Raw genomic sequence first — 72,089 nt, 5'->3', positions numbered from 1 at the left:
TGAATATCAGATATCTGGTTTTGTGATATTCATCATATCAGTCCAAGGGTAAAGGGAATTCCTGCAGCAGGAATCCACAAATTACCAAAAATGAATTGGCCAACTGTGAATCTAGCCGCTTCAGTGGCACTTTTGATCACATGAAATCCATGCCAACGGACACGTCTTGATGTTACTGCACCGACCCCTCTGTTCATATACTCGCCATAGTACAATGTTTGAAGCGCAAAGGTTCCTTGCCATTCGGACCAACCGGCGGGATCGATCAAATCGTCCAGAATGGATTGCATGAACACTGTGCGAGAGTATTGCTTCCACGGTCTTCCGAGGTAAGTTTGGATGGACTTTTTAACAGCTTGCAGATCGGGAGCTGGGCTTACCCTGCAATTATGAATGGAAATTCCGGTGTTTTGATTGGGATCAGTTCTTCCTTGAGCTGTAATTGTGTTCTTTTGTTGTCTCATAGGCCTTCTAACCAAGATATTGCTATTTTGGATTACCACGGCTGCGTTGCCAAAGATAAAATCAACCGTTCCATAGATATCGACTTCTCTGTAAAATTGGCGAAGGGAGTAAACATATAAAGTGTCCTGGTATCCTTTGATGCTGCAACGATATACCACCGAGAAGTCTGCGCCTACTCGAAGTGCTACGGCCTGGTGCTTTTGAGGTCCAGCGGTGTTCTCGAACGTCATGTCTCTCGCAATGAACCCTCTTCCAGAAACAGCTATCGCAGAAAAGACAATTTGTCGTTTAAAATGGGAAAAACAAGAACCGTTAATACATTTGACAAGTTATACATTAGATCCTGATTCAGAAACAACTATCGCATAAAGGCAAAATACATTTGATAAGTTATACATTAGAACCTCATTCAGAAACAACTATTGCACACAGGCAGTTTGTCATTTCACACATAACAAACAAAACAAACGGGCAAAATCATATATTAATTATATTATAATTTTATTATTATTATATATATATATATATATATTAAATTGTAATTTCTCTATTATATATATATATATATATATAATTTTAATAGATATATAACAATATTCAATTTTAATATATATATAACAATATTCAACTGTAGATATTTATTCTCAGCACATAAATTTTAGTGCAATATAATGAGTTATATTTTCACTTATTTTGTAAATAAGTTTTATTTCAATATCATGATTTTTCTCACTTTATGCCAAAAACATTTAATTTGTACAATAAAATAAATTAAAAATCTTTTGTAATGATATATTTAAAAAACAAAACAATTATACAATTTAATATTAATCCAATAGAACAATATCCAGAGCAATGTATAAGTATAAGAGAAAAGCCAATTTTAAATTCTTACCCAAAGTGGCAGACTTGAACGTAGTTGAACCATCTAAAACATTCTTGCTTCCCGTGAGGATGGTTCGGTCCTTGCCATCGCCAATTAACATCAAATTGGTTTTGGTCTTCAATATGTCCACGTTCTCCTTGTAAACTCCGGCTTTGACGTAGATGATATGTCTCCTCTTGGACTCGGAAGGCGCGGCGTTTACAGCTTCGGTGATCGTCAGGTAATTGCCAGAACCATCTTTGGCAACAACGACGTGCGCTTGTCTGGAGGATTGTAAGTGCCTTCGGTCGTCGGCTGATAACCATCCTGGAAAACCATCTCTCTCGATCAGACTGTAGTGAGAGTCCAACTCCTCTCTTTCTGAACTCAACAGACGGCGATTTTTGAAGCTGGAAAGCTTGTACATGCAAAGCAAATTGCTCGTTAATTCTGACACATTAACAGCTCTGGACATCAGAGCTTTTATATTACTGCTGTCTGTTAAATTGAAGTCACGAAAACCATTCAAGCAGGTTTCCTGGTTCGTCAAAGCCGCGCTCAGCAAATTTGGGATGTCTTTCTTGACTGAATTGTTGCTTAAACAAACGTTGAGACTGTCCAACGTATCTCGGAAAAGCTCAACACAATCTTGCCATGCCGCCCGTTCTCTTTCATTCATCATATCACTGTCTAGACTCATGGACAATTCGTAAGCATGTTGTGCCTGTTCCATGCTCTCCGTCAAGGCTAAACTTATCAAAATATCGGGTGATGCTGTCTCGAAGCCACGATATGATGCCAAAGACGACACACATCGGTGGGGAAATCTTGTCTCGCTACAGACCGACTTTACTAAATTAGACCATACTTTCCTACCTTGGGGGTCGTCGGGGACTTCACTGGAAGTAACAGGAGTTCCCATTGACACACCAACGATGTCAAGGAGCAGCATAATTAAAGTCAGGGCAGCAAGGATGGACCATTTTTTCGAGTTTGGAGCCTTCCGTTCTTCGTCGCAGTAGACTCGAACGTTGCTCCTTACAAAACTCGTCATGTGGACGCTAGGTCAAGAACTTTCAGACCGATGGACCCTAGGAAGTACTAAAATAAATTCCAGCCAAATAACTCGAATATAAATTTGCACACTTCAGAACGGCTCGCCTTCGCTCGGTGGGAATGAACTCTTCAAGGAGTGCTCTTATAGCATTGCTGTGTGGCTCACACATCAAATCGGCAGATTATTCTCGCACTAAGGCTGTGATTGTTTCTTATAGTATTGTTCAATTCGAGGATCAATTCAGCTTTGATCGTTGACACTGCAACCAAACTCGCAATGGATTTCAACATTGATTTTCATTACGTGTTGTTCTCTATAATCTAAAAGGTCACTTCTCAGATTCGATATCGTAGTCCGTTTTTATTAAGGTAATGTACGTAATCCGTAAGGTACAAGATACGTGCATCACTGTAATAAAAAGGATTAGTTCGCACTAAACAGTTAGATAGAAATCTAGACGGTAGAAGTCACAGATTAGCGAGATTCCACGCCGTAGCTCATCCTTATGATTTGCCTCGTTTCATTAAGTAAGTTGGCCAGTTTTCTACTTTGTTTGTACAGCGAAATATTGGGAAGTCTTTTAGAAAAAATTGAAGATGGTGTAGATTTTGGAATTAGCTTTTCTTTTTTAACCTTTTTCAACGGTTAAAAAAAAACCAGTTTTGTAGATTTGGGAAATAGGTTGTACAAGAACTAGGAACTAGGACTAAATTCTACTATTATTCATCAAATGTAAAATATTTCAAAAAACTATAATTAATGTAAATATCCACTTTAAACAAATTAATAATAAAGCTGAATCTTTTACTTGCAAATACGTTTGTAAGGATTATCCTTTGATGAAGTTTTTATCCCTTTTCATATCTGCCTAGGTATATGATTCCCAAGAAGTAATCCTTACGATACATCATTGTATCTTCAAAACAAAGAAGTGATTCCAAAAAATAAAACCTTACTGCGTGGCTATGAGAAATGGCTAATACCATAGTAGACTACTCAACGGATGCGCTAGAGTACATAAAAGGAGGCTATGAGAAATGGCTAATACCATAGTAGACTACTCAACGGATGCGCTAGAGTACATAAAAGGATGTTTAGATCGATTTTTTTTTGTAGGGAACTCAATTTCTAGGAACAAGATGAATCTAGATATAGCCATCGAAGGTTGGGGATAGGCATTGATCAAGTCTCTTCGATATTGGTAGTTGCACATGAGTGCAGTTGGAAGTTTGACCTGGGTCGTACCTCCGTTGGAAAGAGATTGGATGATAACCCAAGAATAGGGTTTGGTGTCCTTTCATTTAAATTTTTAGATTGGATGATAACCCAAGAATAGGTTTGGTGTCTTTTCATTCAAATTTTTATATCCACTTTGTGTATGTAATTTTTATGTAAGTGGAACATAAATTAATGTAGGTCTAATGGTTTTTGCAAGGTGAATTTAGGTAGGTAGCAAGGATTCTGGAAGTAAAATTACATTAATTTAGGTTTTTTAATTATTTTATTTATAGTGTTTTGATAAAAGGTATTTATTTTAGGAGGAAATGTTTGAAAAAGTGTGCAAAGAAGGTAGATGAGGGCGTTTATGCATGTAAAATTTTATCTAAGTGGATTCACTTTAGTACCAAGGTTATTGGAGGTAAAGTAAACTTGATTTAGGGTTTTAGTATTAGAGTTTTGACCAGAAGTACTTAATTTAGGAGGAAGCATTTGAGAAAGGGTGCAAAGAAGGTAGATAATGGTGCTAGTTCCTCCACCACAACAAAAGGATCGGATGTTCGTCCAAGTATATGGTTTGGTATTATATCATATAAGTGCCTGGATCCATTCTATACATGCAAAAGTTTTCATCCCCTTTAAATAGCCATAATAGGTAGCTTTTTAGCCTAAAGAAATTAACATCGGGCTAAAAACCTAAGGGTTACTGAAATGGAAATTTAAAGGGGAAGGAAACTTTTAGATATAAATTCCCTTTGGAAAATAATAGGATAATATGGTGTGGAGGTGAAAAACATTGAGGATTTATTAAGAGTTGGTATACATCACTTTGGGAATGTTTACAAAGAAGAAGAGATAGTTAATGACTTTTTCTTTTTCAAGTTTTATATATGAACCTCATATTTTAATTCTAATTAAAAATATTGTAATGTATAAGTTCAAATAGTTTTTCATTGTCTTAAACGAGAAAGAGAGTAGGATCTAATGGTTAGTAAATATAATTATGCTTGTTCTTCTTGAAACTCATTGAAGGGGGTCTTATGAAAACTATGAGAAAACAACTTTCCATGGGATAGTGTTAGCCAACTTTAATGTTACATTTATTTCTCTCATAGTAGAGAGTAATAAGCCTTATACATTTGAAGAATTCAAGCATATTTCTCTCTATAAGAATGTTTATAATATTATTACAAAGATTATCTCCATGAGGTAAAGAAGTTTCTCTAAAAATAAGTCTCTAGATCCAAATGTATATATATATATATATATATATATATATATATATATATATAAGAAGATATACACAAATTTTGAATTATATTAAAATTAATGGTCGTGGGAGTCTCTTAAATGGGAGGTAGTTTATTGTAGAAGATGGGGAATTGGGTGAATGTTCAATTGGTGGACGAAGTGCAAAATATTTTAGGGTTTTAGGAAATATGATTTAACCTTTGTAAAATAGAAAGTTTCCATGATAAAACATTATTTTTTATCTTAATTGACCACTATATTATTGGGGAAATAATAACTTTGAGTGGTAAGATTTGAATTTAGAGGGGAGGATCAAACAAAAATTTCCGGGTGGATTTGTGGAAAAACTCAAATATCATGTGAGATATATGGAGCTAGTTGATAAGATTACTTTGTCAAAGAATCCCTTGGATGACTCTACTATAATGTTTAAATAGCTTGTTATGAAGAATCTCAAAAGAATTCTATGTGATGCTACATAAAAATATTTAAATTTATTCGTCTATCAAATAAGTTTTTATGTTGTTTCTACTGAATAGTAAAAACTTTACATGTGATCATATATAGAAAAGAAATAAAGTTAAACCTAATAAATTTCTTTTATTTAAGAGTTATGATGATACTAACAATCATCTTCTAAACAAAGGTTCTTTCGGGGAAGAGAGTGCATTTTCGGTTTGTCTTAATGTGTTCGATAGAAATATAGTGTGATAATTGTTTGGTGAAAGCATACAAAGCTTTCTTTGTTATTCTAGCATGGGTATATGCTTGTGAGAATGCTAGTGCTACTGAAGACATGCAAACCCTTTTTTTGTAATGTGCATCCAAGGTTCTTAGCATATTAAAATGTTTCTTCATCTGATGTAGGTAAAACAACCTATATGGACTATGTCATTGTGAATTGCGATAGAGCATGGGATATTGTGAATAAGAATAAAATATGGTTTTTTTAATGTAGTTGCATGAAATGATTACTTTTATATAGGTAATAGGGTGTTGTTTTCTTAACGATCTTCATTTTCTAAATTTCCGGCCTAATACAAAAAAAATGATTTTGATTTTCTAAAATTCTAAGCTACTTAAAAACAAATAATTTTAGAAATTTTATGATATAATTTTAGAAATTATATGATATCAAATGAAATTTTATGATATAATTTTAAACATTTTCCTAAATATAATTTTAGAAATTATATAATATTAATTTTTTTTGGTTGAAAACAATGAAGTGTTTCAATTACGAACATTTAGTGTTTTTCTTTTAAAGTTTATGATAAATAGATGTTATACAAAACTCTATCAACATTTTTCCTTGGAGTACTTTCGGGAGATTCAAAACACATCCATTGTTCTTAACTCCATATCTTTCCATCATTTACACAAAGGAATACATATATTAATACTATATATGTGTAAATGAATACATATATTAATACTATATATTTAAAGGAACATTCAAATAACGCAGAGGATAGCAGTATATCTAGCGAAAAAGAGGTGGTCTGGTTTTAAAAGTAAACACTACCATTCTCCATTCGAAGGCATTTGAAAACTCTCTCGTTCAGTCTAGAAAAATCTTTTATGATTTATAACATTTTGTTTTTGTTGAAAACGTTTCCTTTAGCTCGCCTTGTATTCGCTGTTTTTGGGGTTTCTAAAAGTAATATGCTGTAGATGAAGTTTGTTTTTAAAAGTAATATCATGTAAATGAAGTTGAGGGCTTTATGTAATTGCATTGGGATTTAAAAGTGAGGGCTGAATCTTTCAACCTTAAGTTTTGCATATGAAATGCCAGAGAATTTTCAAACATGTAAAGTTACAATCCTTTTGTACAGAAAAATGCGTCGAAGCTTCGAATTGTCCTGTGTCTTATTAGACCCTTACAATGTAAATGATTACAGTAGACTTACGCATCACCAGTAACATATGCCAACAAAACACAATTTAAGCATCACCAGTAACATACAAATTGCTTAATTAATATAATTTAAGTTTCGCTGCATGCATTAAATGATTGAAAAAGTTCCAATGGTATTTAATATTAGATAAGGAAAACACTTTTGATGGTCAAGTGTGGCATGAAATAAAACGCTGAAACGAGAAATATAATATTGGAGGATGAAAAAAGTGATGTGAGTGGATATTTTTTTTTGGTTGATTAGCAAAATCGTAAATGTCAGTGATATTTTATTTGTATTACGCGGGGTTGAATCTCCCTCGTTGCCACCCCTCGGTTAACAACGACACGATAACAGATCATCCACTGGCCACAAGACCAAACCTTTGCCGGGAATGTGAATAGATATTTCATTAAAAGATTTTTTTATATATATATATATTATTAATTATAGTTTTTCCAAATATAAATATTCAGTAAAAAGTGTTTATATTTAAAAATATTTAATTCTTAATTAAATTTAAGAATAAATTTATTTTTTATTATATTATAAATTATAGTTTTTTAAATTATAAATATGGGGAAAAAGTGTTTATATTTAAAAATATTTAATTATTAACCATATTTAAGAATAAATTTACCATAATTACATTATATAGTTTGTTTTAATCATAATCATTATATAATATTTTTCAATTATATATATATATATATATATATATATATATATATATATATATAATTATTGTATTTTTTTTCTTACAATCATGATTATTTTATTCATATACTTCACTTTATTTTAATTAATTTTATTTTGTTATTTACATTTTTAATATATATATATTTCATTTGTATTTGCGCGTTCTTTAGTCTGGTGTGAAAGAGATGTTGTAATGTTATGTTATATAAATGTTTTAACAAAGTCAAATTAGATATTTAAAAGAAAAAAAATAAGCTTACGTGTTGAAAAATTTGATCCTCTAAATATTTCATAGATTTGGAGTTAAGATGGATCTAAACTAATTTACCTTCATTTACATTTTGTTTAATCGACATAATTTTTAATTTTAGAGTATAATAATATTAGCTTATCACATAATTCAAAAAAAACACTATCACAAAAAAGTTAGAAGTCAACTAAATGACTTAAATTTATTTAATAACACAAATAATGATAAATTTTCATTTATAAAATACAATTAAATTAATAATAATTTTACATAAACAATAACGATAATTTTTTATTATTAAATAGAAAACGTATGCACAATATTTTTATTATTATTAAATATAAAAAATAAACACAATATTTTTAATAAAAAAATAAAAATTTTAAATCCTCTTTTCTTAAAATCAAAATTTTAATTATTTTATACTATACCATTAAAAATTAATAAAATTAATTATCATTTAATTAAAATTAATATTAGCAGATTAATATTTTGTGTTATATTCATTATATAATATATATAAACTAAGAAAACTAACCTAAATTTCCTCCCGTTTTCAAACATTTAGGTAAATAGAGTAAGTATATTCCCGTGTCGTTTTCCGAAAAGTCATTAATCATTTCCTGTTTTTGCCTTCCTTGCTTTTTTTGACAACAAATCTGAAATGGTTAAAAGATTTATTTGCTTATGTTCCACTCTAATGTCACTCCTCTGTTCATACGTTGTTCAAATGTACTAATGGCATCTACGTAAATTGGTAAAGGATTTATTTGCTTCTGTTCCACTCTAACGTCACTTCTCTGTTCATACGCTGTGCAAATACACGAATGGCATCTACGTTTGATGAAATTGTTCTATCGATTGAGGACAGACTTGGAGTGCTCAACTGTAACCTTCGCTTAACAGTGTTATAACATACTCCATTGTCACACTCATGTAAAAACGTAAAATCATTTTAATTTTCGACTTATTTATTTTTAATAATCTAAAAATTTAACGATTGACCGTAATGTTATCTTGATTCGCACCGCCAGGTAAGTCAGATAACGATTGATATATTCGATCGTATCCCAAAAGTGGAAGTCGATTTCTTTTGCTTCGGTGATGGTGAAGATAACTACATGGGTTCCAATAACAGAGGTATCATATTCCGTGAATATGTACGTCGCGTGATATCTAAAATTGAAATTTCACTATTTTTGTTTCGTTATGTCTCCTCCAAGCAGTGAGTATACAGAAACTAATATGTAGAAATTACATAGAAATTGTTAGAGTATTAATCATGACCCCGTCCGTCCGTGACGGTTGTGACCGCAAACCTGTTTATATGACGCAGAGTGAAGTATTAGTCGGCCAGGTAATTAATAGTGGGTAGGAGTCGCTTGAGATAACAGTTGATGCTTCGGCTCATGGATGTATAAATAATGGTGATAGGTGTTAGAACATTAATCAAGTCTGACCATATGACGGTATTAGTTGGCATAGAGCGGTTGTAGTCAGCGTGTTAATCGGCGAAGAGTGGCTATAGTGAGCAGATTTAGGTAGCAGATTTAGGTAGATAATAAATAACAGTGAGTGAATAGCTGTAGTGGATCTGTGTATAAATTTCTATGTTTGTAATGTAAGGATGAAGCTCACTCGATGAGTCTTCCAGTTTCTGATATGGTATCGGAGCTGAGGGTTTGAGCTCGGGTTTGTTGCCGCCTGCAGAGATAGGTTTGTAAGAACTGTGCTGCGTTATGGTGTGGCTGTGAACTTGAGAAGGAGTTGTGCGTGTGGTGGAGCTGTGTGCTCATCTAGTTGGGAGCTGTGTGCTCATATAGTTGGGAGCTATGTGTTCAGCCAGTGGTTGGCTCACTCAAGTGAGCTGTGATGAAGGCCTAGTAGTGTCTGCGTGAGGCCGGATCTGAGTTAGAAGAGTGTTGTGTTAAGTGCAGACTGTGCGAGGTGAGGCGGAGCGGTGTGGCTAGTCTTGATGTGCGTCTGCCAGGGTGTCAATCACCATGTCGAGTCTTGTGTGTTGAGGACGAGTTGAGTCCTGTGTTGCTGGGCTGCTTAAAAGAGGTCTCGGTGGTGTGAAGGTCTCAAGGAGCGAGATCCCATTTGTGTTTGAAGAGTGGTGGATTGTGTGCCACCTGGAGTATTTTTTAAATGCTGTTTGTTGCAGAGTGTTGTTGAAAGAGAATCATTGAAGCACCCTGTGTGGAGCCTGCAGGGCCGAGGAGAGCCGCAGAAGCGCCGCTGTTGTGAATCTTGGAGGAGACTGTGTGTTAAGCGTTGGAGCCGTGACGAGCTTCCTGGAGAAGCGACCTGCATTAATATTGCTAGACAATTATTTTTTGAGTACTGTTTGAGTAGCGTTGTGGTGCTGTGAAGATTGGAACGCTGTTGTTGCTCTGTGTTCTTCATGTTCTTTGAATGCTGTAAAAAAATCGGTTTGCAGCGGGTTTAGTCTTTGGTGAAGGTCGAATTGGTTGAAGTTGTCCGATGAATGTGATTTCTGTGTTCTAGCGACGAAATGAGGAGAGAGCACTGTGGTCGTTTGTTTATGTAGAGCTCAAAAGAGCCATCGTTGGAACAAGCATGGACCCTTAGCAAGAAGTCAAAAATGAAATTGTAAGCCTAGCTGAGACTGACCAACAGGCAAAGTTAAATTTTAGGTCATCGTGATTAAGGGAAGGTGTTAGAACATTAATCACGTCTGACCATATGACAGTATTAGTTGGCGTAGAGCGGCTGTAGTCAGCGTGTTAATCGGCGAAGAGTGGCTATAGTCAGCAGATTTAGGTAGATAATAAATAACAATGAGTGAATAACTGTAGTGGATCTGTGTATAAATTTCTATGTTTGTAATGTAAGGATGAAGCTCACTCAATGAGTCTTCTAGTTTCTGATAATAGGTTGAGCCTTGTGAGGAAGAGGCATCTCAAAGCCGATCAACCACCTATCTTGTCATTGTTCATAAGCGTTGTGTGAAAGATTGTGTAAACATGGAGTTGTGAAACACAGAGATCCATCTGCGTGCGGAGTTGTGTGAGGAAGTTCATACGCATATTCAAATCAAGGGTTTGAGCATGGTGTAGGCTCAGTGGTGTAAAGAGTTAAAGGCTTACTATTCAAAGAACTATTGAAGAATCATTCCTTAGCTTTTGAGTTTGAACATAGTTACCGATCAAATGAGAACTATTACCTCAAAACAGGTACTTGAACCCAAAAACCCCACAAAAATATGAAAAAACAACTCGACAATAAAGTGTTGATTCTACATCACCAATTTGTTTTCGAAGTAAACTTTCAATCTTTTTTATAAATAACAGTAAAAAACAATAACAACCATTTTGTTTGGTGCAAAAAACACCTTGAAATCAAAAAGTGTTGATGCAAGAATAACGTCTTTTTTTCAGAGTATATCTCAAACATTTTTTAATAATGACATTAAAAATAAAATATCACGATTCTGAAAAAATTTAAACTTCCAACGGTTTGCAGGCATGACATTAAAGATAAAATATCGTGTCTTTGAAAAGCCTTAAAATTCCACCCATTTTTTAGCATGACATTAAATTTAAAATATTGCTTATTTGAAAAACTTTAAAATTTCAACAATTTTTAGACATGTTGCTAAGAAAAAATACTTATAACCGTTTTCAACCATAGCATTAATGATAAAATATCATGAATTAGAAAAACATTAAAATCTTGACAATTCTTCAACCATGGAATTAAAACAAAAAATTATGACTACAAAACAATTTTAAGTTTTCAAAATATTTCAAGGTTATGAAAAACTTTTATGACTAAAAAGACTTTTAAAATGAACACTGAATGAAAGAGTTATTATACCAAGACTATTTTTTATGAATGTGAAATGTATAACAATTTTAAAATCTTTGCCTAAGACAACTTGATACATTGCAAAGAAAAACTAAAAATCAACTATCAAATTGACACACAGTGTAAGTGAATTCAACTCATTGTAGTGAACAATTAAAGACTAATCATGAGATTAACACATTGTGGGTGCACACTTGATTAATTATAATGAAAATTTTAAAATCAACTATCAAATTGCACATAATAGGATCGAGTTGCTAGATACTTAAGAAAACAAAAATTCAAATATTGAAAAAAAAAACACAAAAAAAAAATTAAAAAATAATAACACGTAATAAAACATAAAAAAACATGACAAAAATGTGAAATATAAGAAAGATATTAATAAAACATGACAATAAAAAACATGACAAAAATATCAAATATAATAAATATATTAATAAAACATAAAGAAACATGACAAAAATATGAAATATATAGAAATGACAAAAAAAAACTATAAAATAAAAAAATTAACCATACCATGTAAAAAAAAAGAAGGGAAAAAGAAAAAACCAAATAAAAAAATAAGAAAAAAAAAAGTTTCAAAAATAAAATATAATAATAATAAAAGAAAATTAAAAGCTTAAAAAAATAAATTCCTTGGCCAACCCGAGGCCCAACCCGCTAGGGGTGGCAAGAGGACAATTCAATTCATGACAAAAAATAAATTAAATATAAATAAAAATTTAAAAAACAGAAAAAAAAAACCAAAATTAACTTATAAAAATGAAAAATGAAAATAAAAAATAAATAAACATGAAATAAAAAGAAAAATATAGTTAAAAAAAACCATTTTTAAAATAAAAATAAAAAATAAAAACCTCATTTAAGAAAAAAAATTATATAATTAGCAAAAAAAAACATTAAAATAAAAAAGGTTAAAAAAAATTCAAAACAATTAAAATCAAAATCAAAAAATATTTGAATTATATAAAAAAATTTACAAAATTAAATTATAAAAATTATAAAATTAAAATTTTAAACTTTAATTTAAAGATTAAGTTCGAAGGATAAGAAAAAGTTGAGGAAGGAATTAGGAAGAAATACCAAGAAAATAAAAATGAATGTGAGAGATTAGACACTGAAGTGGTGTCGTTGAAAAAGCAGCAAAAGATGGAGAAGAGCATCGTGGCGTTGGATGGTTTTCCTAAGATCGAGAGATCACCATTGGATAAATCTAGTCTTTGATTTCAAAATCGTTAGTCTAGTTTGTATGGAGGAAAAAACAACAAAGAAGAATAACCCAAGAAACTTGCAACAAACAATACGAGCAGCAAGAGTACAAACCAAGGAAATAAGAAGCAAAACCAGCAATAGATCAAGCAGCAGAACCAACAACAACAAAGAATAAAATCCCAAGGAGCTCATACATTCAGAAAATATTTTTCTCCAAGAGAAGATCATGACAGATTTGTAAAATTCGAAAGGAACCAAAGTCCCTTTGTTCCTTTTGCGCATAAAGTAGAATGTTACAACTATCACAAATTTGGGCATGTTGTTGCTAATTGCGAGAGAAGAATGTATAGATCAAATTAGTCAAGCTTGCAGCAATTTCAGTAGCCAAGAAGATTGGCCAATAGGTATAATCATGGTTTTTATGGTTATTGTTACTCATGTCACCTATTTGGACATAAGGAAATAGATTGCAGGTCCAATCGGTGGAGGAGGAGAACATTTAATGCAAGGTATAGACCTGACATGAGTAGCAAGAGATTTGATCCTCTTGCTTCATATCTTAGCCATGTGGAGTGCTACACATGTCATAACTTTGGCCATATGGCAAGAGATTGTTTGCTACCCCGTTATCCCAAATAAAATCAACAAAAGAAACAAAAACGAAGAGGACCTAGTAGTAAACCAATGAAGGAAGAAAATAAGCAGTCAAAGACTATATGGAGAAAGAAGGAGCAACAACTCTTCAAGTTATGAAGAACATCCCCTCCTGTAGTCCATGATTATTTCTTTTATGCTTATAGAGGACTAGAGAGTTTATGAAAGGTTCATAACCTTGTGAGGGGGTGTATGACAATTATAAAAACAATTATGATGAGTACAGTGTCAACCTGCATATTGGAGGTATATTGAGCTTAGGGGGAGCTATCCATGTTATGGGATTTACTTGAGTTATTTGAAATTTATCTCATTGTTTGTCACTCAGTTATTTGTAGTTTCCTCACATATATTTTTTGAGTGAAAGAAGTAAATTTTTCAGCCATATATATGTTTTTGGTCTCCAATGATAGTTGGTTGAAAAGTTGTACAACCATGCATGTAATAAGATACTTGGTACAGGATGCATAGAGATATATTGAGGCATGGACCAAACATGTATGAGTTGTTATATGGTTATTACTACAACCATGTATTTCTTATTGTTTCATCATTATGTATCGGTTGAGAGTCCAGTCAATAGTATGTTGAGTCAACATGGTGCTAAGCATGTTATGGAGGAGCGTTATGGAGTCATTTTGCAGCCATATGTATGGGATAATGATGATGCAATAATCATAATGTATCATATTTTTGATTCAGTGGTCCATAGGAGATGATCATAACAACAATGAAATTGATTGAAAATCTATGTAATATGCTCATGGAGCTAAGTATATGAATCATACTATCTTTTGGTCTTGTAGTCATGGGTCATAAGGTCATGTAATATTCACGTATGAGGTTTTTATGTCATTGCTACAACCATGCATTTATCAATGTATATGTCACTTGAGTCATGGTCATGTGGAGTCTTAGTCCATATGGGGCTTCTATTTGTTAAAAGGAAGCATTGCTTACAGCGAAAGCGATTCACTACAAGATGGATTGATGTTGGAGAGGGCATGTGTTTAGGGAGAGAATTTATTTTCTCTTATTTATTTTAGACATCCATTATTGGCATTATGGTCCGCTTGGAGGAATTCATGATGTGCCTCATGCTATGGTTTTATTGTTTGGTTTTGACCTCATGGTATGAGTAGAGAGGTTGATGATGCTCCTATGCGGAGAGTGTTGGTTGGAGACTTATGTGCATATTGTCGCATATACTTGATGCTGCTCATAGTTGCTATTACATGATGTTCATTGAGGATGCCTGTGGTTATCTTATGTTTACATATTGTTACTTGCTACTAGAAGTTATTGGTTGGTATTCTCCTCTAGATGATAACTGGTTCATCATGTTGCTTGTTGTTGATATGGAGAGTATCATTATTGATTGATATACATAATTTTTCATCCATGTAGAGATGTATTTCTCTAGTGTTTGCGCTTCAATTCTTGCTACCTTATTAGATGGATTTAACCCTTTTCCATTGATGTCAAATGGGGAGTGATAGAGGATGATGGGCTAGAGAGTTTGTGTGGTTTTCGTCAATGCCAAAGGGGGGTATTTTTGGCATTATGGTGTGCATGGTTCCAACTGGCTGATGTTGGCATTGGTTCATGATGGTAGCTAGCCCATGTTGCCATTGATGTCAACCCTATGTAGTCTAGTTGATATGTTGATGGCATTCCTTGTAGCATGGTTGCATCTAGTTACGTTGGCATTGAGTTGGTTATGTTGGCATTGATGTCAACCGTTCATGTCAGTCTTTGATGATGTAGCTTGATGGTAGTATGGTGTTGCGTTGTGTTGCCTTTTCTTGGCTTGATGATGATGTTGTAGAAGTATTACCATGGTACATGTATTCTTGGTATTGGCATTACCATGGTATTGGTACATGTGTGGAGGTCGGCACATGATATTACCTTGGTGAAGATAGTCTTGGTATTGACATAACCATGGTATTGTTTCGGAGATTACTATGGTACAAGAGTCCTTGGTATTGACATAACCATGGAATTTTCCCGTTGTATTGGTTTGGAGGATACCATGGTACAGGTGTCCTTGGTATTTACATAACTGAGGCATTTTCCTATGGTATGGTTTTAGATATTACCATGGTACATGAGTCCTTGGTATTGACATAACCATGGTATTGGTTTGGAGATTACCATAGTACATGTGTCCTTGGTATTAACATAACCAAGGTATTTTCCCATGGTATTGGTTTGGAGATTACCATGGTACAAGTTTCCTTGGTATTGGCATAACCATGGTATTTTCCTTTGGTATTCACTTGGAGATATGTTGAGAATATTTTGGCTTTTACCTATGTGAAAAAAAGAATAATGTTATTGGTTGCTTTGATGGTGTGTGTATGTGACGAAGAGAAGGTAACATAGTGTGAGTATGCTTCAGAATTAGTTGTGAGAAAAATTGCTTCAGTGAGTGAGGGTAAATGGAGTGAATGAAGCAAATTGTTGAAGAAATACATCAATATTCAGATCAGATTTGAGGTTGATGTAACAGAGATTATTTTTATAGTTTTTGCATGCTGCTAGAGTATATTTTTTGGTGACTCTCACATTTGTTTTTGCAGGTGTTGTTAGTGCATTTGGAACATAGCCATTGTGTTGTATGTTCCTAATTGTAGTATGCAACAATTATATTTTGGTGTGAGCGTTTGATATTGTGGTTGAATATGAGTTTTATTTCAGTTGCTATTGACAGTATTATTTAGATTTGATACATACATTGTGGCCATTATTTTTCTTGTGTGGAAAACATATGTTTGGGGTATTTTTATTTGATTCATGAGATTGCCTTACTGCTAGAGATCGTATTACAAAGCTAAATCAAGTTGAGAAAAAGTCTTGAGATCTAGTTTGAAAATAGATGAAAATATTTATGCATAGAGTAGAGGGGCAGTGACTTCATGGATATGGTGTAGTGATTACAAAGTTTAGGGGAAATGAATAATTTCTCAATCCAATGGTAGTTAGATAGTCCAATTGGAGTTGGGGGAGGATCTATTAATTATGGTCGCTTTCAGCGAATGGTAGTCTATAGATCCACGAAGAACATAGTCTTCTGAGTTGATGAGAAGAATCGAGTCGCCAGGTTGATCGGAGTCAGCTAATTGTATATGAGGTCGAGTCTCCTCACTGATGGGAGTCAATCATCTATGTAAAAGATATATTTTGCTTAATAGAAGAATCAAAGAAGTGCAACAACAGAAAGCATGGTTTTCTTATTCGTGAAAGGTTTTCCACCAGGTATCTTGCCTCTTGTGTGGATGGTTTTTGTGGCAATGCTTGAAGGGTTTGTTGTGTATTGTTGTTATCATGGTTTTTGATTTAGCTGCTTATATTTTTATATTCATGTGATGATATACTATGTTGCTGGTTATATGCATGATTTAGTAAGTGAAGTTTAAATTAGTAAAATTGTTAAGAAGATCACACTATTGATACACACCCCCAATGCTCAAAGGTTTCCAACATTTAAAAAACAAAACAGGTAACAAGATTTATTAACTTTAAATATATCATTCCAATTTGACTTATGGAGATTCATATATTTGAATAGACTCTCATGATTGTTAAATAAGCATCAAGCTCAATGAATTCATTGACATTACATTAACTGTACCCGAGGGCATTCACAACAAGGACCTTAATAGACTATTTTATTTAGCATATCAATTATTTAAATAATAATTTATAGTTTTTTTAAATAATTAAATTATAGATATTTTATCTAATTTCATTTCTTTCTTGATGAACTTAAATATTATGATGACTAAATAACTTAAAATGCTTTAAATATGCATATACTTTAAATATAATAAAAATGGGCTAAAAAACAAAGCTCTAAAATCATAAGAGATGATTTCCCAAATTTAAAGAAATTTACTTTCACTTTCTCATACTATTATTTAATCCATAAGCTTTATGGATCTATTCAAAGAACATGGATACCTAAATAATTCTAAATTCCAATGATATGTTTAAAGTAATCCATAAGCTTTATGGATCCTATTAAGAACAGGATCTAAATAATTCTTGTTTATAGTAATCATACTTGTGAAGTGTTTGCAATATACGTGCAAGTCTCAAGAGGGAAATTAATAGTTGGTCACCCTTATATTGTTCAAAACTAAACTATAACTCCAATTTTAGTTATAAGAGAAAAACATTGAGACGTAAAGTTAACACACTCTAACTCCATGGAAAAGAAAAAGAAAAGTAACACACAAAGAATATCTGAAACAATTGTAATTGAAAAGTCAATCATTATAGTTTTGCAATAACACATAAAATTTTATTGGTAGCAATGTAAAATTGTGAAATATTAGTTTATACATGGCACTATGACAAGTTACAAAGGATATAGGAAATATAAACACCATAACCTTGTATTATTTAGAATGTGCCCTTCGTCATCGGAGAAAAACAGTAAAAAGATCTAAAAGGATCTAATACGGAAACATTAACTTTGTATTTGAACTAATCTTACTTCATTTATACATAGGAAGATAAGAAAGGAAAACAAAGGGGTCTATATTATGTGAATATCTACAATATATTGTGTAAACAAAGTATACTATATTATGAGAATATCTACAATATATTGTGCAGTGTAGTTTCTCTTTTCTCTCTATAGAGGTCAATGTATAGAGGTCAATGTGTATACTTGTAAGTGTTCCCAATGTTATTTCAATTAACTTTATTAACTATAGTGTATTTGGGAATTAAAGATCTTCCATCTACCTCTAACACTAAATGTTGGAATATTTTCAAAATTAGTTCCAAGTATCTATCTTACAGAGTAGAAAATATCTTTTAACTCATACAACATAATTGGATGTTATTCAAAAATAAGATTGCATGTTGAAATAATTCATCCTAAGTTGTATGGATTCCATAAAAATAAGACGGGTCACAATTTTGTAACGACACATCTATAACAAGTGAACTTTTCAATATTACGATATTACATAATATTTAATTCAACATAATTTTACATTGTAACATGATATTGAATTCAAAATCTTAACATTGAAATATCATAAAATGTTGATCTCAACCTCTTCACATAAGAGTGTTACATAACATTAAATTCCACCTTCAAATACCACTCTGTGACATAATATTGAAATCAATCTCTTGATGTGACAATGCTACATAATGTTGACTATAGTAATTTCGAATGGAAACTTACATGAAAACCATCTCTAGCAATGGATCATAACATTAATGCACATTCTAATAAAACTACAGGGTTCACATTCAACCTGTGCTTCATTCATTAGGTCAACTGAAAACTTGATCCTAGAATTGTTCATCAATAATTTAAAATCAAACTATCTAGAAGCATATTAATAAAAACAATTTTCAGCCACACCCTTCATATCATAGGGCACCATATCCGTCCACATCAAAGGGAAATAAATTACATTCTTTCATGAGCCTTAATAAGTGGTTAAAATCACAAATATTATTAGTCCTTAACTAACATAAACAACCAAATTTCTTTCAGAAGTTTCATCATCCTTGCAATTATAGTACCTTTCACATTTAAATATCTAACCAATGAAAGAGAGATCAAGAAGACATGCAATATTTCGCTAAGATGTAATTCAATAATTTTCTTTTTTCTTGGTAGGTTATGTGATCACTAGCACAACTAACTTTTCGCTTGAGTAATCTTGACTGAGGGCCATCTAATATGTCAAAATAACCTAGGTATTATACCCAGCCTGAGCTACACCATCCCTTAGCATGGCTGGATTTTTTACCACAATATTTCGAACCAGTGACCTTTTCACCACAAACTGTCTTAACAAAACGCCCCGCCATTGTCTACTCGACACCCCATTAGCCATTCCCTAATATTAATATGTGTAATAAAATGTGATATTTATATGAATATAATTTTCATCAACAACATGACAACTATAGTTTAACTTACTCTTCCTCATAACTCCTACTTAATTTTGTAACTACTTCTTCATATTTTGGTGGCTTAGGTTGAAATAACGCCAACAAGGAAGCCTCTTCTTAATTTTTATCTACTTCTTTATAATTAGGTAGGTTAGATTCACAAAGAATCATTAACAACTTTACTTTCCCATCCACTTGAACAAATTAAGTTAATTTAATTTTTAAATTACTTTTAATCAATATTTTTAATAATGATGAAAAACATCCCCTAAAATCTATTGATTAACTCAGTACATCTAAAATAGAATGTGGAATTTTTAATAAAATATTTAGTGATTGAATCTAGGGTTTGATCGACATCTCATTCCATAGCACTTGATCAGGCTTCAGTGGTGCCCCCATCGGGCTAGGGGGGATCTTCCAAGATGGTAGTAGTAGATTTCCAATCACAACAACAACCATATAAATTTGCTAACTCGATCGCCTCCCAATCTGCTAATGCTTCACTCATTGCAAGTTCAAGTGAGCTGTAGCCATCTAGTACACCCACATACTAGGTAGCCAAATCAGAGCAAACAACAAGCCCTTTCCTCCCATAAACCCAAGAGACCCTTCCTAAAAAATAGGGATCTACAGTAGAACGTATGAAGGACCAGAAAATCATTTGTGAACTCATAGGGCCTTGGCCTTCACAATGAATCCTTATCAACTCGCTACAAAAAATTTGGGTAATCAAGGGAGAAGCATAATTTAAAATGGGATCTAGAGGATTTTTTGATGTGATCTTCAATAAAATTGAAGATTTGGATCATATTCTTTAGGGGGTCTTTACTTCATGAACTTAGTGGGCCTTTCAATGAAACCCCGGGTTCCAAGATTTAACCTAGAAGATGAATATTTCTCATTCCTCCTCATTTGGATCAAATTATAATCCTTGCCTCAAGAATATTGGGATCCAAAAACCCTTTCTCACATTGGTAACAAAATAAGGATATTTTTATGCTATCAGATAAAAAAAAGAACAGGTAGATATACTTCATATTCGAGATTATGTGTGTATATGGATCTCACAAAACCCCAACTTGCAAACATACACTTGATTTGTGAAGAAATTGTTTGGGAGAAGCCAAAAAATTATGAATATATCCCCTTTAGGTGTCATCACAATCATTCATATGGCCACCTCTTTAGAGACTACACGGCCAAACCACTTCATCTAGCCGAGTGAGGGAATCCATCAACAAACTAGCCCTCTCTAGGAGAATGCTTCACCATAGTGTCAGGAAGAAGAAAATTGCCTTGAAGGTGAGGAGAGAACCTTGCTCTGTGGGGAAATTAAGGAACAAATAGGTACATAGTTCTCCAATATTCAGAAGAGGAAAATCAACCGAGGCAGGAAGCACCACCAATAGAACATGCTCTCGAAGAACCCGCCGAGGGAGATCCGACGAGCACACAACTAGATTTAGCCCAACCATCTCATGAATTGGTGCTTGCAAACAAGACTTCCAATCAAGATCTCCCATCCCCGATGGAATAAGAATATCTATAAGATCTTGAATTCCAAGATATCGATCTACAATAGATTGCAGAAGAACGGGAAACCAAGGATCTTGCGCCCATTCCTAAAGATCAAATTCAAATAATTGTAAGAGAATATCTTTTCCATCAAGACATTCTCCTCCATTGAGGAAATGCATCAAGTACCATACCTTCTCCATCCACTTATATTTCTTCACAAGGAATTAAAAAAAATGTCCCCCAAGACTATCCCATCTTAGACAAAGAGCCTAAGAAAAAAGGTAGAAAAAACAACAACAAACTTCTTCAATATTTAGGCGAATTCCTAGTTAATTCAGGAAGAGTTTCTGCCATTACCTCACTATTCCCTCTCTTCTCCAAATATCAATGATCAAAGTCATCTCTTGAAATGTTAGGGGTTTAAACAGAAAATTCAAATGCCAAATCCTGAAAAACCAGACATCTTGTTGCTCCAAGAGATGAAATGTTCTCACCATAACCTCAATCAAATGATTAAGACATTTTGGAAAAAAATGTGATCTAATCACCCACTATGCAACAAGTGCTTCTGGTGGTGTAGCAATACTTTGGAATCCATCCACTGTCACTCTCAAGGACTCATTTTCTCTACACAAAATTCTAACAACATGCTTTCAACCCATAGTCTCCTTACAATTTAGCTTCATTTCCAATGTTTATGGTCCCACCATCTCTCAGGATTAAAGAGTCTTCATATCAAATATCTCCATTGTTTCTCATCTTATCCACCCTAAGCAATGGATCTTGGTGGGGATTTCAATTTGATTAGATCATTGCATGAAAAAAAAGGGAGGTGTTCGAAGCTTTGACGAGGAATATTTAATCTTCAACCCCTTCATAGATAAATGTAAGATGATAGATATTCAGACCTCCACTGGAATCTATACATGGAACAATAAAAGAGGGAGATTACATCAGGTGAATTCAAGTCTAGATCTATTTATATTCTCTAAATCTATTCTCCTAACAAGTATCAGCTTCGAATCTTCAATTCTCCCAAGCTATGAATCTCATCACTAGTCGATTCAACTTCAGCTTTGATGGTATTCTTCGCCATGTAAAATACCTGTCTGCTTTGAGGAATTATGGTTGCTCCATCCAAACTTCCTTTCTAAGATGGAAACCTAGTGGAAAGAATCTGCCTTTATCCCTAGGCGCATAATGTATCAATTTTGTCAATGATTAAAATCCATTAAATAAAAATTAAAAGGGTGGAACATTGAAGAACTTGGAAACATCTTTCAAGAAAATCTCAAACTAGGGGAAGAAATGAAAATGATTAAACAAACCATAATCACAAAGGTTGGAAAAAAAGAATTAAAGGAAGTTGAAGGGGGCCTGTGACATCAATTAAAAGAAATATTGGCTCAAGAGGAGATCCTACACAAGAAAAAATACATGGTAAAATTTATTAAAGAAGGAGACCACAACACAAAGTTATTCCATAAATCCATGCTTAACTACAGGAAACAAAATCAAATCAATCTCCTTTGCAAGAATCACAATTAGTATGTGGAGGACCATGAAGATCTTTCATAAGTCCTCTCTCAACACATTAGCACTCTCCTTATAGAGCCAAGCCCTTATAGGAGGAATAATATTCAAATGATTACTCAACATATCCCAAAGCTTCTCTCAATGGTCAAGGAAATAACCTACCAAGAGGTGGAAGAAGTGTTGATGAGTATGCCAAGTGGGAGGGCGACAGGTCGTGATGGCTTTACAGAAAAAATCCTCCACTCCTATTGGGCCATTCTTGGAAGATATGATTGGCAAGTGATTGAAGCTCTCGATGCTATACCTCCCTTCTCTCTGCCTTTGACGCAACTTTTATCTCTTTATTTCCCAAATCCACTAAAGCCTTTCCTCCTTCTGACTTTCATCCTATAGCACTCTACAATGTCATCTATAAAATAATTTCAAAAACCATTACAAATAGACTTAAAATGCTTCTCCCCACTCTCATCTTCCCTGTGAAAACTAGATACGTAGAAAGAAGACAAATTCTTAACAATATAATCCTCGTTCAAGATCATATCCACTCACTTCATTCCTTCAACCAACTTGGTATGATATTAAAACTTGATATGTCAAAAGCCCTTGACAAAGTTAGTTGGTAGTTCATTTATCATATTCTTAAGGCCTACAAATTTCATGAGAAATGGTTACCTTAGGTGATGACTCTCATCTCGAAAGCATTTTTTTCAATCTTGATCAATCACTTTCCCTTGCCTACCTTCTCCCCTTCTAGGGGCATCTATCAAGGAGAACCAATCTCTCCTTATATCTTCTTGCTTGTTTCTAAAAGTCTAAGCCAATCCATTAAGCATGCGCTTCTCTGTCAATTCCTTCGAGGTCTCCCCCTTAGCTCTTCCCAACATTGCTCAGCACGCCAACAATTTGTGGATGATATCCTCCTTATTGTGTATCCTTCTATCCAGGAGGCATGAGAATTTAAAAGAAACATTAGATACCTTTTTTATATCCTCGAGCATATATATAAATAAAGGAAAGTCTCAATTTTTCTTCTTTAATACTCCACATGCCATTCAACTTCATATCACTCATTTTATGGGTTTCAAGAAAAGCTTCCTTTCCTCAAAATATTTAAGGCCCCCTCTCACTGCCAATCCTCTCTGCATATCGGTATGAGAAGAGATACTTCTTAAATTTGAGACAAAACTCTCAAGTTGTGCCTTCATGACCTTGAATTTTGTTGAACGGTTTATTCTTCTGAAATTGATCATGCAATCTATGCCCACCTACACTCTCTCAGCCTTAGTTGCTCGAAAATCCATTATTAACAAGCTTCACAGCATGAAACACTCCTTCCTATAGGGGGGCACCCATCTCGAGAAAAAATGGGCCTTAGTCACTTGGGACAAGTTGTTCCTTCCCAAAGTTGTAGGGGGTCTAGCATTATGCGGTCCAAGGGCCTTAAGCCAACCTCTAAGTGCAAAAACATGGTGGAATTGGTTAAAGAACTGCTTAGTACTATGGTGCAAAATATGGACTAAGAAATATCTTTAGGGCCTCCTCTCTTCTCGACTAGTTCGAATTTCAGAAGGCTCTCAGATATGGAATGCAACTTGGAATAACAAATCTCTAATCTAAGACCATTTTTTCTAGGAAGTGCATAATGGAATGAAAACCTTATTCTGGGATGATTCCGAGAATCAATGGCCTAAAATCTCCTCTTTTCCCAACTCTCTCCTAATATGAGATAGTCCCCATCAAGGAGACCTTTCATTGGTGACTCATTATTGGGATTCATATTCCCCCAACTCTCATTGGTGCGCTTAGAAGATCCAATTCCCAACCTATGCAAGAACTCATTGTAATGATAAAGACCTTCTTTGATAGGTACTAACCACTTAAAATATCGTAGTGAAAATGGATGATGGCATTCTATGATGTGGGTATGGTCTGTCAGGGGTTTTCAATCTGAAAGAGGCCTACCTAATCTTAACACAAGCACAACTGGAGGCACTTAATCCTACTTGGAATCCAACTTATGGTCTGGTTTCCCTTCGAGCAAAATAGTAGCACACGACAACCTCTTATGTATTGCCTCCTTTGAATAATAAGATATATATATATATATATATATATATATATATATATATAAATCAATAATTTTTAATAAATATTAAAAAGTGATTATTTTTATAATTATTGTAAAATTTTAACTTATACATTTGACAACTTTCTTTTGCAAATATAAAATATATCTATGTATAAAAATGTATGTAATATCTTTATTTCAACATTTACAAAAAGGATTGTGATATCAAAAAGTGAGAAAATTTTCCTATTTTATGTTATTATTAACCAATGATATAAATTATATTACTAGTAAATATTAATATACATGAAAAAAATACATATAAAAAAAAATTTGAATCATACTTCTCAAATTATCAAAATTTTAAAAATTATAAAAAATAACTAAATAAATTATGAGTTTATTATTATTATTAATCGTGGAAATATTTAATATCTGAGTTAAATAGATATACATTTGAAAAAACTTGTAAAGCGATTCTTAACTATGGAGATTTAAATCCACTTTATCATGGAGATTCGTGTAATAGGATTTGTTATAATACCAAAAAATCAAAACTTATTCCATACTTAGATTATTTTATATAGATTTTATTTTTATTTAATTTTATAATATTTTTTTAATTAAATAGAAAAACAAAAAATATAACTACTTTTGAAATAATTTTCAACATTTTATCTATAACTACAATTAAAAATATTCCATAAATATTTTAAATAAATTAAATCTTTACCATCTATCTATTTATTACTTATTCATAATTAAATTAAGATTATAAAAAACCTTGTTTAAAAATAAACATTTCTAGTGACATAATTCTAAATTTTGATGAGTTAGTTGTATTTATTTGAAATGGCAAGCAAATGATTTAATTCGATAAAACTAATACATAATTTCTCCATTTCATATTTTATAAAGATAATTAATATAATAAAAAAAAAATGAATCACACGACATCCTTAACCCATCATTCAATTAAATTTAAATTAATAGAAATAAAAATGAAGCGAATAGATTGTAACTGACATTTAATTATTGTTATAATGGAATCCTTGGCATCATTCTGGAGAAAGTAACACATGAAATGGCATAGAAAGTTATGTGTACTACACTATTTTCTTTACTACTTTTGCACGTCCTATAGGATACAGACTGGAACATTGGACATAGGAAGGGTCGGTTAATGATAGCATTTAAATGAATATCAGATATCTGGTTTTGTGATATTCATCATATCAGTCCAAGGGTAAAGGGAATTCCTGCAGCAGGAATCCACAAATTACCAAAAATGAATTGGCCAACTGTGAATCTAGCCGCTTCAGTGGCACTTTTGATCACATGAAATCCATGCCAACGGACACGTCTTGATGTTACTGCACCGACCCCTCTGTTCATATACTCGCCATAGTACAATGTTTGAAGCGCAAAGCTTCCTTGCCATTCGGACCAACCGGCGGGATCGATCAAATCGTCCAGAATGGATTGCATGAACACTGTGCGAGAGTATTGCTTCCACGGTCTTCCGAGGTACGTTTGGATGGACTTTTTAACAGCTTGCAGATCGGGAGCTGGGCTTACCCTGCAATTATGAATGGAAATTCCGGTGTTTTGATTGGGATCAGTTCTTCCTTGAGCTGTAATTGTGTTCTTTTGTTGTCTCATAGGCCTTCTAACCAAGATATTGCTATTTTGGATTACCACGGCTGCGTTGCCAAAGATAAAATCAACCGTTCCATAGATATCGACTTCTCTGTAAAATTGGCGAAGGGAGTAAACATATAAAGTGTCCTGGTATCCTTTGATGCTGCAACGATATACCACCGAGAAGTCTGCGCCTACTCGAAGTGCTACGGCCTGGTGCTTTTGAGGTCCAGCGGTGTTCTCGAACGTCATGTCTCTCGCAATGAACCCTCTTCCAGAAACAGCTAATATGGGAAAAACAAGAACCGTTAATACATTTGACAAGTTATACATTAGATCCTGATTCAGAAACAACTATCGCATAAAGGCTAAATACATTTGATAAGTTATACATTAGAACCTCATTCAGAAACAACTATTGCACACAGGCAGTTTGTCATTGCACACAGAACAAACAAAACAAACGGGCAAAATCATATATTAATTATATTATATTATTATTATTATATATATATATATATATATATATATATATTAAATTGTAATTTCTCTATTATATATATATATATAAATAATATATATATATATATATATATATATATATATATATATAATTTTAATATATATATAACAATATTCAATTTTAATATATATATAACAATATTCAACTGTAGATATTTATTCTCAGCACATAAATTTTAGTGCAATATAATGAGTTATATTTTCACTTATTTTGTAAATAAGTTTTATTTCAATATCATGATTTTTCTCACTTTATGCCAAAAACATTTAATTTGTACAATAAAATAAATTAAAAATCTTTTGTAATGATATATTTAAAAAACAAAACAATTATACAATTTAATATTAATCCAATAGAACAATATCCAGAGCAATGTATAAGTATAAGAGAAAAGCCAATTTTAAATTCTTACCCAAAGTGGCAGACTTGAACGTAGTTGAACCATCTAAAACATTCTTGCTTCCCGTGAGGATGGTTCGGTCCTTGCCATCGCCAATTAACATCAAATTGGTTTTGGTCTTCAATATGTCCACGTTCTCCTTGTAAACTCCGGCTTTGACGTAGATGATATGTCTCCTCTTGGACTCGGAAGGCGCGGCGTTTACAGCTTCGGTGATCGTCAGGTAATTGCCAGAACCATCTTTGGCAACAACGACGTGCGCTTGTCTGGAGGATTGTAAGTGCCTTCGGTCGTCGGCTGATAACCATCCTGGAAAACCATCTCTCTCGATCAGACTGTAGTGAGAGTCCAACTCCTCTCTTTCTGAACTCAACAGACGGCGATTTTTGAAGCTGGAAAGCTTGTACATGCAAAGCAAATTGCTCGTTAATTCTGACACATTAACAGCTCTGGACATCAGAGCTTTTATATTACTGCTGTCTGTTAAATTGAAGTCACGAAAACCATTCAAGCAGGTTTCCTGGTTCGTCAAAGCCGCGCTCAGCAAATTTGGGATGTCTTTCTTGACTGAATTGTTGCTTAAACAAACGTTGAGACTGTCCAACGTATCTCGGAAAAGCTCAACACAATCTTGCCATGCCGCTCGTTCTCTTTCATTCATCATATCACTGTCTAGACTCATGGACAATTCGTAAGCATGTTGTGCCTGTTCCATGCTCTCCGTCAAGGCTAAACTTATCAAAATATCGGGTGATGCTGTCTCGAAGCCACGATATGATGCCAAAGACGACACACATCGGTGGGGAAATCTTGTCTCGCTACAGACCGACTTTACTAAATTAGACCATACTTTCCTACCTTGGGGGTCGTCGGGGACTTCACTGGAAGTAACAGGAGTTCCCATTGACACACCAACGATGTCAAGGAGCAGCATAATTAAAGTCAGGGCAGCAAGGATGGACCATTTTTTCGAGTTTGGAGCCTTCCGTTCTTCGTCGCAGTAGACTCGAACGTTGCTCCTTACAAAACTCGTCATGTGGACGCTAGGTCAAGAACTTTCAGACCGATGGACCCTAGGAAGTACTAAAATAAATTCCAGCCAAATAACTCGAATATAAATTTGCACACTTCAGAACGGCTCGCCTTCGCTCGGTGGGAATGAACTCTTCAAGGAGTGCTCTTATAGCATTACTGTGTGGCTCACACATCAAATCGGCAGATTATTCTCGCACTAAGGCTGTGATTGTTTCTTATAGTATTGTTCAATTCGAGGATCAATTCAGCTTTGATCGTTGACACTGCAACCAAACTCGCAATGGATTTCAACATTGATTTTCATTACGTGTTGTTCTCTATAATCTAAAAGGTCACTTCTCAGATTCGATATCGTAGTCCGTTTTTATTAAGGTAATGTACGTAATCCGTAAGGTACAAGATACGTGCATCACTGTAATAAAAAGGATTAGTTCGCACTAAACAGTTAGATAGAAATCTAGACGGTAGAAGTCACAGATTAGCGAGATTCCACGCCGTAGCTCATCCTTATGATTTGCCTCGTTTCATTAAGTAAGTTGGCCAGTTTTCTACTTTGTTTGTACAGCGAAATATTGGGAAGTCTTTTAGAAAAAATTGAAGATGGTGTAGATTTTGGAATTAGCTTTTCTTTTTTAACCTTTTTCAACGGTTAAAAAAAAACCAGTTTTGTAGATTTGGGAAATAGGTTGTACAAGAACTAGGAACTAGGACTAAATTCTACTATTATTCATCAAATGTAAAATATTTCAAAAAACTATAATTAATGTAAATATCCACTTTAAACAAATTAATAATAAAGCTGAATCTTTTACTTGCAAATACGTTTGTAAGGATTATCCTTTGATGAAGTTTTTATCCCTTTTCATATCTGCCTAGGTATATGATTCCCAAGAAGTAATCCTTACGATACATCATTGTATCTTCAAAACAAAGAAGTGATTCCAAAAAATAAAACCTTACTGCGTGGCTATGAGAAATGGCTAATACCATAGTAGACTACTCAACGGATGCGCTAGAGTACATAAAAGGAGGCTATGAGAAATGGCTAATACCATAGTAGACTACTCAACGGATGCGCTAGAGTACATAAAAGGATGTTTAGATCGATTTTTTTTTGTAGGGAACTCAATTTCTAGGAACAAGATGAATCTAGATATAGCCATCGAAGGTTGGGGATAGGCATTGATCAAGTCTCTTCGATATTGGTAGTTGCACATGAGTGCAGTTGGAAGTTTGACCTGGGTCGTACCTCCGTTGGAAAGAGATTGGATGATAACCCAAGAATAGGGTTTGGTGTCCTTTCATTTAAATTTTTAGATTGGATGATAACCCAAGAATAGGTTTGGTGTCTTTTCATTCAAATTTTTATATCCACTTTGTGTATGTAATTTTTATGTAAGTGGAACATAAATTAATGTAGGTCTAATGGTTTTTGCAAGGTGAATTTAGGTAGGTAGCAAGGATTCTGGAAGTAAAATTACATTAATTTAGGTTTTTTAATTATTTTATTTATAGTGTTTTGATAAAAGGTATTTATTTTAGGAGGAAATGTTTGAAAAAGTGTGCAAAGAAGGTAGATGAGGGCGTTTATGCATGTAAAATTTTATCTAAGTGGATTCACTTTAGTACCAAGGTTATTGGAGGTAAAGTAAACTTGATTTAGGGTTTTAGTATTAGAGTTTTGACCAGAAGTACTTAATTTAGGAGGAAGCATTTGAGAAAGGGTGCAAAGAAGGTAGATAATGGTGCTAGTTCCTCCACCACAACAAAAGGATCGGATGTTCGTCCAAGTATATGGTTTGGTATTATATCATATAAGTGCCTGGATCCATTCTATACATGCAAAAGTTTTCATCCCCTTTAAATAGCCATAATAGGTAGCTTTTTAGCCTAAAGAAATTAACATCGGGCTAAAAACCTAAGGGTTACTGAAATGGAAATTTAAAGGGGAAGGAAACTTTTAGATATAAATTCCCTTTGGAAAATAATAGGATAATATGGTGTGGAGGTGAAAAACATTGAGGATTTATTAAGAGTTGGTATACATCACTTTGGGAATGTTTACAAAGAAGAAGAGATAGTTAATGACTTTTTCTTTTTCAAGTTTTATATATGAACCTCATATTTTAATTCTAATTAAAAATATTGTAATGTATAAGTTCAAATAGTTTTTCATTGTCTTAAACGAGAAAGAGAGTAGGATCTAATGGTTAGTAAATATAATTATGCTTGTTCTTCTTGAAACTCATTGAAGGGGGTCTTATGAAAACTATGAGAAAACAACTTTCCATGGGATAGTGTTAGCCAACTTTAATGTTACATTTATTTCTCTCATAGTAGAGAGTAATAAGCCTTATACATTTGAAGAATTCAAGCATATTTCTCTCTATAATAGTGTTTATAATATTATTACAAAGATTATCTCCATGAGGTAAAGAAGTTTCTCTAAAAATAAGTCTCTAGATCCAAATGTATATATATATATATATATATATATATATATAAAGAAGATATACACAAAGTTTGAATTATATTAAAATCAATGGTCGTGGGAGTCTCTTAAATGGGAGGTAGTTTATTGTAGAAGATGGGGAATTGGGTGAATGTTCAATTGGTGGACGAAGTGCAAAATATTTTAGGGTTTTAGGAAAAGTTTCCATGATAAAACATTTTTTTTTATCTTAATTGACCACTATATTGGGGAAATAATAACTTTGAGTGGTAAGATTTGAATTTAGAGGGGAGGATCAAACAAAAATTTCGGGGTGGATTTGTGGAAAAACTCAAATATCATGTGAGATATATGGAGCTAGTTGATAAGATTACTTTGTCAAAGAATCCCTTGGATGACTCTACTATAATGTTTAAATAGCTTGTTATGAAGAATCTCAAAAGAATTCTATGTGATGCTACATAAAAATATTTAAATTTATTCGTCTATCAAATAAGTTTTTATGTTGTTTCTACTGAATAGTAAAAACTTTACATGTGATCATATATAGAAAAGAAATAAAGTTAAACCTAATAAATTTCTTTTATTTAAGAGTTATGATGATACTAACAATCATCTTCTAAACAAATGTTCTTTCGGGGAAGAGAGTGCATTTTCGTTTTGTCTTAATGTGTTCGATAGAAATATAGTGTGATAATTGTTTGGTGAAAGCATACAAAGCTTTCTTTGTTATTCTAGCATGGGTATATGCTTGTGAGAATGCTAGTGCTACTGAAGACATGCAAACCCTTTTTTTGTAATGTGCATCCAAGGTTCTTAGCATATTAAAATGTTTCTTCATCTGATGTAGGTAAAACAACCTATATGGACTATGTCATTGTGAATTGCGATAGAGCATGGGATATTGTGAATAAGAATAAAATATGGTTTTTTTAATGTAGTTGCATGAAATGATTACTTTTATATAGGTAATAGGGTGTTGTTTTCTTAACGATCTTCATTTTCTAAATTTCCGGCCTAATACAAAAAAAATGATTTTGATTTTCTAAAATTCTAAGCTACTTAAAAACAAATAATTTTAGAAATTTTATGATATAATTTTAGAAATTATATGATATCAAATGAAATTTTATGATATAATTTTAAACATTTTCCTAAATATAATTTTAGAAATTATATAATATAATTTTTTTTGGTTGAAAACAATGAAGTGTTTCAATTACGAACATTTAGTGTTTTTCTTTTAAAGTTTATGATAAATAGATGTTATACAAAACTCTATCAACATTTTTCCTTGGAGTACTTTCGGGAGATTCAAAACACATCCATTGTTCTTAACTCCATATCTTTCCATCATTTACACAAAGGAATACATATATTAATACTATATATGTGTAAATGAATACATATATTAATACTATATATTTAAAGGAACATTCAAATAACGCAGAGGATAGCAGTATATCTAGCGAAAAAGAGGTGGTCTGGTTTTAAAAGTAAACACTACCATTCTCCATTCGAAGGCATTTGAAAACTCTCTCGTTCAGTCTAGAAAAATCTTTTATGATTTATAACATTTTGTTTTTGTTGAAAACGTTTCCTTTAGCTCGCCTTGTATTCGCTGTTTTTGGGGTTTCTAAAAGTAATATGCTGTAGATGAAGTTTGTTTTTAAAAGTAATATCATGTAAATGAAGTTGAGGGCTTTATGTAATTGCATTGGGATTTAAAAGTGAGGGCTGAATCTTTCAACCTTAAGTTTTGCATGAGAATTTTCAAACATGTAAAGTTACAATCCTTTTGTACAGAAAAATGCGTCGAAGCTTCGAATTGTCCTGTGTCTTATTAGACCCTTACAATGTAAATGATTACAGTAGACTTACGCATCACCAGTAACATATGCCAACAAAACACAATTTAAGCATCACCAGTAACATACAAATTGCTTAATTAATATAATTTAAGTTTCGCTGCATGCATTAAATGATTGAAAAAGTTCCAATGGTATTTAATATTAGATAAGGAAAACACTTTTGATGGTCAAGTGTGGCATGAAATAAAACGCTGAAACGAGAAATATAATATTGGAGGATGAAAAAAGTGATGTGAGTGGATATTTTTTTTGGTTGATTAGCAAAATCGTAAATGTCAGTGATATTTTATTTGTATTACGCGGGGTTGAATCTCCCTCGTTGCCACTATAACTTTTATGAGGAAACGCCCACGGCCCTCGGTTAACAACGACACGACAACAGATCATCCACTGGCCACAAGACCAAACCTTTGCCGGGAATGTGAATAGATATTTCATTAAAAGATTTTTTTATATATATATATATTATTAATTATAGTTTTTCCAAATATAAATATTCAGTAAAAAGTGTTTATATTTAAAAATATTTAATTCTTAATTAAATTTAAGAATAAATTTATTTTTTATTATATTATAAATTATAGTTTTTTAAATTATAAATATGGGGAAAAAGTGTTTATATTTAAAAATATTTAATTATTAACCATATTTAAGAATAAATTTACCATAATTACATTATATAGTTTGTTTTAATCATAATCATTATATAATATTTTTCAATTATATATATATATATATATATATATATATATATAATTATTGTATTTTTTTTCTTACAATCATGATTATTTTATTCATATACTTCACTTTATTTTAATTAATTTTATTTTGTTATTATATATTTTTATATATATATATATTTCATTTGTATTTGCGCGTTCTTTAGTCTGGTGTGAAAGAGATGTTGTAATGTTATGTTATATAAATGTTTTAACAAAGTCAAATTAGATATTTAAAAGAAAAAAAATAAGCTTACGTGTTGAAAAATTTGATCTTCTAAATATTTCATAGATTTGGAGTTAAGATGGATCTAAACTAATTTACCTTCATTTACATTTTGTTTAATCGACATAATTTTTAATTTTAGAGTATAATAATATTAGCTTATCACATAATTCAAAAAAAACACTATCACAAAAAAGTTAGAAGTCAACTAAATGACTTAAATTTATTTAATAACACAAATAATGATAAATTTTCATTTATAAAATACAATTAAATTAATAATAATTTTACATAAACAATAACGATAATTTTTTATTATTAAATAGAAAACGTATGCACAATATTTTTATTATTATTAAATATAAAAAATAAACACAATATTTTTAATAAAAAAATAAAAATTTTAAATCCTCTTTTCTTAAAATCAAAATTTTAATTATTTTATACTATACCATTAAAAATTAATAAAATTAATTATCATTTAATTAAAATTAATATTAGCAGATTAATATTTTGTGTTATATTCATTATATAATATATATAAACTAAGAAAACTAACCTAAATTGCCTCCCGTTTTCAAACATTTAGGTAAATAGAGTAAGTATATTCCCGTGTCGTTTTCCGAAAAGTCATTAATCATTTCCTGTTTTTGCCTTCCTTGCTTTTTTTGACAACAAATCTGAAATGGTTAAAAGATTTATTTGCTTATGTTCCACTCTAAGGTCACTCCTCTGTTCATACGTTGTTCAAATGTACTAATGGCATCTACGTAAATTGGTAAAGGATTTATTTGCTTATGTTCCACTCTAAGGTCACTTCTCTGTTCATACGCTGTGCAAATACACGAATGGCATCTACGTTTGATGAAATTGTTCTATCGATTGAGGACAGACTTGGAGTGCTCAACTGTAACCTTCGCTTAACAGTGTTATAACATACTCCATTGTTACACTCATGTAAAAACGTAAAATCATTTTAATTTTCGACTTATTTATTTTTAATAATCTAAAAATTTAATGATTGACCGTAATGTTATCTTGATTCGCACCGCCAGGTAAGTCAGATAACGATTGATATATTCGATGGTATCCCAAAAGTGGAAGTCGATTTGTTTTGCTTCGGTGATGGTGAAGATAACTACATGGGTATCATATTCCGTGAATATGTACGTCGCGTGATATCTAAAATTGAAATTTCACTATTTTTGTTTCGTTATGTCTCCTCCAAGCAGTGAGTATACAGAAACTAATATGTAGAAATTACATAGAAATTGTTAGAGTATTAATCATGACCCCGTCCGTCCGTGACGGTTGTGACCGCAAACCTGTTTATATGACGCAGAGTGAAGTATTAGTCGGCCAGGTAATTAATAGTGGGTAGGAGTCGCTTGAGATAACAGTTGATGCTTCGGCTCATGGATGTATAAATAATGGTGATAGGTGTTAGAACATTAATCAAGTCTGACCATATGACGGTATTAGTTGGCATAGAGCGGTTGTAGTCAGCGTGTTAATCGGCGAAGAGTGGCTATAGTGAGCAGATTTAGGTAGCAGATTTAGGTAGATAATAAATAATAGTGAGTGAATAACTGTAGTGGATCTGTGTATAAATTTTTATGTTTGTAATGTAAGGATGAAGCTCACTCGATGAGTCTTCCAGTTTCTGATATGGTATCGGAGCTGAGGGTTTGAGCTCGGGTTTGTTGCCGCCTGCAAAGATAGGTTTGTAAGAACTATGCTGCGTTATGGTGTGGCTGTGAATTTGAGGAGTTGTGCGTGTGGTGGAGCTGTGTGCTCATCTAGTTGGGAGCTGTGTGCTCATATAGTTGGGAGCTATGTGTTCAGCCAGTGGTTGGCTCACTCAAGTGAGCTGTGATGAAGGCCTAGTGGTGTCTGCGTGAGGCCGGATCTGAGTTAGAAGAGTGTTGTGTTAAGTGCAGACTGTGCGAGGTGAGGCGGAGCGGTGTGGTTAATCTTGATGTGCGTCTCCCAGGGTGTCAATCACCATGTCGAGTCTTGTGTGTTGAGGACAAGTTGAGTCCTGTGTTGCTGGGCTGCTTAAAAGAGGTCTCGGTGGTGTGAAGGTCTCAAGGAGCGAGATCCCATTTGTGTTTGAAGAGTGGTGGATTGTGTGCCACCTGGAATATTTTTTAAATGCTGTTTGTTGCAGAGTGTTGTTGAAAGAGAATCATTGAAGCACCCTGTGTGGAGCCTGCAGGGCCGAGGAGAGCCGCAGAAGCGCCGCTGTTTTGAATCTTGGAGGAGACTGTGTGTTAAGCGTTGGAGCCGTGACGAGCTTCCTGGAGAAGCGACCTGCATTAATATTGCTAGACAATTATTTTTTGAGCACTGTTTGAGTAGCGTTGTGGTGCTGTGAAGATTGGAACGCTGTTGTTGCTCTGTGTTCTTCATGTTCTTTGAATGCTGTAAAAAAATCGGTTTGCAGCGGGTTTAGTCTTTGGTGAAGGTCGAATTGGTTGAAGTTGTCCGATGAATGTGATTTCTGTGTTCTAGCGACGAAATGAGGAGAGAGCACTGTGGTCGTTTGTTTATGTAGAGCTCAAAAGAGCCATCGTTGGAACAAGCATGGACCCTTAGCAAGAAGTCAAAAATGAAATTGTAAGCCTAGCTGAGACTGACCAACAGGCAAAGTTAAATTTTAGGTCATCGTGATTAAGGGAAGGTGTTAGAACATTAATCACGTCTGACCATATGACAGTATTAGTTGGCGTAGAGCGGCTGTAGTCAGCGTGTTAATCGGCGAAGAGTGGCTATAGTCAGCAGATTTAGGTAGATAATAAATAACAATGAGTGAATAACTGTAGTGGATCTGTGTATAAATTTCTATGTTTGTAATGTAAGGATGAAGCTCACTCAATGAGTCTTCTAGTTTCTGATAATAGGTTGAGCCTTGTGAGGAAGAGGCATCTCAAAGCCGATCAACCACCTATCTTGTCATTGTTCATAAGCGTTGTGTGAAAGATTGTGTAAACATGGAGTTGTGAAACACAGAGATCCATCTGCGTGCGGAGTTGTGTGAGGAAGTTCATACGCATATTCAAATCAAGGGTTTGAGCATGGTGTAGGCTCAGTGGTGTAAAGAGTTAAAGGCTTACTATTCAAAGAACTATTGAAGAATCATTCCTTAGCTTTTGAGTTTGAACATAGTTACCGATCAAATGAGAACTATTACCTCAAAACAGGTACTTGAACCCAAAAACCCCACAAAAATATGAAAAAACAACTCGACAATAAAGTGTTGATTCTACATCACCAATTTGTTTTCGAAGTAAACTTTCAATCTTTTTTATAAATAACAGTAAAAAACAATAACAACCATTTTGTTTGGTGCAAAAAACACCTTGAAATCAAAAAGTGTTGATGCAAGAATAACGTCTTTTTTTCAGAGTATATCTCAAACATTTTTTAATAATGACATTAAAAATAAAATATCATGATTCTGAAAAAATTTAAACTTCCAACGGTTTGCAGGCATGACATTAAAGATAAAATATCGTGTCTTTGAAAAGCCTTAAAATTCCACCCATTTTTTAGCATGACATTAAATTTAAAATATTGCTTATTTGAAAAACTTTAAAATTTCAACAATTTTTAGACATGTTGCTAAGAAAAAATACTTATAACCGTTTTCAACCATAGCATTAATGATAAAATATCACGAATTAGAAAAACATTAAAATCTTGACAATTTTTCAACCATGGAATTAAAACAAAAAATTATGACTACAAAACAATTTTAAGTTTTCAAAATATTTCAAGGTTATGAAAAACTTTTATGACTAAAAAGACTTTTAAAATGAACACTGAATGAAAGAGTTATTATACCAAGACTATTTTTTATGAATGTGAAATGTATAACAATTTTAAAATCTTTGCCTAAGACAACTTGATACATTGCAAAGAAAAACTAAAAATCAACTATCAAATTGACACACAGTGTAAGTGAATTCAACTCATTGTAGTGAACAATTAAAGACTAATCATGAGATTAACACATTGTGGGTGCACACTTGATTAATTATAATGAAAATTTTAAAATCAACTATCAAATTGCACATAATAGGATCGAGTTGCTAGATACTTAAGAAAACAAAAATTCAAATATTGAAAAAAAAAACACAAAAAAAAAAATTAAAAAATAATAACACGTAATAAAACATAAAAAAAATGACAAAAATATGAAATATAAGAAAGATATTAATAAAACATGACAAAAAAAAACATGACAAAAATATCAAATATAATAAATATATTAATAAAACATAAAGAAACATGACAAAAATATGAAATATATAGAAATGACAAAAAAAAACTATAAAATAAAAAAATTAACCATACCATGTAAAAAAAAAGAAGGGAAAAAGAAAAAACCAAATAAAAAAATAAGAAAAAAAAAAGTTTCAAAAATAAAATATAATAATAATAAAAGAAAATTAAAAGCTTAAAAAAATAAATTCCTTGGCCAACCCGAGGCCCAACCCGCTAGGGGTGGCAAGAGGACAATTCAATTCATGACAAAAAATAAATTAAATATAAATAAAAATTTAAAAAACAGAAAAAAAAAACCAAAATTAACTTATAAAAATGAAAAATGAAAATAAAAAATAAATAAACATGAAATAAAAAGAAAAATATAGTTAAAAAAAACCATTTTTAAAATAAAAATAAAAAATAAAAACCTCATTTAAGAAAAAAATTATATAATTAGCAAAAAAACATTAAAATAAAAAAGGTTAAAAAAAATTCAAAACAATTAAAATCAAAATCAAAAAATATTTGAATTATATAAAAAAATTTACAAAATTAAATTATAAAAATTATAAAATTAAAATTTTAAACTTTAATTTAAAGATTAAGTTCGAAGGATAAGAAAAAGTTGAGGAAGGAATTAGGAAGAAATACCAAGAAAATAAAAATGAATGTGAGAGATTAGACACTGAAGTGGTGTCGTTGAAAAAGCAGCAAAAGATGGAGAAGAGCATCGTGGCGTTGGATGGTTTTCCTAAGATCGAGAGATCACCATTGGATAAATCTAGTCTTTGATTTCAAAATCGTTAGTCTAGTTTGTATGGAGGAAAAAACAACAAAGAAGAATAACCCAAGAAACTTGCAACAAACAATACGAGCAGCAAGAGTACAAACCAAGGAAATAAGAAGCAAAACCAGCAATAGATCAAGCAGCAGAACCAACAACAACAAAGAATAAAATCCCAAGGAGCTCATACATTCAGAAAATATTTTTCTCCAAGAGAAGATCATGACAGATTTGTAAAATTCGAAAGGAACCAAAGTCCCTTTGTTCCTTTTGCGCATAAAGTAGAATGTTACAACTATCACAAATTTGGGCATGTTGTTGCTAATTGCGAGAGAAGAATGTATAGATCAAATTAGTCAAGCTTGCAGCAATTTCAGTAGCCAAGAAGATTGGCCAATAGGTATAATCATGGTTTTTATGGTTATTGTTACTCATGTCACCTATTTGGACATAAGGAAATAGATTGCAGGTCCAATCGGTGGAGGAGGAGAACATTTAATGCAAGGTATAGACCTGACATGAGTAGCAAGAGATTTGATCCTCTTGCTTCATATCTTAGCCATGTGGAGTGCTACACATGTCATAACTTTGGCCATATGGCAAGAGATTGTTTGCTACCCCGTTATCCCAAATAAAATCAACAAAAGAAACAAAAACGAAGAGGACCTAGTAGTAAACCAATGAAGGAAGAAAATAAGCAGTCAAAGACTATATGGAGAAAGAAGGAGCAACAACTCTTCAAGTTATGAAGAACATCCCCTCCTGTAGTCCATGATTATTTCTTTTATGCTTATAGAGGACTAGAGAGTTTATGAAAGGTTCATAACCTTGTGAGGGGGTGTATGACAATTATAAAAACAATTATGATGAGTACAGTGTCAACCTGCATATTGGAGGTATATTGAGCTTAGGGGGAGCTATCCATGTTATGGGATTTACTTGAGTTATTTGAAATTTATCTCATTGTTTGTCACTCAGTTATTTGTAGTTTCCTCACATATATTTTTTGAGTGAAAGAAGTAAATTTTTCAGCCATATATATGTTTTTGGTCTCCAATGATAGTTGGTTGAAAAGTTGTACAACCATGCATGTAATAAGATACTTGGTACAGGATGCATAGAGATATATTGAGGCATGGACCAAACATGTATGAGTTGTTATATGGTTATTACTACAACCATGTATTTCTTATTGTTTCATCATTATGTATCGGTTGAGAGTCCAGTCAATAGTATGTTGAGTCAACATGGTGCTAAGCATGTTATGGAGGAGCGTTATGGAGTCATTTTGCAGCCATATGTATGGGATAATGATGATGCAATAATCATAATGTATCATATTTTTGATTCAGTGGTCCATAGGAGATGATCATAACAACAATGAAATTGATTGAAAATCTATGTAATATGCTCATGGAGCTAAGTATATGAATCATACTATCTTTTGGTCTTGTAGTCATGGGTCATAAGGTCATGTAATATTCACGTATGAGGTTTTTATGTCATTGCTACAACCATGCATTTATCAATGTATATGTCACTTGAGTCATGGTCATGTGGAGTCTTAGTCCATATGGGGCTTCTATTTGTTAAAAGGAAGCATTGCTTACAGCGAAAGCGATTCACTACAAGATGGATTGATGTTGGAGAGGGCATGTGTTTAGGGAGAGAATTTATTTTCTCTTATTTATTTTAGACATCCATTATTGGCATTATGGTCCGCTTGGAGGAATTCATGATGTGCCTCATGCTATGGTTTTATTGTTTGGTTTTGACCTCATGGTATGAGTAGAGAGGTTGATGATGCTCCTATGCGGAGAGTGTTGGTTGGAGACTTATGTGCATATTGTCGCATATACTTGATGCTGCTCATAGTTGCTATTACATGATGTTCATTGAGGATGCCTGTGGTTATCTTATGTTTACATATTGTTACTTGCTACTAGAAGTTATTGGTTGGTATTCTCCTCTAGATGATAACTGGTTCATCATGTTGCTTGTTGTTGATATGGAGAGTATCATTATTGATTGATATACATAATTTTTCATCCATGTAGAGATGTATTTCTCTAGTGTTTGCGCTTCAATTCTTGCTACCTTATTAGATGGATTTAACCCTTTTCCATTGATGTCAAATGGGGAGTGATAGAGGATGATGGGCTAGAGAGTTTGTGTGGTTTTCGTCAATGCCAAAGGGGGGTATTTTTGGCATTATGGTGTGCATGGTTCCAACTGGCTGATGTTGGCATTGGTTCATGATGGTAGCTAGCCCATGTTGCCATTGATGTCAACCCTATGTAGTCTAGTTGATATGTTGATGGCATTCCTTGTAGCATGGTTGCATCTAGTTACGTTGGCATTGAGTTGGTTATGTTGGCATTGATGTCAACCGTTCATGTCAGTCTTTGATGATGTAGCTTGATGGTAGTATGGTGTTGCGTTGTGTTGCCTTTTCTTGGCTTGATGATGATGTTGTAGAAGTATTACCATGGTACATGTATTCTTGGTATTGGCATTACCATGGTATTGGTACATGTGTGGAGGTCGGCACATGATATTACCTTGGTGAAGATAGTCTTGGTATTGACATAACCATGGTATTGTTTCGGAGATTACTATGGTACAAGAGTCCTTGGTATTGACATAACCATGGAATTTTCCCGTTGTATTGGTTTGGAGGATACCATGGTACAGGTGTCCTTGGTATTTACATAACTGAGGCATTTTCCTATGGTATGGTTTTAGATATTACCATGGTACATGAGTCCTTGGTATTGACATAACCATGGTATTGGTTTGGAGATTACCATAGTACATGTGTCCTTGGTATTAACATAACCAAGGTATTTTCCCATGGTATTGGTTTGGAGATTACCATGGTACAAGTTTCCTTGGTATTGGCATAACCATGGTATTTTCCTTTGGTATTCACTTGGAGATATGTTGAGAATATTTTGGCTTTTACCTATGTGAAAAAAAGAATAATGTTATTGGTTGCTTTGATGGTGTGTGTATGTGACGAAGAGAAGGTAACATAGTGTGAGTATGCTTCAGAATTAGTTGTGAGAAAAATTGCTTCAGTGAGTGAGGGTAAATGGAGTGAATGAAGCAAATTGTTGAAGAAATACATCAATATTCAGATCAGATTTGAGGTTGATGTAACAGAGATTATTTTTATAGTTTTTGCATGCTGCTAGAGTATATTTTTTGGTGACTCTCACATTTGTTTTTGCAGGTGTTGTTAGTGCATTTGGAACATAGCCATTGTGTTGTATGTTCCTAATTGTAGTATGCAACAATTATATTTTGGTGTGAGCGTTTGATATTGTGGTTGAATATGAGTTTTATTTCAGTTGCTATTGACAGTATTATTTAGATTTGATACATACATTGTGGCCATTATTTTTCTTGTGTGGAAAACATATGTTTGGGGTATTTTTATTTGATTCATGAGATTGCCTTACTGCTAGAGATCGTATTACAAAGCTAAATCAAGTTGAGAAAAAGTCTTGAGATCTAGTTTGAAAATAGATGAAAATATTTATGCATAGAGTAGAGGGGCAGTGACTTCATGGATATGGTGTAGTGATTACAAAGTTTAGGGGAAATGAATAATTTCTCAATCCAATGGTAGTTAGATAGTCCAATTGGAGTTGGGGGAGGATCTATTAATTATGGTCGCTTTCAGCGAATGGTAGTCTATAGATCCACGAAGAACATAGTCTTCTGAGTTGATGAGAAGAATCGAGTCGCCAGGTTGATCGGAGTCAGCTAATTGTATATGAGGTCGAGTCTCCTCACTGATGGGAGTCAATCATCTATGTAAAAGATATATTTTGCTTAATAGAAGAATCAAAGAAGTGCAACAACAGAAAGCATGGTTTTCTTATTCGTGAAAGGTTTTCCACCAGGTATCTTGCCTCTTGTGTGGATGGTTTTTGTGGCAATGCTTGAAGGGTTTGTTGTGTATTGTTGTTATCATGGTTTTTGATTTAGCTGCTTATATTTTTATATTCATGTGATGATATACTATGTTGCTGGTTATATGCATGATTTAGTAAGTGAAGTTTAAATTAGTAAAATTGTTAAGAAGATCACACTATTGATACACACCCCCAATGCTCAAAGGTTTCCAACATTTAAAAAACAAAACAGGTAACAAGATTATTAACTATAAATATTCACCCCAATTTACTATGGAGATTCATAATTTGAAAATAGACTTTGTTATAATATCATCAGTCAATAACATTATTCATCAATACCACATGCCAAAAAACCATGACTTATTTAGCGCTTAATATAAATTTCTATATTTTAAATTTAAATTTTATTTTATCACATTTTTAATTAAATTGAAAATTAAAAAGATAATAATTAAATTTAACATAAATCTCAATTCATTATCTTTACCATTACTAAAAATATTTCTTATATATTCTTTAAAATTGAAATCCCTTCTAATCATTTATTAAGTATTAATAGTTAAATTAATAAACACACCTAAATCTATATATTAATAATCTTAATATATTCATATAAACAACTCTCATGATTGGAAAACGATGTTTAAATTTGAAAAGTTGGTTGGTTACATAATTATTTAAGACAATTGCTACCCTTTTTTGTTTGGTAGGTGATGTGAGTCCTGAATTCATTGACATGCCTAACACATGGCTTGAGTAACTGTGACCCGAGGGCATCTAAGTCATCAAAATCACGTGAGGATTGCACTCTTCTTGGGCCACATTAGGAGTGCCTTAATAGAACACCATATTTCCGTCTATTTTATGTCCTATAAGAAGAGTTTTGGTTAACCTATTATCTTAGATTAGGGGTTAAAAAGTAATGATTTTTTATTTATTTATTCATATCAATTATTTAAAATTTGTATTTTAATAATGACATTTATTTAGTTTTTAAAATTAGTCAATTAAAAATTCACACACACATCTAAGTTTTATAGATATGTGTGTATCTAATTTCTAATTTCAAATAGGATTACAAAAAATAAGAGAAACCAACCATCTTGGTGGATGATACTCCAAAATAAATATTACATGATGCAATACTGACAATTATAAAACACTTAAATGATGCTTTAAAATATGCATAGAATTGCTATATTGGTAAGACTTTAAGATATGCACAAATGTGTTAAAAATAAATCATCTTTGTCTCCACTAACGTCATGCAATCCTTCACTATGCACACTTAAAGCTAGTTCCTAAAGGTAATTCCTAAATCCTTAAGCTTAAAATATGTTAAGACTAGTGTAGCATGCCCATAGCCTAGTGTAGCATGCCCATAGCCATGAGCCATTTTATGCTATAGAAAATCCCGACCCATGGATATAGAGTAATCAAATTGAAAGATTCTTTTAGTTGTTAAATACAAATAATGCAATTAATTTGTCTTGTCTACTTGGTTGAAATGGTGATTTTATATTTGATTATGATAGTCTTAAGTAAAAAATATAGTTTTTTTATAATGTTAATAAATCAAAAATTTATAAAATGGATTCACTTATTAGCATGATTAGAAAATGAATTTATTCAAATTTCAAATATATGGCTACCATACTTGATGCATTCATACTTAAATTTGAAAGAAATTGAGTATGAGCCTTAGTATCAATAACTCTTTTTCTCAATTTATGGCTTTTCTCAAAGTCCTTCAGGTTTATTTTCATGGTTCTACATCACCTATTATTATCAACACCTTTTCCTATATTAAAACAAAAAGAAACTTTTTTCCTCTTTTCTCTTTCTTGTCATGAATTAAAATATGGATAATATTAAGTTAATATTATCACTTTAAATTCCAATAAAAAGGGAAAACAAACTCTAAAATCATAAGAGATGATTTCCCAAATTTAAAGAAATTTACTTTCACTTTCTCATACTTTTCCATAAGCTTTATGGATCCTATTTCTTGTCATGAATTAAAATATGGATAATATTAAGTTAATATTATCACTTTAAATTCCAATAAAAAGGGAAAACAAACTCTAAAATCATAAGAGATGATTTCCCAAATTTAAAGAAATTTACTTTCACTTTCTCATACTTTATTTAATCCATAAGCTTTATGGATCCTATTAAGAACAGGATACCTAAATAATTCTAAATATGATATGTTTGTTTATAGTAATCATACTTGTGAAGTGTTTGCAATATACGTGCAAGTCTCAAGAGGGAAATTAATAGTTGGTCACCCTTATATTGTTCAAAACTAAACTATAACTCCAATTTTAGTTATAAGAGAAAAACATTGAGACGTAAAGTTAACACACTCTAACTCCATGGAAAAGAAAAAGAAAAGTAACACACAAAGAATATCTGAAACAATTGTAATTGAAAAGTCAATCATTATAGTTTTGCAATAACACATAAAATTTTATTGGTAGCAATGTAAAATTGTGAAATATTAGTTTATACATGGCACTATGACAAGTTACAAAGGATATAGGAAATATAAACACCATAACCTTGTATTATTTAGAATGTGCCCTTCGTCATCGGAGAAAAACAGTAAAAAGATCTAAAAGGATCTAATACGGAAACATTAACTTTGTATTTGAACTAATCTTACTTCATTTATACATAGGAAGATAAGAAAGGAAAACAAAGGGGTCTATATTATGTGAATATCTACAATATATTGTGTAAACAAAGTATACTATATTATGAGAATATCTACAATATATTGTGCAGTGTAGTTTCTCTTTTCTCTCTATAGAGGTCAATGTATAGAGGTCAATGTGTATACTTGTAAGTGTTCCCAATGTTATTTCAATTAACTTTATTAACTATAGTGTATTTGGGAATTAAAGATCTTCCATCTACCTCTAACACTAAATGTTGGAATATTTTCAAAATTAGTTCCAAGTATCTATCTTACAGAGTAGAAAATATCTTTTAACTCATACAACATAATTGGATGTTATTCAAAAATAAGATTGCATGTTGAAATAATTCATCCTAAGTTGTATGGATTCCATAAAAATAAGACGGGTCACAATTTTGTAACGACACATCTATAACAAGTGAACTTTTCAATATTACGATATTACATAATATTTAATTCAACATAATTTTACATTGTAACATGATATTGAATTCAAAATCTTAACATTGAAATATCATAAAATGTTGATCTCAACCTCTTCACATAAGAGTGTTACATAACATTAAATTCCACCTTCAAATACCACTCTGTGACATAATATTGAAATCAATCTCTTGATGTGACAATGCTACATAATGTTGACTATAGTAATTTCGAATGGAAACTTACATGAAAACCATCTCTAGCAATGGATCATAACATTAATGCACATTCTAATAAAACTACAGGGTTCACATTCAACCTGTGCTTCATTCATTAGGTCAACTGAAAACTTGATCCTAGAATTGTTCATCAATAATTTAAAATCAAACTATCTAGAAGCATATTAATAAAAACAATTTTCAGCCACACCCTTCATATCATAGGGCACCATATCCGTCCACATCAAAGGGAAATAAATTACATTCTTTCATGAGCCTTAATAAGTGGTTAAAATCACAAATATTATTAGTCCTTAACTAACATAAACAACCAAATTTCTTTCAGAAGTTTCATCATCCTTGCAATTATAGTACCTTTCACATTTAAATATCTAACCAATGAAAGAGAGATCAAGAAGACATGCAATATTTCGCTAAGATGTAATTCAATAATTTTCTTTTTTCTTGGTAGGTTATGTGATCACTAGCACAACTAACTTTTCGCTTGAGTAATCTTGACTGAGGGCCATCTAATATGTCAAAATAACCTAGGTATTATACCCAGCCTGAGCTACACCATCCCTTAGCATGGCTGGATTTTTTACCACAATATTTCGAACCAGTGACCTTTTCACCACAAACTGTCTTAACAAAACGCCCCGCCATTGTCTACTCGACACCCCATTAGCCATTCCCTAATATTAATATGTGTAATAAAATGTGATATTTATATGAATATAATTTTCATCAACAACATGACAACTATAGTTTAACTTACTCTTCCTCATAACTCCTACTTAATTTTGTAACTACTTCTTCATATTTTGGTGGCTTAGGTTGAAATAACGCCAACAAGGAAGCCTCTTCTTAATTTTTATCTACTTCTTTATAATTAGGTAGGTTAGATTCACAAAGAATCATTAACAACTTTACTTTCCCATCCACTTGAACAAATTAAGTTAATTTAATTTTTAAATTACTTTTAATCAATATTTTTAATAATGATGAAAAACATCCCCTAAAATCTATTGATTAACTCAGTACATCTAAAATAGAATGTGGAATTTTTAATAAAATATTTAGTGATTGAATCTAGGGTTTGATCGACATCTCATTCCATAGCACTTGATCAGGCTTCAGTGGTGCCCCCATCGGGCTAGGGGGGATCTTCCAAGATGGTAGTAGTAGATTTCCAATCACAACAACAACCATATAAATTTGCTAACTCGATCGCCTCCCAATCTGCTAATGCTTCACTCATTGCAAGTTCAAGTGAGCTGTAGCCATCTAGTACACCCACATACTAGGTAGCCAAATCAGAGCAAACAACAAGCCCTTTCCTCCCATAAACCCAAGAGACCCTTCCTAAAAAATAGGGATCTACAGTAGAACGTATGAAGGACCAGAAAATCATTTGTGAACTCATAGGGCCTTGGCCTTCACAATGAATCCTTATCAACTCGCTACAAAAAATTTGGGTAATCAAGGGAGAAGCATAATTTAAAATGGGATCTAGAGGATTTTTTGATGTGATCTTCAATAAAATTGAAGATTTGGATCATATTCTTTAGGGGGTCTTTACTTCATGAACTTAGTGGGCCTTTCAATGAAACCCCGGGTTCCAAGATTTAACCTAGAAGATGAATATTTCTCATTCCTCCTCATTTGGATCAAATTATAATCCTTGCCTCAAGAATATTGGGATCCAAAAACCCTTTCTCACATTGGTAACAAAATAAGGATATTTTTATGCTATCAGATAAAAAAAAGAACAGGTAGATATACTTCATATTCGAGATTATGTGTGTATATGGATCTCACAAAACCCCAACTTGCAAACATACACTTGATTTGTGAAGAAATTGTTTGGGAGAAGCCAAAAAATTATGAATATATCCCCTTTAGGTGTCATCACAATCATTCATATGGCCACCTCTTTAGAGACTACACGGCCAAACCACTTCATCTAGCCGAGTGAGGGAATCCATCAACAAACTAGCCCTCTCTAGGAGAATGCTTCACCATAGTGTCAGGAAGAAGAAAATTGCCTTGAAGGTGAGGAGAGAACCTTGCTCTGTGGGGAAATTAAGGAACAAATAGGTACATAGTTCTCCAATATTCAGAAGAGGAAAATCAACCGAGGCAGGAAGCACCACCAATAGAACATGCTCTCGAAGAACCCGCCGAGGGAGATCCGACGAGCACACAACTAGATTTAGCCCAACCATCTCATGAATTGGTGCTTGCAAACAAGACTTCCAATCAAGATCTCCCATCCCCGATGGAATAAGAATATCTATAAGATCTTGAATTCCAAGATATCGATCTACAATAGATTGCAGAAGAACGGGAAACCAAGGATCTTGCGCCCATTCCTAAAGATCAAATTCAAATAATTGTAAGAGAATATCTTTTCCATCAAGACATTCTCCTCCATTGAGGAAATGCATCAAGTACCATACCTTCTCCATCCACTTATATTTCTTCACAAGGAATTAAAAAAAATGTCCCCCAAGACTATCCCATCTTAGACAAAGAGCCTAAGAAAAAAGGTAGAAAAAACAACAACAAACTTCTTCAATATTTAGGCGAATTCCTAGTTAATTCAGGAAGAGTTTCTGCCATTACCTCACTATTCCCTCTCTTCTCCAAATATCAATGATCAAAGTCATCTCTTGAAATGTTAGGGGTTTAAACAGAAAATTCAAATGCCAAATCCTGAAAAACCAGACATCTTGTTGCTCCAAGAGATGAAATGTTCTCACCATAACCTCAATCAAATGATTAAGACATTTTGGAAAAAAATGTGATCTAATCACCCACTATGCAACAAGTGCTTCTGGTGGTGTAGCAATACTTTGGAATCCATCCACTGTCACTCTCAAGGACTCATTTTCTCTACACAAAATTCTAACAACATGCTTTCAACCCATAGTCTCCTTACAATTTAGCTTCATTTCCAATGTTTATGGTCCCACCATCTCTCAGGATTAAAGAGTCTTCATATCAAATATCTCCATTGTTTCTCATCTTATCCACCCTAAGCAATGGATCTTGGTGGGGATTTCAATTTGATTAGATCATTGCATGAAAAAAAAGGGAGGTGTTCGAAGCTTTGACGAGGAATATTTAATCTTCAACCCCTTCATAGATAAATGTAAGATGATAGATATTCAGACCTCCACTGGAATCTATACATGGAACAATAAAAGAGGGAGATTACATCAGGTGAATTCAAGTCTAGATCTATTTATATTCTCTAAATCTATTCTCCTAACAAGTATCAGCTTCGAATCTTCAATTCTCCCAAGCTATGAATCTCATCACTAGTCGATTCAACTTCAGCTTTGATGGTATTCTTCGCCATGTAAAATACCTGTCTGCTTTGAGGAATTATGGTTGCTCCATCCAAACTTCCTTTCTAAGATGGAAACCTAGTGGAAAGAATCTGCCTTTATCCCTAGGCGCATAATGTATCAATTTTGTCAATGATTAAAATCCATTAAATAAAAATTAAAAGGGTGGAACATTGAAGAACTTGGAAACATCTTTCAAGAAAATCTCAAACTAGGGGAAGAAATGAAAATGATTAAACAAACCATAATCACAAAGGTTGGAAAAAAAGAATTAAAGGAAGTTGAAGGGGGCCTGTGACATCAATTAAAAGAAATATTGGCTCAAGAGGAGATCCTACACAAGAAAAAATACATGGTAAAATTTATTAAAGAAGGAGACCACAACACAAAGTTATTCCATAAATCCATGCTTAACTACAGGAAACAAAATCAAATCAATCTCCTTTGCAAGAATCACAATTAGTATGTGGAGGACCATGAAGATCTTTCATAAGTCCTCTCTCAACACATTAGCACTCTCCTTATAGAGCCAAGCCCTTATAGGAGGAATAATATTCAAATGATTACTCAACATATCCCAAAGCTTCTCTCAATGGTCAAGGAAATAACCTACCAAGAGGTGGAAGAAGTGTTGATGAGTATGCCAAGTGGGAGGGCGACAGGTCGTGATGGCTTTACAGAAAAAATCCTCCACTCCTATTGGGCCATTCTTGGAAGATATGATTGGCAAGTGATTGAAGCTCTCGATGCTATACCTCCCTTCTCTCTGCCTTTGACGCAACTTTTATCTCTTTATTTCCCAAATCCACTAAAGCCTTTCCTCCTTCTGACTTTCATCCTATAGCACTCTACAATGTCATCTATAAAATAATTTCAAAAACCATTACAAATAGACTTAAAATGCTTCTCCCCACTCTCATCTTCCCTGTGAAAACTAGATACGTAGAAAGAAGACAAATTCTTAACAATATAATCCTCGTTCAAGATCATATCCACTCACTTCATTCCTTCAACCAACTTGGTATGATATTAAAACTTGATATGTCAAAAGCCCTTGACAAAGTTAGTTGGTAGTTCATTTATCATATTCTTAAGGCCTACAAATTTCATGAGAAATGGTTACCTTAGGTGATGACTCTCATCTCGAAAGCATTTTTTTCAATCTTGATCAATCACTTTCCCTTGCCTACCTTCTCCCCTTCTAGGGGCATCTATCAAGGAGAACCAATCTCTCCTTATATCTTCTTGCTTGTTTCTAAAAGTCTAAGCCAATCCATTAAGCATGCGCTTCTCTGTCAATTCCTTCGAGGTCTCCCCCTTAGCTCTTCCCAACATTGCTCAGCACGCCAACAATTTGTGGATGATATCCTCCTTATTGTGTATCCTTCTATCCAGGAGGCATGAGAATTTAAAAGAAACATTAGATACCTTTTTTATATCCTCGAGCATATATATAAATAAAGGAAAGTCTCAATTTTTCTTCTTTAATACTCCACATGCCATTCAACTTCATATCACTCATTTTATGGGTTTCAAGAAAAGCTTCCTTTCCTCAAAATATTTAAGGCCCCCTCTCACTGCCAATCCTCTCTGCATATCGGTATGAGAAGAGATACTTCTTAAATTTGAGACAAAACTCTCAAGTTGTGCCTTCATGACCTTGAATTTTGTTGAACGGTTTATTCTTCTGAAATTGATCATGCAATCTATGCCCACCTACACTCTCTCAGCCTTAGTTGCTCGAAAATCCATTATTAACAAGCTTCACAGCATGAAACACTCCTTCCTATAGGGGGGCACCCATCTCGAGAAAAAATGGGCCTTAGTCACTTGGGACAAGTTGTTCCTTCCCAAAGTTGTAGGGGGTCTAGCATTATGCGGTCCAAGGGCCTTAAGCCAACCTCTAAGTGCAAAAACATGGTGGAATTGGTTAAAGAACTGCTTAGTACTATGGTGCAAAATATGGACTAAGAAATATCTTTAGGGCCTCCTCTCTTCTCGACTAGTTCGAATTTCAGAAGGCTCTCAGATATGGAATGCAACTTGGAATAACAAATCTCTAATCTAAGACCATTTTTTCTAGGAAGTGCATAATGGAATGAAAACCTTATTCTGGGATGATTCCGAGAATCAATGGCCTAAAATCTCCTCTTTTCCCAACTCTCTCCTAATATGAGATAGTCCCCATCAAGGAGACCTTTCATTGGTGACTCATTATTGGGATTCATATTCCCCCAACTCTCATTGGTGCGCTTAGAAGATCCAATTCCCAACCTATGCAAGAACTCATTGTAATGATAAAGACCTTCTTTGATAGGTACTAACCACTTAAAATATCGTAGTGAAAATGGATGATGGCATTCTATGATGTGGGTATGGTCTGTCAGGGGGTTTTCAATATGAAAGAGGCCTACCTAATCTTAACACAAGCACAACTGGAGGCACTTAATCCTACTTGGAATCCAACTTATGGTCTGGTTTCCCTTCGAGCAAAATAGTAGCACACGACAACCTCTTATGTATTGCCTCCTTTGAATAATAAGTAATATATATATATATATATATATATATATATATATATATATATATATATATATATAAATCAATAATTTTTAATAAATATTAAAAAGTGATTATTTTTATAATTATTGTAAAATTTTAACTTATACATTTGACAACTTTCTTTTGCAAATATAAAATATATCTATGTATAAAAATGTATGTAATATCTTTATTTCAACATTTACAAAAAGGATTGTGATATCAAAAAGTGAGAAAATTTTCCTATTTTATGTTATTATTAACCAATGATATAAATTATATTACTAGTAAATATTAATATACATGAAAAAAATACATATAAAAAAAAATTTGAATCATACTTCTCAAATTATCAAAATTTTAAAAATTATAAAAAATAACTAAATAAATTATGAGTTTATTATTATTATTAATCGTGGAAATATTTAATATCTGAGTTAAATAGATATACATTTGAAAAAACTTGTAAAGCGATTCTTAACTATGGAGATTTAAATCCACTTTATCATGGAGATTCGTGTAATAGGATTTGTTATAATACCAAAAAATCAAAACTTATTCCATACTTAGATTATTTTATATAGATTTTATTTTTATTTAATTTTATAATATTTTTTTAATTAAATAGAAAAACAAAAAATATAACTACTTTTGAAATAATTTTCAACATTTTATCTATAACTACAATTAAAAATATTCCATAAATATTTTAAATAAATTAAATCTTTACCATCTATCTATTTATTACTTATTCATAATTAAAATTAAGATTATAAAAAACCTTGTTTAAAAATAAACATTTCTAGTGACATAATTCTAAATTTTGATGAGTTAGTTGTATTTATTTGAAATGGCAAGCAAATGATTTAATTCGATAAAACTAATACATAATTTCTCCATTTCATATTTTATAAAGATAATTAATATAATAAAAAAAAAATGAATCACACGACATCCTTAACCCATCATTCAATTAAATTTAAATTAATAGAAATAAAAATGAAGCGAATAGATTGTAACTGACATTTAATTATTGTTATAATGGAATCCTTGGCATCATTCTGGAGAAAGTAACACATGAAATGGCATAGAAAGTTATGTGTACTACACTATTTTCTTTACTACTTTTGCACGTCCTATAGGATACAGACTGGAACATTGGACATAGGAAGGGTCGGTTAATGATAGCATTTAAATGAATATCAGATATCTGGTTTTGTGATATTCATCATATCAGTCCAAGGGTAAAGGGAATTCCTGCAGCAGGAATCCACAAATTACCAAAAATGAATTGGCCAACTGTGAATCTAGCCGCTTCAGTGGCACTTTTGATCACATGAAATCCATGCCAACGGACACGTCTTGATGTTACTGCACCGACCCCTCTGTTCATATACTCGCCATAGTACAATGTTTGAAGCGCAAAGGTTCCTTGCCATTCGGACCAACCGGCGGGATCGATCAAATCGTCCAGAATGGATTGCATGAACACTGTGCGAGAGTATTGCTTCCACGGTCTTCCGAGGTAAGTTTGGATGGACTTTTTAACAGCTTGCAGATCGGGAGCTGGGCTTACCCTGCAATTATGAATGGAAATTCCGGTGTTTTGATTGGGATCAGTTCTTCCTTGAGCTGTAATTGTGTTCTTTTGTTGTCTCATAGGCCTTCTAACCAAGATATTGCTATTTTGGATTACCACGGCTGCGTTGCCAAAGATAAAATCAACCGTTCCATAGATATCGACTTCTCTGTAAAATTGGCGAAGGGAGTAAACATATAAAGTGTCCTGGTATCCTTTGATGCTGCAACGATATACCACCGAGAAGTCTGCGCCTACTCGAAGTGCTACGGCCTGGTGCTTTTGAGGTCCAGCGGTGTTCTCGAACGTCATGTCTCTCGCAATGAACCCTCTTCCAGAAACAGCTATCGCAGAAAAGACAATTTGTCGTTTAAAATGGGAAAAACAAGAACCGTTAATACATTTGACAAGTTATACATTAGATCCTGATTCAGAAACAACTATCGCATAAAGGCAAAATACATTTGATAAGTTATACATTAGAACCTCATTCAGAAACAACTATTGCACACAGGCAGTTTGTCATTTCACACATAACAAACAAAACAAACGGGCAAAATCATATATTAATTATATTATAATTTTATTATTATTATATATATATATATATATTAAATTGTAATTTCTCTATTATATATATATATATATAATTTTTAAATATATATATATATATATATATATATAATTTCTCTATTATATATATATATATATATAATTTTAATATATATATAACAATATTCAATTTTAATATATATATAACAATATTCAACTGTAGATATTTATTCTCAGCACATAAATTTTAGTGCAATATAATGAGTTATATTTTCACTTATTTTGTAAATAAGTTTTATTTCAATATCATGATTTTTCTCACTTTATGCCAAAAACATTTAATTTGTACAATAAAATAAATTAAAAATCTTTTGTAATGATATATTTAAAAAACAAAACAATTATACAATTTAATATTAATCCAATAGAACAATATCCAGAGCAATGTATAAGTATAAGAGAAAAGCCAATTTTAAATTCTTACCCAAAGTGGCAGACTTGAACGTAGTTGAACCATCTAAAACATTCTTGCTTCCCGTGAGGATGGTTCGGTCCTTGCCATCGCCAATTAACATCAAATTGGTTTTGGTCTTCAATATGTCCACGTTCTCCTTGTAAACTCCGGCTTTGACGTAGATGATATGTCTCCTCTTGGACTCGGAAGGCGCGGCGTTTACAGCTTCGGTGATCGTCAGGTAATTGCCAGAACCATCTTTGGCAACAACGACGTGCGCTTGTCTGGAGGATTGTAAGTGCCTTCGGTCGTCGGCTGATAACCATCCTGGAAAACCATCTCTCTCGATCAGACTGTAGTGAGAGTCCAACTCCTCTCTTTCTGAACTCAACAGACGGCGATTTTTGAAGCTGGAAAGCTTGTACATGCAAAGCAAATTGCTCGTTAATTCTGACACATTAACAGCTCTGGACATCAGAGCTTTTATATTACTGCTGTCTGTTAAATTGAAGTCACGAAAACCATTCAAGCAGGTTTCCTGGTTCGTCAAAGCCGCGCTCAGCAAATTTGGGATGTCTTTCTTGACTGAATTGTTGCTTAAACAAACGTTGAGACTGTCCAACGTATCTCGGAAAAGCTCAACACAATCTTGCCATGCCGCTCGTTCTCTTTCATTCATCATATCACTGTCTAGACTCATGGACAATTCGTAAGCATGTTGTGCCTGTTCCATGCTCTCCGTCAAGGCTAAACTTATCAAAATATCGGGTGATGCTGTCTCGAAGCCACGATATGATGCCAAAGACGACACACATCGGTGGGGAAATCTTGTCTCGCTACAGACCGACTTTACTAAATTAGACCATACTTTCCTACCTTGGGGGTCGTCGGGGACTTCACTGGAAGTAACAGGAGTTCCCATTGACACACCAACGATGTCAAGGAGCAGCATAATTAAAGTCAGGGCAGCAAGGATGGACCATTTTTTCGAGTTTGGAGCCTTCCGTTCTTCGTCGCAGTAGACTCGAACGTTGCTCCTTACAAAACTCGTCATGTGGACGCTAGGTCAAGAACTTTCAGACCGATGGACCCTAGGAAGTACTAAAATAAATTCCAGCCAAATAACTCGAATATAAATTTGCACACTTCAGAACGGCTCGCCTTCGCTCGGTGGGAATGAACTCTTCAAGGAGTGCTCTTATAGCATTGCTGTGTGGCTCACACATCAAATCGGCAGATTATTCTCGCACTAAGGCTGTGATTGTTTCTTATAGTATTGTTCAATTCGAGGATCAATTCAGCTTTGATCGTTGACACTGCAACCAAACTCGCAATGGATTTCAACATTGATTTTCATTACGTGTTGTTCTCTATAATCTAAAAGGTCACTTCTCAGATTCGATATCGTAGTCCGTTTTTATTAAGGTAATGTACGTAATCCGTAAGGTACAAGATACGTGCATCACTGTAATAAAAAGGATTAGTTCGCACTAAACAGTTAGATAGAAATCTAGACGGTAGAAGTCACAGATTAGCGAGATTCCACGCCGTAGCTCATCCTTATGATTTGCCTCGTTTCATTAAGTAAGTTGGCCAGTTTTCTACTTTGTTTGTACAGCGAAATATTGGGAAGTCTTTTAGAAAAAATTGAAGATGGTGTAGATTTTGGAATTAGCTTTTCTTTTTTAACCTTTTTAACCTTTTTCAACGGTTAAAAAAAAACCAGTTTTGTAGATTTGGGAAATAGGTTGTACAAGAACTAGGAACTAGGACTAAATTCTACTATTATTCATCAAATGTAAAATATTTCAAAAAACTATAATTAATGTAAATATCCACTTTAAACAAATTAATAATAAAGCTGAATCTTTTACTTGCAAATACGTTTGTAAGGATTATCCTTTGATGAAGTTTTTATCCCTTTTCATATCTGCCTAGGTATATGATTCCCAAGAAGTAATCCTTACGATACATCATTGTATCTTCAAAACAAAGAAGTGATTCCAAAAAATAAAACCTTACTGCGTGGCTATGAGAAATGGCTAATACCATAGTAGACTACTCAACGGATGCGCTAGAGTACATAAAAGGATGTATAGGTCGATTTTTTTTTGTAGGGAACTCAATTTCTAGGAACAAGATGAATCTAGATATAGCCATCGAAGGTTGGGGATAGGCATTGATCAAGTCTCTTCGATATTGGTAGTTGCACATGAGTGCAGTTGGAAGTTTGACCTGGGTCGTACCTCCGTTGGAAAGAGATTGGATGATAACCCAAGAATAGGGTTTGGTGTCCTTTTATTTAAATTTTTAGATTGGATGATAACCCAAGAATAGGTTTGGTGTCTTTTCATTCAAATTTTTATATCCACTTTGTGTATGTAATTTTTATGTAAGTGGAACATAAATTAATGTAGGTCTAATGGTTTTTGCAAGGTGAATTTAGGTAGGTAGCAAGGATTCTGCAAGTAAAATTACATTAATTTAGGTTTTTTAATTATTTTATTTATAGTGTTTTGATAAAAGGTATTTATTTTAGGACGAAAGGTATTTATTTGAAAATGTGTGCAAAGAAGGTAGATGAGGGCGTTTATGCATGTAAAATTTTATCTAAATGGATTCACTTTAGTACCAAGGTTATTGGAGGTAAAGTAAACTTGATTTAGGGTTTTAGTATTAGAGTTTTGACCAGAAGTACTTAATTTAGGAGGAAGCATTTGAGAAAGGGTGCAAAGAAGGTAGATAATGGTGCTAGTTCCTCCACCACAACAAAAGGATCGGATGTTCGTCCAAGTATATGGTTTGGTATTATATCATATAAGTGCCTGGATCCATTCTATACATGCAAAAGTTTTCATCCCCTTTAAATAGCCATAATAGGTAGCTTTTTAGCCTAAAGAAATTAACATCGGGCTAAAAACCTAAGCGTTACTGAAATGGAAATTTAAAGGGGAAGGAAACTTTTAGATATAAATTCCCTTTGGAAAATAATAGGATAATATGGTGTGGAGGTGAAAAACATTGAGGATTTATTAAGAGTTGGTATACATCACTTTGGGAATGTTTACAAAGAAGAAGAGATAGTTAATGACTTTTTCTTTTTCAAGTTTTATATATGAACCTCATATTTTAATTCTAATTAAAAATATTGTAATGTATAAGTTCAAATAGTTTTTCATTGTCTTAAAGGAGAAAGAGAGTAGGATCTAATGGTTAGTAAATATAATTATGCTTGTTCTTCTTGAAACTCATTGAAGGGGGTCTTATGAAAACTATGAGAAAACAACTTTCCATGGGATAGTGTTAGCCAACTTTAATGTTACATTTATTTCTCTCATAGTAGAGAGTAATAAGCCTTATACATTTGAAGAATTCAAGCATATTTCTCTCTATAATAGTGTTTATAATATTATTACAAAGATTATCTCCATGAGGTAAAGAAGTTTCTCTAAAAATAAGTCTCTAGATCCAAATGTTATATATATATATATATATATATATAAGAAGATATACACAACGTTTGAATTATATTAAAATTAATGGTGGCGGGAGTCTCTTAAATGGGAGGTAGTTTATTGTAGAAGATGGGGAATTGGGTGAATGTTCAATTGGTGGACGAAGTGCAAAATATTTTAGGCTTTTAGGAAATATGATTTAACCTTTGTAAAATAGAAAGTTTCCATGATAAAACATTATTTTTTATCTTAATTGACCACTATATTATTGGGGAAATAATAACTTTGAGTGGTAAGATTTGAATTTAGAGGGGAGGATCAAACAAAAATTTCCGGGTGGATTTGTGGAAAAACTCAAATATCATGTGAGATATATGGAGCTAGTTGATAAGATTACTTTGTCAAAGAATCCCTTGGATGACTCTACTATAATGTTTAAATAGCTTGTTATGAAGAATCTCAAAAAAATTCTATGTGATGCTCCATAAAAATATTTAAATTGATTCATCTATCAAATAAGTTTTTATGTTGTTTCTACTGAATAGTAAAAACTTTATATGTGATCATATATAGAAAAGAAATAAAGTTAAACCTAATAAATTTCTTTTATTTAAGAGTTATGATGATACTAACAATCATCTTCTAATCAAATGTTCTTTCTGGGAAGAGAGTGAATTTTCGTTTTGTCTTAATGTGTTCGATATAAATATAGTGTGATGATTGTTTGGTGAAAGCATACAAAGCTTTCTTTGTGATTCTAGCATGGGTATATGCTTGTGATGTGTTCGATAGAACTATAGTGTAATAATTGTTTGGTGAAAGCATACAAAGCTTTCTTTGTGATTCTAGCATGGGTATATGCTTGTGAGAAATGCTAGTGCTACTAAAGACATGCAAACCCTTTTCTGTAATGTGCCGTATCTCTGTAATGTGCATCCAAGGGTCTTAGCATATTAAAATGTTTCTTCATTTGATGTAGGTAAAACAACGTATATGGACTATGTCATTGTGAATTGGGATAAAGCATGGGATATTGTGAATAAGAATAAAATATAGTTTTTTTAATGTAGTTGCATGAAATGATTACTTTTATATAGATAATGGGGTGTTGTTTTCTTAATGATCTTCATTTTCTAAATTTCTGAACTAATACAAAAAAATGATTTTGATTTTCTAAGATTATGAGCGAACTTAAAAACAAATAATTTTAGAAAATTTATGATATAATTTTAAACATTTTCCTAAATATAATTTTAGAAATTATATGATATGAAATGAAATTTTATGATATAATTTTAAACATTTTCCTAAATATAATTTTAGAAATTATATGATATTAAATTTATTTTTGTTAAATAAAAATGTGTTTCAATTACGAACATTTAGTGTTTTTCTTTTAAAGTTTATGATAAATAGATGTGAAACAAAACTCTACCAACATTTTTCCTTGGAGTACTTTCGGGAGATTCAAAACACATCTATTGTTCTTAACTCTATCTCTTTCAATCATTTACACAAAGGAATACAGATATTAATACTATATATGTGTAAATGAATACATATATTAATACTATATATTTAAAGGAACATTCAAATAACGCAGAGGATAGCGATATATCTAGCGGAAAGCGGTGGTCTGGTTTTAAAAGTAAACACTACCATTCTCCATTCCAAGGCATTTGAAAACTCTCTCGTTCAGTCTAGAAAAATCTTTTATGATTTATAACATTTTGTTTTTGTTGAAAACGTTTCTTTTAGCTCGCCTTGTATTCGCTGTTTTTGGGGTTTCTAAAAGTAATATGCTGTAGCTGAAGTTTGTTTTTAAAAGTAATATCATGTATATGAAGTTGAGGGGTTTATGTAATTGCGTTGGGATTTAAAAGTGAGGGCTGTCCATCCTGTTTTGACGAGATAACGAGAATCTTTCAACATTAAGTTTTGCATATGAAATGCCGAGAGAATTTTCAAACATGTAAAGTTACAATCCTTTTGTACAGAAAAATGCGTCGAACGTTCGAATTATCCTGTGTTTTATTAGACCCTTACAATGTAAATGATTACAGTAGACTTACGCATCACCAGTAACATACAAATTGCTTAATTAATATAATTTAAGTTTGGCTGCATGCATTAAATGATTGAAAAAGTTCCAATGGTATTTAATATTAGATAAGGAAAACACTTTGGATGGTCAAGTGTGGCATGAAATGGAAAGTTGAAACGAGAAATATAATATTGGAGGTTGTGAGTGGATATTTTTTTGTTGATTAGTAAAATCGATAACAATATTGATATTTTATTTGCATTATACGGAGTCGATTCCAGAGGTTGTTATTATAATCTCTAAGAGGAATCGCAGTCGAATCCTACTGGCTACCACTATAACCTCTAGAAGGAACCACCCACGACGACTTAACAGATCGTCCACAAACGACGAGACCAAACCTTTGCGGGCAATGTGAATGGATATTTCATTCTTTTATTTATTTATTTTTTATTATTAATTATAGTTTTTCCAATTATAAATATTGGAGAAAAAGTGTTTATATTTAAAAATATTTAATTCTTAACTAAATTTAAGAATAAATCTATTATTTATTATATTATAGATTATAGTTTTTTAAATTATAAATATTCGGGAAAAATCGTTTATATTTAAAAATATTCAATTGAATAAATTTACCATAATTACATTATATAGTTTGTTTTAGTCATGATCATTATATAATATTTTTCAATTATATATATATATATATATATATATATATATATATATATATATATATAATTGTATTTTTTTTCTTACAATCATGATTATTTTATGCATATACTTCACTTTATTTTAATTAATTTTATTTTGTTATTTTACATTTTTAATATATATTTTTTTTATTTCATTTGTATTTGGGCGTTCTTTAGTCTGGTTTTGAAGAGATGTTGTAATGTTATGTTATATAAATGTTTTAACAAAGTCAAATTAGATATTTAAAAGAAAAAAAATAGGCTTAAGTGTTGAAAAATTTGATCCCTCTAAATAATTCATAGATTTGAAGTTAAGATGGATCTAAACTAATTTACCTTCATTTACATTTTGTTTAATGGATATAATTTTTAATTTTAGAGTATAATAATATTAGCCTTATGACATAATTAAAAAAAAAAAACTATGACAAAAAAAGTTAGAAGTCAACTAAATAACTTAAATTTATTTAATAACACAAATAATGATAAATTTTCATTTATAAAATACAATTAAATTAATAATAATTTTACATAAACAATAACGATAATTTATTATTATTAAATATAGAACGTATGCACAATATTTTTTTATTATTAAATATAAAAAATACACAATACTTTTAATAAAAAATAAAAATTTTAAATCCTCTTTTCTTAAAATCAAATTTTTAATTATTTTGTACTATATCAATTAAAAATTAATAAAATTAATTATCATTTAATTAAAATTAATATTAGCAGATTAATATTTTGTGTTATATTCATTATATAATATATGTAAACTAGGAAAACTAACGTAAATTGCCTCCCGTTTTCAAACATTTAGGTAAATAGAGTAAGTATATTCCCGTGTCGTTTTCCAAAAGGTCATTAATCATTTCCTGTTTTTGCCTTCCTTTCATTCTATTTTTGGGATGTTCAACACGTCCACGCTTTTTTTGACAACAAATCTGAAATGGTTAAAAGATTTATTTGCTTATGTTCCACTCTAAAGTCACTCCTGTGTTCATACGTTGTTCAAATGTACTAATGGCATCTACGTAAATTGGTAAAGGATTTATTTGCTTATGTTCCACTCTAAGGATTTATGTTCCACTCTAAGGTCACTTTTTTTAACAAATCCGAAATGGTTAAAAGATTTATTTGCTTATGTTCCACTCTAAGGTCACTTCTCTGTTCATACGCTGTGCAAATACACGAATGGCATCTACGTTTGATAACATACTCCATTGTTACACTCATTTAAAAACGTAAAATCATTTTAATTTTCGACTTATTTATTTTTAATAAATCTAAAAATTTAATGATTGACCGTAATGTTATCTTGATTCGCACCGCCAGGTAAGTCAGATAACGATTGATATATTCGATATATTATTTACGTCTGCTGCTGTCCCAAAAGTGGAAGTCGATTTATTTTGCTTCGGTGATGGTGAAGATAACTACATGGGTACCAATAACAGAGGTATCATATTCCGTGAATATGTATGTCGCGTGATATCTAAAATTGAAATTTCACTATTTTTGTTTCGTTATGTCTCGTCCAAGCAGTGAATATACAGAAACTAATATGTAGAAATTACATAGAAATTGTTAGAGTATTAATCATGACCCCGTCCGTGACTGTTGTGACCGCAAACCTGTTTATATGACGGAGAGTGCAGTATTAGTCGGCCAGGTAATTAATAGTTGGTAGGAGTAGCTTGAGATAACAGTTGATGCTTCTGCTCATGGATGTATAAATAATGGTGATAGGTACTGAAATAAAGAAGCTCACATTGTAAGTTTTCAAATTTTAATATGGTATCAGAGCTCACCTGAGCTTTTGAGACGTTGTTTTGTGTGGTGAGACTCACTGCAAGAGCCTGTGGAGTTGGGCATAAGGGTGAGCCTAGGAGCATGTGACCTCAGAGCTAGAGATGTGGGTTCCGGGGTGTCAACATTGAGTGTTACTCTTGATTTGCTGTGCGTTGAGCCCTGTGAGGAAGAGGCATCTCAAACCCGATCAACCACCTATCTTGTCATTGTTCACAAGCGTTGTGTGAAAGCAAAAAGTGTAGTGTCAAAGGAGCTGAGTTTGGAGGACTGTCCGTTAGCATATTTCTTTCCATGCACGTATTTGTGTAACCTATGAACTATTGGAGAGTGCGCATCAATGGGGAGATCCGTTCAGAGCCGCCGACCATAGTCAAGCTGTGAGGGCACCATGTGTGGCTCGTTGTGCTAGAGTCAACCTTTGTGAGCCAAGTTAAGAGGTGTTGTGTGATTGTGCATTGGTAATTTAATTTTTGTGCGATCGTGAACCTCGAAAAAGGAAACAGATTGCTACATGATAGCTGACTATCTGTGCGGAGATATCACCGTCATTGTCACCCCCTTACACTTGCGGTAGTCTTTCAACCACTTATAGTGAGGTGCGGCACTACCAACCGTTTTCTTTTAACCAATACTTACGATTGTAGACTACGCCATAACATTCCATACTTAGTTTTATTTCGTTACCAAGTATTATTAATGTGTTCCTTTATACAAGTAAAAGCCCATAATATTCACATAAACAATATTATACAAGAGAAATGCACAACAGTATAAAGGGAGGGGCAACTCCCTGCAATATGAGTCTGCCTGAATCAATATATTATACAATTTTTCCACTTTTACCAAGTCCAGACTAAGTCCTTGGGAAACCCCAAATTTATACTTAGCCAATTTTCACAACTTCGGCAAACTTGGTTGCCCAGCTCGTCGGCACCTCCACACGGTCGCCGCACGACTCACCAACCCTTCGTTCACCTCGTCGCACGATCGTGTTGTTTTCCCAACTCGGGCGCGCCTCCAAGTCGCCACACATGGGCGCCTCTGCCCGAGACACACCTCCATTCACAGTCTCAACACACCACAAAGTCTCCGTGCAAACTTGCACGACGGGCGGGCACTCACCCGAGTCACCCAAGAACCTGTGCCAAGTCGTCGCACAAACCGGGCACCCACCAACGTGTCACCGTCGAGCACTCTGTCGCATAACCCGGGCGACACACACCCGTGCACACCTCACTTCACCAGACGGGCGACCCTACCCGCGCTCTTCACCTAAAACCAACACAAGCGTTTACAACCGTGCGGCCTTGCCCAAGAATAGGCGCATCTCCAAACTGCGTCTCTTCTCCTTAGCTTTGCGTCCACACCTTGTTCTGCGCCTCTCCTTCACATGAGCGAAGATGCGATGAGTGAATGATGGTTTGAATGAGCTCCACGCTCACCTAATATATATCTAACGTAGGGCGTAGTCCTGGCTGCCCAGCTGACTCGCCCAACGCCCACATGCCATCACAAAGTCATCAAATATCATGTCGGCCCCTTCTCCAATATGGGTCAGCCTCCATATGTTAACACCATGCTCCCTACACATATAAACATGCTCGCCCTTCTCCATTATCTCCATCGCATAATAAAGAGCTTGCACCTATGCCGAAACGCCATTGCACTTCGCCCAACCGCAGTCGCGCTTGCTCGTTCAAGCCTCACCCGCGGTCGCACATCACCTGGTGGCGAGTTAAGGACCGCATGTCCTTACATCCTCCTCCACCTGAAATCGTTGTCGTCCTCGACAACATACCATCCTGGTAGCCATCCACCAAGATCAATAACAACTGTCTCATCCATGATGTCAACTCCTCCACATACTGCAAACATCTCTGCAACATATGTAGAACCACTGTCTCCATCATGTCTCGTCCTGGCAACCATCTGTCACCAAGATCACCATACCAAGGTATACACCTCATCGGTATGTCATACATCGGAAATCATCTCAATCCATGACCATCGATCACCCTGTCACAGTCTCCACATGCTGCTGCTCATCGCGGAATGATGGTCCTTCCATCTCAAGCTACATGCTCCTTGCAACCTCTCGTGTCGATCTCATCATGTGTCTTCCTTGTGTGAACTGCTGCCATGATACTCTAACAATGCTAACACATCTTTGTACACTGTCGACCCCCATGCCTGAACTAGTTGGGTAGCTAATCCAACTGCCACGCTCAAAGCATGAGAATGCACATCCTCATGCCACCATCAGTTGTGTCTCAAAACATCCTGTCACATCCTCAACTCGATCAAGAATCCATCTCCATATAAGTGTAAGCTATGCTCAGGTCCATGAAGTAGTCCTCATCTCATCTGCAACATGTTGTCCATGATGCTTGGTACTAATGTGCTGCCTGAAATCAGCCACATCTACCCCAACATCGTCATCCATATGTGTGCCTCCTCAACATGAAGAGACCATCTCATCAAACTCGGACTCTCGATGTGCCACATCCAGGTCCATGAAGCAACCTCCATCATATCTGCAATGTGCCATCCTTCAAGTCTGCCATAGAAACAAGTATACACCTGTCTCATCTATCCATTTTCTATCCATGATCATAGATCAATCAGCTCCCATGTGTCAAAGGTAGTTGAGTCTCGGCTCAACCCATGCCCAAGTGTTGCCACCAAGGCATCATCGTCGTTGTAACTCCACCACTCCAAAGTGTCTCATACCGATTCTCCACATCAAGTCACTCTTTCAAGCCATTCCCATACATGTACTTGAAAGTATGCACCCCATCCTGCATCAAAGTCTCTGACCTCAACTCCTCAATGCATCAGATCCTCTAAGTCCACCATATATGAAGTCCCTAAAAGTCACAACCTCATGTCATCATGAGCTCCATGAGTCATCTCCAACCAACACCTAGCAAGCATACAAGTCTCGGCCCAAAGGTCTCTGCAAGATGCCTCAACTCTCCATGTAGTAGGAATGCTCCATAGTCTGCTCACAACTCCATCCAAGTCCATGGCCTTGTTGTACTCAAGAGCACAACCTCTCCATCGGCTCATAAGCAAAACATCTCCATGTCACACCAGCAAATCCACCTGCACAACATCCCTGCCTCGGCACTCCTCATTTGATGTCCATAAGTGACACTTCTACAAGTGCTCTTGCACAATGTCCCTGCATAAGACTACCATGCTCCATGTCTCCAACTTGATGTCCATGACTAAGTTGTCCATGTAGTCCAACCAAGTAGACCCATCACAATAATCGGTCATCCTCATCCAAGTTTGCAATCTTCGGTCTAGTGAACTCGGTCACCCAACCATATCATCATCACATGAGTCTCTCCATCATAGCTTCCCCACTAAAGGTTCCACCAAGACTTGCTCTTTTTCTCGGCCATGAGAAGTCCACCCAAGCATCATCGTACCTCAAGAGTGTGCCCTCCAATCTGTCCATGAGTCATGCCGGGCACTTAGCCAATTCTCCATGTGGCTAAAGCATGACCCAATCTTCCGCAACGATCATCATGTTCCTCCCTTGTCATGGGCCTTTGTACCTTCTATCACAAGGTCACAAACAACCCCAACAAGTCTTGCAACAATCAGCAATCCTTGCTTCTCCATACAAGGTCTCATCATAGTCATCCATGGTAAGATGCTCCCTTGCATCAGCAAACTAATTTTGCCCTTCCCTGCATACAGTCCATCTACCAAATGCTCAAGTGAAACACAAGTGTCAATACTTACTTCATCATCATCATCATGAGGCTCCTCCATAGGAGTGTCCTCATCCATCCATGTCTGCAAACTACACGATCCTGGTCCAACTTGATCAATCTCAAGTTCATCCTCCATCGTTGTTACATCTGCAACATCCTCAATCATCACGGCTTCCTTGTCCTTGTCAGCACAATCTGCAACTTCATCTTGCTCCATTGTCCAACCAAATTGAAGAAGTTCGTCTTCAACATTCTTTTCCAAGACTTCAAGTTCCTTTCGAATCCAGGGATTCTCTTCTTTCATCTGCTTCAACCTGTATAAGGTAAGCAAGAGCTTCCCTTCGCATTCTTCCAAACTTGCCATGCCTTTTCGTTCAGCTTGGCCCAAGCACTAAGCTTCACCTCTGCTAAACCTGTTTCACCATTCACTAGGTTCTCCCTGCAAGACTGAACCAACTCTTGACTCCACCTATTACCTGCAAAACTTGAACTCCCTTTCAAGTCGTCGGCCTTTGTAGAATTAGTTTCCTTCGTCTGCACTCCACCTGAATTAGCTCTGATACCAACTGTCACGCCCCTACACCTACGGTGCTCTTTCAACCGCTTATAGCGAGGTGCGGCACTACCAACCGTTTTCTTTTTACCAATACTTACGATTGTAGACTACGCCTTAACATTCCATACTTAGTTTTATTTCGTTACCAAGTATTATTAATGTATTCCTTTATACAAGTGAAAGCCCATAACATTCACATAAACAACATTATACAAGAGAAATGCACAACAGTATAAAGGGAGGGGCAACTCCCTGCAATATGAGTCTGCCCGAATCAATATATTATACAATTTTTCCACTTTTACAAAGTACAAACTAAGTCCTTGGGAAACCCCAAATTTATACTTAGCCAATTTTCACAACTTCGGCAAACTCAGTTGCCCAGCTCGTCGGCACCTCCGCATGGTCGCCGCACAACTCACCAACCCTTCGTTCACCTCGTCACACGATCGTGTTGTTTGCCCAACTCGGGCGCGCCTCCAAGTCGCCACACATGGGCACCTTTGCCTGAGACACACCTCTGTTCACAGTCTCAACACACCACCAAGTCTCCGTGCACACTTGCACGATGGGCGGGCGCTCACCCGAGTCACCCAAGAACCTGTGCCAAGTCGTTGCACAAATCGGCGCCCACCAACGTTTCACCGTCAGGCACTCCGTCGCATAACCCGGGCGCCACACACCCGTGCATGCCTCACTTCACCTGGCGGGCGACCCTACCCGGACTCTTCACCCAAAACCAAGACAAGCGTTTACAACCGTGCGGCCTTGCCCAAGAACGGGCGCATCTCCAAATTGCGCCTCTTCTCCTTAGCTTTGCGTCCACACCTTGTTCTGTGCCTCTCCTTCACATGAGCGAAGATGCAATGAGTGAATGATGGTTTGAATGAGCTCCTCGCTCACCTAATATATATCCAGCATAGGGCGTAGTCCTGGCTGCCGAGCCGACTCGCCCAACGCCCACATGCCATCGCAAAGTCATCAAGTATCATGTCAACCCCTTCTCCAATATGGGTCGGCCTCCATATGTTAACACCACGCTCCCTACGCATATAAACATGCTCGCCCTTCTCCATTATCTCCATCGCATAACAAAGAGCTCGCACCTATGCCGGAACGCCATCTCACTTCACCCAACCGTAGCCGCACTTGCTCGTTCAAGCCTCACCGGCGGCCGCACATCACCCGGTGGCGAGTTAGGGACTGCAGGTCCTTACAGTGATGGTGAGGTGAGCTAAGTTTATGGTGTAATTGAAGAGCCAAGTGTTTGTCTTGACATGCCAAGTGTGTCAGAGTAGCGAGCCTGTGAGCTACGGGAATCGTGGAGCCTGGAGCTTGGATACATGGTGGAGCTTGGATTTGTCAAGCTGTCAAGGTTTCTGATTAGTCTTTCGGTCGTGTTGAGGAGTGTTTCAACGATCTGATGACCGAGTCTCGCGTGTTGAGGAGGCAAAATATTTGCTCATTGAAGAGATCATTCGTTGTTCTTGAACCTGTAGCACTGTGATATTATATATGTGAGCTCCATGGAGGCGTCGGAGATGTGTTGAGTTGAAGGTGAAGCCGCTAAATGCCATTACCGTTTCCATTTGGAGGAGATTGTGTAAACATGGAGTTGTGAAACACAGAGATCCATCTACGTGCGGATCTGTGTGAGGAAGTTCATATGCATATTCAAATCAAGGGTGTAGGCTCAGTGGTGTAAAAAGTTAAAGGCTTACTATTCGAAGAACTATTGAAGAATCATTCCTTAGCTTTTGAGTTTGAACATAGTTACTGATCAAATGAGAACTATTACCTCAAAGCGGTTACTTGAACCCAAAAACCCCGCAAAAATATGAAAAAACTACTCGACAATAAAGTGTTGATTCTACATCACCAATTTTTTTCGAAGTAAACTTTCAATCTTTTTTAGAAATAACATTACAAAATAATAACAACCATTTTGTTTGGTGCAAAAAACACTTTGAAATCAAAAAGTGTTGGTGCGAGAATAACGTCTTTTTTTCAGAGTATATCTTCAACATTTTTTAATAATGACATTAAAAATAAAATATAATGATTCTAAAAAACTTTAAACTTCCAACGATTTTCAAGCATGACATTAAAGATAAAATATCGTGTCTTTGAAAAGCCTTAAAATTCCACCCATTTTTAAGCATGACATTAAATTTAAAATATCACTTATTTGAAAAACTTTAAAATTTTAACAATGTTTAGACATGTTGCTAAGAAAAAATACTTATAACTATTTTCAACCATAGCATTAATGATAAAATATCACGAATTAGAAAAACATTAAAATCTTGACAATTTTTCAACCACGGAATTAAAACAAAAAATTATGACTACAAAACAATTTTAAGTTTTCAAAATATTTCAAGGTTATGGAAAAAATTTATGACTAAAAAAACTTTTAAAATGAACACATGAATGAAAGAGTTATTGTACCATGAGTATTTTTTTATGAATGTGAAATGTATAACAATTTTAAAATCTTAAACTAAGACAACTTGATACATTGCAAAGAAAAACTAAAAATCAACTATCAAATTGACACACAGTGTAAGTTAATTCAACTCATTATAATGAACTATTAAAGACTAATCATGAAATTAACACATTGTGGGTGCATACTCGATTCATTATAACGAAAATTTTAAAATCAACTATCAAATTGCACATAATGGGATCGAGTTGCTAGATACTTAAGAAAACAAAATTTCAAATATTGAAAAAATAAAAACAATAAAAAAAAACACAAAAAAATTAAAAAATAATAACACATAATAAAACATAAAAACACATGACAAAAATATGAAATATAAGAAATATATTAATAAAACATGAAAAAAATATCAAATATAATAAATATATTAATAAAACATAAAAAACATGACAAAAATATGAAATATAAGAAATATATAGAAATGACAAAAAAAACTATAAAATAAAAAAATTAACCATACCATGTAAAATTAAAAAAAAAAAAGAGGAAGAAGAAAAAAAAAAGTAAAAAAGAAACGAAAAAGAAAAAACCAAATAAAAAAAATAAGAAAAAAAAAAGTTTCAAAAATAAAATATAATAATAATAAAAGAAAATTAAAAACTTAAAAAAACAAATTCCTTGGCCAACCTAAGGCCCAACCCGCTAGGGGTGGCAAGAGGACGATTCAATTCATCACAAAAAATAAATCAAATATAAATAAAAAACAAAAAAAAAAAAAAAAACCAAAGTTAACTTATAAAAAAGAAAAATGAAAATAAAAAATAAATAAACAGGAAATAAAAAGAAAAATATGATTAAAAAATAAAAACCTCATTTAAACTTTTTTTTATATAATTAGCAAAAAAACATTAAAATAAAAAGGTTAAAAAAAATTCAAAACCATTAAAATCAAAATCGAAAAATATTTGAATTATAAAAAAAAAATTACAAAATTAAATTATAAAAATTTTAAATTTTAATTTAAAGATTAAGTTCGAAGAATAAGAAAAAGTTGAGGAAGGAATTAGGAAGAAATACCAAGAAAAAAAAAATGTGAGAGATTAGAGATTGAAGCGGTGTCGTTGAAAAAGCAGCGAAAGATGGAGAAGAGCATCATGGCCTTGGATAAATCTAGTCTTTGATTTCAAAATGGTTAGTCTAGCTTGTATGGAGGAAAAAACAACAAAGAAGAAGAACCCAAGAAACTTGCAGCAAACAATAAGAGCAGCAAGAGTACAAACCAAGGAAATAAGAAGCAAAACTAGCAGTAGATCAAGCAACAGAACCAACAACAAGAAAGAATAAAATCCCAAGGAGCTCATACATTCAAAAAATCTTTTTCTCCAAGAGAAGATCATGACAGACTTGTAAAATTCAAAAGGAACCAAAGTCCCTTTGTTCCTTTTGCGCATAAAGTAGAATGTTATAACTATCACAAATTTGGGCATGTTGTTGCTAATTGCCAAAGAAGAATGTATAGATCAAATTAGTCGAGCTTGTAGCAATTTCAGCAGCCAAGGAGATTGGCCAATAGGTATAATCATGGTTTTTATGGTTATTGTTACTCATGTCACCTGTTTGGACATAAGGAAATAGATTGCAGGTCCAATCGGTGGAGGAGGAGAACATTTAATGCAAGGTATAGACCTAACATGAGTAGCAAGAGATTTGATCCTCTTGCTTCATATCTTAGCCCTGTGGAGTTCTACACATGTCATAACTTTGGCCATATGGCAAAAGATTGTTTGCTACCCCGTTATCCCAAACAAAATCAACAAAGAAACAAAAACAAAGAGGACCTAGTAGTAAACAAGTGAAGGAAGAAAATAAGAAGTCAAAGACTATATGGAGAAAGAAGGAGCAACAACTCTTCAAGTAGTGAAGAACATCCCCTCTTGTAGTCCATGACTATTTCTTTTATGCTTATAGAGGACCGGAGCGTTTATGAAAGGTTCATAACCTTGCGAGGGGGTGTATAACAATTATAAGAACAATTATGATGAGTACAATATCAACCTACATATTAGAGGTATATTTAGCTTAGGGGGAGCTATCCATGCTATGGGATTTACTTGAGTTATTTGACATTTATCTCATTGTTTGTCACTCAGTTATTTGTAGTTTCCTCACATATATTTTTTGAGTGAAAGAAGTACATTTTTTTATCCATATATATGTTTTTGGTCTCTAATGATAGTTGGTTGAAAAGTTGTACAACCATGCATGTAATAAGATACTTGGTACAGGATGCATAGAGATAACTTGAGGCATGGACCAAACATGTATGAGTTCTTATATGGTTATTACTACAACCATGTATTTCTTATTGTTTCATCATTATGTATTGGTTGAGAATCCAGTCAATAGTATGTTGAGTCAACATGGTGCTAAGCATGTTATGGAGGAGCCTTATGGAGTCATTTTGCAGCCATATGTATAGGATAATGATGATGCAATAATCATAATGTATCATATTTTTGATTCAGTGGTCCATAGGAGATGATCATAACAACAATGAAATTCATTGAAAATCTATGTAATATGCTTATGGAGCCAAGTATATGTATTATACTATCTTTTGGTCTTGTAGTCATGGGTCATAAGGTCATGTAATATTCATGTATGAGGTTTTTATGTCACTGCTACAACCATGCATTTATCAATGTATATGTCACTTGAGTCATGGTCATGTGGAGTCTCAGTCCATATGGTGCTTCTATTTGTTAAAAGGAAGCATTGCTTGCAGCGAAAGTGATTCACTACAGGATGGATTGATGTTGGAGAGGGCATGTGTTTAGGGAGAGAATTTATTTTCTCTTATTTATTTTAGACATCCATTATTGGCATTATGGTCCGCTTGGAGGAATTCATGATGTGCCTCATGCTATGGTTTTATTGTTTGGTTTTGACCTCATGGTATGAGTAGAGAGGTTGATCATGCTCCTATGTGGAGAGTGTTGGTTGGTGACTTATGTGCATATTGTTGCATATACTTGATGATGCTCATAGTTGCTATTACGTGATGTTCATTGCGGATGCTTGTGCTCATCTTATGTTTACATATTGTTACTTTCTACTAGAAGTTATTGGTTGGTATTCTCCTCTAGATGATAACTGGTTCATTATGTTGCTTGTTGTTGATATGGAGAGTATCATTATTG

The 72,089-nt window shown here is 33.6% G+C and overlaps 3 protein-coding genes across 3 annotated transcripts in view; all 3 read right to left on the bottom strand.

Annotated features, from left to right (window-relative positions):
* The window catches only part of LOC149223992 (pectinesterase-like), a 2,629-nt gene extending 142 nt beyond the window's left edge, over positions 1-2,487 (bottom strand). Inside the window, exons 1-2 of the mRNA XM_089383451.1 lie at positions 1,361-2,487; positions 1-727 (exon numbers count right to left, since the gene is read on the bottom strand). The exon at positions 1-727 is cut by the window's left edge and continues 142 nt beyond it. Of these exons, the coding sequence (XP_089239577.1) occupies positions 33-727; positions 1,361-2,384 (1,719 nt within the window). The 5' untranslated portion in view covers positions 2,385-2,487 and the 3' untranslated portion in view covers positions 1-32. The remainder of the gene's footprint in view (positions 728-1,360) is intronic.
* Positions 2,488-25,521: 23,034 nt separating this feature from the next.
* LOC149223991 (pectinesterase-like) lies at positions 25,522-28,170 on the bottom strand. Its single transcript, XM_089383450.1, has 2 exons — positions 27,042-28,170; positions 25,522-26,390 (listed from the first exon to the last, which is right to left on the bottom strand). Exons 1-2 carry the CDS (start codon positions 28,063-28,065, stop codon positions 25,696-25,698), a joined length of 1,719 nt encoding a protein of 572 aa, XP_089239576.1. The 5' UTR covers positions 28,066-28,170; the 3' UTR covers positions 25,522-25,695.
* Positions 28,171-52,610: 24,440 nt separating this feature from the next.
* On the bottom strand, positions 52,611-55,298 carry LOC149223990 (pectinesterase-like). The gene is made up of 2 exons (XM_089383449.1): positions 54,172-55,298; positions 52,611-53,479 (listed from the first exon to the last, which is right to left on the bottom strand). The coding sequence occupies exons 1-2, from the start codon at positions 55,193-55,195 to the stop codon at positions 52,785-52,787; spliced, it is 1,719 nt and encodes a 572-aa protein (XP_089239575.1). The 5' UTR covers positions 55,196-55,298; the 3' UTR covers positions 52,611-52,784.
* Between the last annotated feature and the right edge of the window lie 16,791 nt (positions 55,299-72,089).

This window comes from Pinus tabuliformis, chromosome Q (assembly GCF_031772625.1).
Source record: "Pinus tabuliformis cultivar Carrire ecotype Pingquan chromosome Q, CPIR1, whole genome shotgun sequence".
NCBI classification, from domain to species: Eukaryota; Viridiplantae; Streptophyta; class Pinopsida; order Pinales; family Pinaceae; genus Pinus; species Pinus tabuliformis.
This window is presented reverse-complemented; position numbering and strand designations above follow the sequence as displayed.

Bases quoted from the DNA above. Each gene is read 5' to 3' on its own strand.
- LOC149223991 (XM_089383450.1), bottom strand. From the start codon at position 28,065: ATGACGAGTTTTGTAAGGAGCAACGTTCGAGTCTACTGCGACGAAGAA. The intron at 26,391-27,041 runs GTAAGAATTTAA...TTCCCATATTAG, and splicing joins GTTCAAGTCTGCCACTTTGG to CTGTTTCTGGAAGAGGGTTC.
- LOC149223990 (XM_089383449.1), bottom strand. From the start codon at position 55,195: ATGACGAGTTTTGTAAGGAGCAACGTTCGAGTCTACTGCGACGAAGAA. The intron at 53,480-54,171 runs GTAAGAATTTAA...TTTCTGCGATAG, and splicing joins GTTCAAGTCTGCCACTTTGG to CTGTTTCTGGAAGAGGGTTC.